Source organism: Zootermopsis nevadensis, unplaced genomic scaffold (assembly GCF_977971745.1).
Source record: "Zootermopsis nevadensis isolate Lab colony 2312 unplaced genomic scaffold, Znev_1.0 Znev_ptg000020l, whole genome shotgun sequence".
NCBI lineage: Eukaryota > Metazoa > Arthropoda > Insecta > Blattodea > Termopsidae > Zootermopsis > Zootermopsis nevadensis.
Window position 1 is genome coordinate 9,140,186 of NW_028259152.1, and position 64,410 is coordinate 9,204,595.

At 37.4% G+C, this 64,410-nt stretch overlaps 1 protein-coding gene across 1 annotated transcript; it reads right to left on the reverse strand.

Annotated features, from left to right (window-relative positions):
* Positions 1-3,872: 3,872 nt before the first annotated feature.
* LOC110827548 (solute carrier organic anion transporter family member 74D) lies at positions 3,873-32,576 on the reverse strand. Its single transcript, XM_087351680.1, has 15 exons — positions 32,532-32,576; positions 27,110-27,298; positions 25,852-26,107; positions 23,852-24,089; positions 22,217-22,456; positions 20,483-20,680; positions 19,358-19,498; positions 18,922-19,068; positions 17,813-17,977; positions 16,422-16,617; positions 14,183-14,330; positions 11,754-11,920; positions 10,177-10,280; positions 7,208-7,309; positions 3,873-4,497 (listed from the first exon to the last, which is right to left on the reverse strand). Exons 3-15 carry the CDS (start codon positions 26,098-26,100, stop codon positions 4,316-4,318), a joined length of 2,277 nt encoding a protein of 758 aa, XP_087207806.1. The 5' UTR covers positions 26,101-26,107; positions 27,110-27,298; positions 32,532-32,576; the 3' UTR covers positions 3,873-4,315.
* Between the last annotated feature and the right edge of the window lie 31,834 nt (positions 32,577-64,410).

The window sequence follows — 64,410 nt, forward strand, 5'->3', positions numbered from 1 at the left end:
GGTTAAAGGGGAGAGGGACGTGTTGTCGTCCCGCAGACCTCCCCCCGCTCACCCCGCCGCGCTGAAGCCGCCGAGTGGGACAGTCAAGCCCTCAGCCAAGGGACCCGGCTCCCAGCCGGGACCCGCTTCCTCGGCAGAGGAGGTACTTAGGCGCAGGTCTCCCCGGGCTTCCGGTGACCTGTCCGGGCCTCTGACTGACATGTCGTCGGACGCCGCTTCTAATACCCAAGTGGTGAAACCGGCTCCTGGGGAGCGCCGGAACAAAACCCCGGTGTACGTCTCTGGGGTGAAAAACATTCACGGCTTCCTACAGAGGATTCGCGCGGATTCGGCCTGCGGGATCGTGGCCCAGATGAAGGGTGATCTCCTGACTCTGGTGCCCGATACAGCCGACGGATTCCGGGCCACCGTCAGGGTCCTGCGATCCCTCGATGAGGACGAAGGTGTGAGTTTTCACACATTCTCCCTCCCCGAGGATCGGTTCGTGCGCCTGGTGATTAAAAACTTGGGCGTGCCCATGCCCGAGATCCGTGAGGAGCTGACCGCCATGCACATTGACGTTCAGGGGGTCATGCAACTCCGATCGAGGCGCCGGGTCATGGACCAGGGCGGTGACCGCCCCCTCATGCCGCACTTTAGTGTCGGTAGCACGGGGCCCCGACGTGGCGAAGGTGCGTGCTCTAACCGAGATCTGCGTGTTAAGGTGGAAACGTACGTCGAACCGAAGGGGCCCATGCAGTGCAAGCGGTGCCAACGCTTCGGACAAACGCAGCGAAACTGTGGTTATGCACCCAGGTGCGTGGCCTGCGGGGACGCCCACCCATCCGGGTCGTGTGTCACCTCCAAACTGCAGCTTAAGTGATTCAGCTGCGGGGGCAACCACACTACCAACTACAGAGGTTGCAGTAAGTGGAAGGAAGCCAAGGCGGCCGCTGCAAAGCGTGCGAGAGGGGAACGCGGCCGAAAGGACGGCGTCTCCACGCGCCTGCCAGTGCCCAAATCGGCGCCAGCTAAGCCTTCTCCGGAACAGGAGAACATGGGCCCTGGCTGGAACCACGTGGTCCGTGGTGGCCGCGTCGTCAAGGCTGAGGCTGCGAAGTACCCCGCCTCAACGCCGTCCGGCGCTATTGCACGGACTGAGCGGCAGGCTGTCCCTAAGGACGGCAGTACCAAGCCCGCTCGTCCTGTGGTGCCGGTGGCAAATCCCACTGCACCGGCTCCCAAGAGGACCGCACCCACTCCCAAGAAGATCGCACCTGCTCCCAAGAAGACTGGCCCCACCCCACCCTAGGGTCAGTCCCCGCTCCAGGGCATCTCAGATCTCCTGGAGATCCTCCCTACACAAGCCTGCGTCGAGCTGACACGCCGTCTCCTCGCCGCGGCTCCCATCCGGAGGGGCTCGTCCGCGAGCCGTCCTCAAAACCGTTATCCTCTTCGTAGCCGAGTATGACTGCATTGCCTAGAGGACACGGAGGTAAGGCCTTGCGGCTGGCTTATTGGAACGCCGACGGTGTTCGCGGCAAGAAGCTGGAGCTGGAACAGTTCCTCGGTGACTACGGAGTCGATGTTTGCCTCCTGAACGAGACACACCTCACGTCGGGTCGGGCCTGGAGGTTCGCGAACTATGTTTGCCACCGTATGGACCGCCCGACGCAGGGGGGAGGCACGGAGATCCTTGTCAGCAGGGGCATTGATCATTACCCTGTGCCGGTCTCGGGTCTGCAGCAACTGGAAGCAACCGCCAATCACCTGGTGCTGGCAACCAGGAAAGTCAAGCTCGTGGCGGCATACCTCTCGCCCACCCGGCCTTGGATTGAGTCGGACCTGACCAAGTGCTTGAGCGGGGGTGTCCTGGTCCTATTGGCTGGTGACCTCAACGCGAAGCACACGGACTGGAATTCTAGGCTCTCTGCGAGGGGCTCGCTCCTGCGTGATTACGCCAACAGAAATTCCTGCTTGATGTACGGACCGGACTCCCCAACCATGGCTCCCTACACACACAACGGAACCCCCGATGTCCTTGACATTGTCATCATCAAGAACTTCGTCCTACCGGTGCATCTGACTGTCTGCCCCGCACTCAGCTCAGATCACCTGCCCGTCCTCATCGACACCACGTGCCGATCACCCATTCAAAACCTACCTGACCGCCCGGACTTCGCGAGAATGGACTGGGGTGCATTCCAGGCTTGCCTCGAAAGCAGACTCCCGGGGAATCCCGTGGTAAACGACGAGGAGGCAATCGAAAAGTACGTCGAGGAGCTGACCAGTGCCAACCTGGAAGCCACAGCGGCGTCCGCTCCCAAGCTTCGACCCCGCGTTGACAGACGACCGCTTCTGCCCACTAGTATTCGGGATGAAATACGCCTGAAGAACCGGCTGAGAAGGCGGTGGCAGGTCACGAGGGACCCCGCTCTTAAGACCCAGGTCAACCGACTCCAGAGGTCGATGACCTATCGGCTCAATGAGTGGAGGAACGAACAGTGGAGCGAAGAAGGTAGCGTGGGGTCCTTCCCCGGTTTCAGTATGGACACCACGCGAGCGTGTTTCCATGCCGAGGGGAAGTGCTGCCTGCGCAGGACCGCTTTGAAAACTTTCGTGAGAAAGGCTATCGAGCGCCGTGGAAGATGTCTCAGGACCCTGTTCGGTATACCGTTGGGGCCCGGAGCCTTGTCAACCTTGAGTCCCTTGATGGCCTGAAGGACCTCCGAGGGACTGGTTAATTTCGGTTCACTTGCGGGGGCATACTCGCATCGCCTCGTTAACCATGTCAATAACAGCCGGGTCCGACGGGTCGTCCACCGGCTGAAACTGGACCTCAAGTTTGTCGGTCAGGGCTTCCGCCTTCTCGGAGTCCGAGAGAGACAGTCCTCCTGGCACTAGCAAGGGGGCGACGGAGTGGGGACTCGCATTACCCGGTTAGTCATCTTCCAAAGCGTGGTCCTCGCAGTTCAAGGATTCCAGCGTGTCGCTCCACTCGTTGAGCCGATAGATCGCCGACCTCTGGAGGCGGTTGACCTGAGCTTTGAGAGCGGGGTCCGTCGTGACCTGCCACCGCCTCCTCAGCCGGTTCTTCAGGCGTATTTCATCCTTTAATACTAGTGGGCAGGGGTGGTTGCCTGTCCACGCGGGGTCGAAGCTTGGGAGCGGACGCTGTTGTGGCCTCGAGGATGGCACTGGTCAGCTCCTCGTCGTTTACCACGGGATTCCCCGGGAGTCTGCTTTCGAGGCAAGTATGGAATGCACTCAAAAATATGAGCTATTAAGGATGGTATTGTTCTCGCAATAGTACAGCACAATATATGCAGGCCACAGTAGAGCCCAGGTGCATGTTGCTGGAAACTATATAACCCAGTATATATGCCATTAAGATATTTAATGTACACAGGATACAGAAAATGCGGTAAAATGAGTATTCAATATTGTTACCGCCCAATCCAACTTTGACTCCCACATGAGTTTCCATGATGTGAAAGATAAACTGGAATAAAATTTGATTGACATAGAAAGGAGGGTGGGTGTATTTAGGACCCTTAATTAAACTATATCTTGTCTTGGTGGTGGGGCCTGAGTACCTCAGTGATCCCAAGGGCTATGCTGGCGGCAGCATAGCTACTGGTAGGGACTCCCTAGCCAGATTGGTCGAGGGGGAGAGATCAGACTAAGACAGGTATCCTGGTCCTCCAGGTTGGGGGTTGGTCGCACGGCTAACAACCTTGCACCGTAAAAAGGAAGATGTTTCGAAACCTCAACCAAAGCCTCGGACAGATGGACCTAACAGAGGACCGAATGGAAGAGGAGAATTGAGGAGGCCTTGGACCGAATACGGACCGGAGAGCCATAGAAAAAGAAGAAGAATTAAACTATATCCCTTCATTTGATTAATTGTTTATTTTGACTGAGATTTAATACTGTTGATTGATTTGGTTAAACTTATTTTTGGTAACAAGATGTTGAGACTTAGACAGTATAGCCTGAGAATAGGTCAACATTTTCACAAATGACCAACAGAATTCAAACTGACCCTAGAAAACCGAAATAAAACTGGGACCTGCCAGAGTGCCTGATTGGAATTCAAGAGGTAAGGCCAGTATCAAGCACCACTTTATGGTACTGATGTTTGGTTTCTAATTTTTTATATCACAATTTGGCACTTTAGGAATAAAGAAGATGGCCTATTCTGGCAAACCTTAAATCATTTACAGAATTTCTTAATGGCAAAATCAAATGTGTGAAACATTAACCCAATCATGACAATGCTACGCAACATATAAAAGAGTCTACAATGAGATAATTTTACAGTATTCTACATATGTTATAGCAGAGGGAATTCACAGGGCTCATTCAATTGATCTATCCTCTCCTGTTCTTCTCTTGTATTCTTCTTAGTCTTTTTCTTTTTCATGTTGCCTGTCTCAACTTCTTTGTCATATATCTGAAGATCTTTTACATTGTACCACACTCCTATGTCTAGCAGTGTGCCACCCAGAAGGAAACCTGAAAGAGATCGCATGTTCCCAACAGCTTAGGTTCATAAACGACGTGGTTCTGCTTCAGAGTATATTTTGCGATAAGCCAAGACTTCGCATAAACCTCATTACAGATAGAAATGTACTGTTCCAAAGTGTTCATTAAAATGCATCCTCGGCCAACTGAAACCAGTCTATGCCCCGAATTACACGAATGCTTTTACCTAAAGTTTAACGGTATCTTTCCATTTATGCCTGGGTTTCCCGAGCGATAATTTCTCGTCTTGTTTTTGGAATAAAATTTTAGTACATGTCCTGAAGTCTTATACTTGATTTGATTACGTGAATTTTATTTGTGATAAATACGCACCGTCAGGCTAATAAAATTTTAGTCCACCCTCGAAACATGTTTTCTTTATTCTTATTTATTGTCCTTATATAATGAAAAAAGTGAATTTAAATATATTTTAACTAGTTTTTGGCTTTGGTAGCTTATTTTGTTCATTGTGTAATGTTTCAGTGAACATTACAGTAGGATTTGAGGTTTTCACAGCAGTGAGTATGAAGATTTCTGTCTTCTGGGTTGTTGCGCTGTGTAGTCTGGTCGATGCTTACCAACGTTTCATCGCCCTGATGACGGAGGCAGTATGACCTCTGAAACGTCGGTAAACATCGACCAGAGTACACGGTGCAACAACCCAGAAGACAGAAATCTTAGCCCTGATGACGGAGGCAGTATGACCTCTGAAACGTTGGTTAACATCGACCAGACTACACAGCGCAACAACCCAGAAGACAGAAATCTTCGCCCTGATGACGGAAGCAGTGTGACCTCTGAAACGTTGGTTAACATTGACCAGACTACACAGCGCAACAACCCAGAAGACAGAAATCTTCATACTCACCGCTGTAAAAACCTAAAATCCTACATGTTGAAAAACTACTCTAGCAATGCAGTAACAAGAATATCTTACTCAATAATTTTCCTTTCCCAATTGATTTTGAGAAAGGAAAATTACAGAGTAATACGTGAGCCTGTTCATTACAGTAATTTACTAGCATTTTTAAAATACTGCCATGAAGCTCCTCTAAACTGTCCTCATGTTTAATCAATCGTGTGACCCTCAACAAGCAAGGATGAATATGGTCGTAGGTTTGGAAAAGATTGAGAACTCCTGATCTAGACCAAGGATTGTCAACACACGGCCTGTGGCCTGATGATATTGTTTTGTGTGACCAAAATACGATTTTTATAAAACTGTATCATTCTGTGTGATGAACAATAGTTACCTTATAACATAAAACACAATCTGTCAAAGACAATACTTCAGGAGATACATGCCAATCACGACAACAGATATTAAACCCGATACTGAAGTTGTCCCTGAGCTTAATTAAGCAACACATATAAATAAATTTGGGGGAGTTGAGGTATAGCTCCACATATTCTTAACTTTGACATCATATAGAATATAAGTAAGTAATTTCACTTATTCAGTATAATTTATTTAGTGGAAGTCAGAAGACAGCCGTCTTCTGGGTTGTTGTGCCATGTAGCCTGAATAATTGTTATTTATTCATTGCCCTGATGATGGAGGCAGCATGGACCTCTGAAACGTCGGTAAACTTCTACCAGACTACACGGTGCAACAACCGAGAAGACGGCCATCTTCAAACTCACTGCCGTGAAAACCACTGGTAACTGACCCTCGATTATCCGACTCCCGCATTAACCGACCGAACTTCGAACAGATCGGTTATGAGAAAATTGCTGAGAATGTTTCTGCTACTGAAGCTGATGATGTAGGAGAAAAGCAAAGCCTCAGCTGAGGGAATATGTTGATGGTATCATACAGTCCATTGATCTAACCTCGGACCCAGGTTTTGCTGATCATTATGAACACACTTTTCTTGTATCCAGTACACACCATTCAGCATGGTGTGCATTGGGTGTTAGCAGGATTCACGACTCATCAGTACATGGGTTCGATCGGGACCGCGACATTTAACGCTCGTGCTGTGACCCCCTTTTTGCGAAATGATGATGAAAGTGGAGTAATTGTTGGGATGCCACGGAGAAACCCCGGAGGAAAACTCCGTGATGCCTGGACCATGGCCTTGCCCAATACAAGTTGTAAATCTGAGCACCGCCGGGAATCAAACCCAGGACCCCAGTATTACAATCCCAGCATTCTAACCGCTAGACCACTATGGTGTCTGGACATTTAGAGAACTCGTTATTCACAGGCAAAGACAAAAAACAACCCAGCTGAAAATAAACCTCCTGGTTCCCGTAGAAACTGAACCCCTACTCCTTGTTCAGGATAACACAGCAAGCAAACCAACTGACATCAGCAGAAGCACACCAGAACCTCCACTTCATGCGAAGGACAGTGACTCAGAATGACTGATAAATTCACTGTTTTAATACGGGGACTTCCTCGAACAGCGCTCACGATCGACTCTTTTGCCACCGGCTTGTGCATGCGAAAAGCTCGCATTATCTGCTGAGGAAAATCTGTATTGAATTTCTGTATATTTCAGTATTTATAACAATTATGTACATGTTTTTGTTTCAACTTTGCTAATTATATCTTTGTCTTCTACTTATTTTTTCATATTCATAACCACATTCCCCTTCTCCTCGCTGATCCGACTTATCGGCTTATTCGACCCGTGGTCCCCCCCATGTAGGTCTGTTAAAAGAGGTTCCTCTGTGTTTCATATCAGTGACTTACCTGATGCAGTGAAATTGAGAAGGAACCCTAGCCTCTGTCCATCATAGAGCCAGCAGTTGCCCGTTTCTCCACACGTCTGTCCCCAGACTATGCACGCTGAATCTGAAATGATGTCCTATATCTTAAACCCTTATCTCATTATGTGAGACCATAATCTGACGAATGGATATAGAACCCCTGAAAATGTATTCTGAGTGGAGGTTTAGTCTTTTGATGACCACCACTTTGGAAATATATCGGCTACACAAGACCAATAATTACTGTAACTTGACAAGTGCAATTTGATTGTTGACAACTTAAACAGATTCCTACTACAGATGGATCAAACAAGATGGTAAGCTAGTGTTAGTATGACTTGCAAAGAAGATGAATGTCAGTATAGTGACTAGCTACGGGCTGGACGACCGGGGTTCGATCCCCGACGGGGGCAGAGGATTTTTCCTCTAGCCTCTGGGTCCAGACCGGCTCTGGGGCCCACCCAGCCTCCTCTACAATGGGTACCGGGGTCCTTTCCCGGGGGTAAAGCCGGCCGGGGCGTGATGCTGACCACTCACCCCCATCTAGTGCCGAGGTCAAGGAAGGGAGGAGCTATACCTCCTCTCCCCCCAAACGCCTACATGGCGTATAGTGGGACAAACTTTACTTTTTTTTACTTCTATTTGCATATTGTTGCTAAGGATACTGTCATACTGAATGACTAATCCTCCTTCATGTTTAGGAGGTGTCAAGTTAAAATATCAACCTGCAAACCAGATAGCCTGACTGAAGTTTCTTGTGGTTTGCTCAGTCATCCTAAGAAAATGCCAGAACAATACCTTAAATCATGTCATGACTACTTCTTTCCATATATTTTCACATTCATTATTTGTTAATCCACATGAGAAATGAGGACATTATGACAGAACTTCAGACGGAACCTGTAATGAACTACATTTGGCAATATCAACAAAACTGGACAAATCATGTGGATAGAATGACCGACAGTAGATTCCCAAAGGTAATTTTGAAATACCGCCCTGCTGGGAAAAGATCTCTCGGCCGACCTCAGAAGAGATGGACAGAAAACACAAGACCATAATAGGCCTCGTGGCCTAATATGGGAAAGGATGATGATTTGTTAATCATCCTATTATTTAGTGCTACATATTCTGAGCTGCTGACAGCATCATTAAATAAACCATAAACAAATAAATATCATGCAGCCTACTATACCATTTTATGAATCTGTCACTTTTTATCTAATTATATATTATTACTGTATATTCTTCACTGCTGTAAGTAAAATATCACATGATTCAAAGCTGTGATTTGGCTGGTAACGTAATGCACTTAAGAGAAAAAAGTATCTCGTACAGATCAGACAGCAAAACCAATGACGATGATTAGATCACTACGTGATGGCTTGTCTTCAGTAAAAATCTGTAAAAGTGGTAATACAGGGCAAGTCCCGATTTGAAAGACATGTCACTCACGTTTAATGGAATTCAGATGCACAAAATTGATACCGATGGAAAGAGAAACTCTCCAAGTTTTGTTTCAGTACATCACAGGTGTTCAATGTGAACCCCCTTTATAACTCGGCACACATCCAGCCTGTAGTCGAGTTCCTCCCAGACACGTTACAGCATATCATGATCGATTGCTGCAATGGCTGCTGTGATACTCGCTCGCAGATCAAGCAAGGTCTGTGGTAAGGGTGGCATGAATACTCTAACTTTGACGAACCCCCACAGAAAATAATCACAGGGCTTCAGGTCCGGTGAACATGGAAATTCAGGACACGAAAGGATCCCTGTCTCCGATGGCAGCCATTTTCTCTCATATCGCCCCTGGCGGTGAACAGTGTTACTACGCGGCCGCGAAGTATACCAACATAAACTTGGAAAGTTTCTTTCCATTGGTACCAATTTTGTGCATCTGAATTTCATTAAACGTGAGTAACGTGTTTCAAATCGGGAACATCATTTAGACTTGCCCTGTACTTACGGTGATGAATAGACACATTACAAATAGTTTACTACTCATATACAATGAGTGATTTTAAAATCCACATTGATGCCCCAAAATTTCATTTTTACATTCTTCTCATGTCATTATTCAGAAACATTCGAACATAGAACACTTGTCCCAACCTACTCACAGATCCGAGGTCAGTGATAATGAAAGAGGGTCACCCCAGTAGTCCAGTGCACGGTTAAAGGCCCACAAAACCTATAAAAATTACTACCATCCTTTTTCAAAAGTTTAGTCACTCAGCTGGTGAAGAAATTACTGTGAATGACAGAATTCAAAGATTAACAAGAGCCCACCAGTTTAATTTAATTCACATTCTCACACTTTATTTCTTTAATTTTTTCCTTCCTTGCATCATGACTTATGTATGCACCATCCACGTTTAAAAGTCTGGCTGGAAGATCCATAACATGAGGGTTTAAATCACCTTTTGCTGTGCGACAAAGGTTAAGATCCATTTTAATATTATTCCTCACCTATGTCTAGGTCTCTCAAGTGGTCTCCTCCCTTCAGCTTTTATGATTAATATATTATAAGTATTGCAGTTTTTTCTTCTTCTCATTCCCCTTCTCTAAGTTCAAATATTCTCCTGAGCAACTCGTCGTTGAACACTCTCAGTTTACATTTATCCCTTACAAACCGAGTTTCACGCCTTTATCAAACGACGGTAAAATTACAGTTTTGTATATTTTAATGTTTAGATTAGATTTTGTGCTGGCTGGTAGGGCACATTCCCTCACTTTGCCATAAATTTAACTTTGATTTATTACTTTAGTTCCTGAATATTTTAATTTTGCCACATTTTACGAGGCTTCCTTATTTAGGCAGTCCTTTATTCTAGCAACAAGACATTTATATGTTTTGGATTCAGATCTGTGCATGTGTATACATACTATTTAAAATAAAATTAAAATTAAGGATATAAGTATAATGAACTATTTCGTAAGAAGTATTACCTAGTAACACGCCGTAAACAATAGGACCTGGAATGAAGGCAAGAGCACAAAGCAGGGCCTCTGTAAAGCCAATAGACATGGATTTGTCATCTTGATCAACACATCTGGAAGAGAATAATTCTATTTTTATTGTTGGAGATGGCCATCCTCAGAAGAAAATGTTAATGTATTCAACAGTCAAAAATATTCCCCATCAACACAGAAAGTAAAATATTTATATGTAACACATACATGAAAGTGTAAAGCTGTACTCATTTGTATGTACTCCATTGAATTCACTTACTTTAAAAATGTATTCTTTACCATTTTTGCTTTGCTTCAAGTCAACAGTTCTTCTTCTTTATTACGCCATCTCCTTTACAGGAGATTGGCGACATATTATGAACAGGATCCTTCCATCCTTTTCTTGGACTGGGACCTGTTCATATATGTTTTTTAGACAGGTGATACAGAAGTGTGTATAGAGTAACTGTTGGAATGCCACGGAGAAACTGGGGAAGCCCCGGAGGAAAACTCCGTGATGCCTGGACCACGGCCTTGCACAACACAAGTTATAAATTCGGGCACTGCTGGGAATCGAACCCGGGACCCCAGGATTACAAGCGTTCTAACTGCTAAACCAATACAAATATATTTTTTTCAGTGTCAATTACTTGACACATACAAAATTGCTTGGAGTCCAAAATTACTTTTCCTTGCATTTGGTTAGATATTTACCACACGGAAACTCTGATTGCATAAAAGCTGTTAAGTATAATGAGATGTTTATTTTATATTGTGTAATCATTGTCGAGGGGGAGAGGCCAAACTAAGACAGGTACCCTGGTCCTCTAGGTTGGGGGTTGGTCGCAAGGCTAACAACCTTGCACCGTAAAAATGAAAATGTTTCCAAACCTTGATCAAAGCCTCGGACAGACGGACCTAACAGAGGACCGAATGGAAGAGGAGAATTGAGGAGGCCTTGGACCGAATACGGACTGGAGAGACATAGAAGAAGATCCTACATCTAAAGGTCCTATTGCTTGCATGAACAGCACTTACAAAACTTCTATGACTAGAAGAAGTCAAGAATTGAACTGAGATTTTACCACCAACATAGAACACATAAATTCTTACAAAAATTCATTTGAACCTTTCAGTTTCATAGATATCCTTTTATTATCTGACCATAGTAACCCTTTCGCTCCATCTCTGTTCTATTTCGTAGGAGAGTGTAATAGATTTTATAATCAAAAAGTGAAAGCAACCTTCTCACTGCTGTTTTGATGCCGGACTACTGTTTAATTCAAAAACTGATCATTATGCAGGACAGGAAGTAAATGACAGAAAATTTATCGACAAGAATATATATTACCTCCATACAATTTGGTAATAAATAATCAATTTCATGATTTCAGTACAATTTAATTTAAGAACAACTTGGGCAAAGAAAGGGTACTTTTACGGCAAACTTATAAATCCAGTCTTGAAATAGTTCAAACTATCAAGAGATGTCATGACAGGCCTTTAATGATGATGTCACATACTTACGATATATCTCGTAGCATTGAAGGTAGGACACAATGACTTAAGTGTACCTGAACTGTATGATTGTGTTGCCTGCCCTGCCTGATGCTGAGAGGAATTGCATAATGCACAGAGTTACCAGGAATATGGTAAAGTTGGTAGAGCAGTCTACTTGACACGCACCATCCACTGCCCACCCCATTCCTTCTGAACCTATACAACTGCAGTTCCCATACATCTGCAACACGAGAAACAGTTCATTACGGTAATGCTGCCAACTGCTGGAAGGGTATAAGTTTTTTTAACTGCAAGTGAGTGAAACTTACTTTTGAAGCCTTTCTTTCACACAGTTCAGTGCAAAACAGAGTGGAAAGGTGGACTGCAATTTTGAGAATGTATGTACGTTTCACAAACGCCTTCTTTCAGATTTCATAATTTTTATTTCTTTCTGATACAATTCTTGTAGTGGAACAATTAAAATCCATTTATTCTTTATATCATTAAATGTGTATTATTACTAATTTAAATATCTTATATAAAGGCTATCCCTCTCAAATACATTCAATTTCTTTACTTGAACTGTATTCTTTACAGACAACTTTCGTTTCTATATCATACGTAAACTGTTATAATGTAGGGAAAGTGGGTGACTTGTATCACCTTTGGTGATGTTACCACCTGTCTTTTGTGTCAAATAATTTGAACTGGACACACTCTATTCATATTGACACCTTGGCTGATTGACGGTACACAAGCATTCCAGACCTGTTCTCAGGTTTTTATGTACTTATGGTGAAGAAAACTCTCATTGTAAACACTTACATTCTAAAATATCAAGACTGCATGGTAGACCAGTGGTCCCCAACAATTTTGTGCCTATGGGCACATTTGAGAGTTTATTTGATCGTGGCGGGCACCAACCAATTAACAAAGCCAAATTTTCTTTTCTCTGGACAAATAAGATAATGGACACCAAATAATATACAAAACAACACAACGTTTAATGATACAAGAAACCATGCAATCAAAAATACGTACTTTTATAAGTACAATTATTATTACTCAAGTGGGAAGTTAGTGTGATGTTTGGCACTGCATTTCATCGGCCAGTTTTTCAAATTTGGTAGTGTAGGACGATGTTGCTGCTCGCAAACAATCGTCAAGATGGGCATTAGTAAGTAGAGATCTGTGCTTTGATTTTATAATGTTCGTGGTTGAACGGCCTTCATTATTCAGTATAACCTCTTTCTGTAACAATGCGGGCACCCAAAAAAAATCCTTGGCAGACGCCATGGTGCCCGCGAGCACCGCATTGGGGACCACTGTGGTAAACTAAGCATTCTTCTTCAAAATAGGTAAGATTTTAAAGTACAAATATTTATGCACTTTTCTGGATCTGTAGTTTTGCAATGTTTTGGGACTTGGTGGAAATAAATGATGTGTTACAGTATGTCAAGAGTTAGACGTTTGAATTCATTTGTTTTTGTCAGTGAGATACGTGATCTCGTAAGCACTTTCAGTACAGATTTGTACCTACCACCTGGATAACATGACAGAGTTTCCATAGTGATACGCTATGTCCTATTTTTTTCATGTACATACTATATTAACTAAATGGAAGATCTACTGTAAAATATTAAACATACAAGTTAATAATAAACATAGTTGTTGCCTCTATTGGCATGGATAGGGTGGTATTATCCCAGTCACATGACAGAATTACCCCATATTTGGGTAATACTGCCACACACGCTTTTGCATATTTTTGTCGATGATTCATATGTGGAGCAAACATTAATTTAAAATGTTCTGTCTGCCATGAGGTGGTGTAATTCCCTCCATTTTACCTAATATTTAAATCTTTATTAAACATTACATATATTTTATAACAACATTAACTTCCATTACCTTATTATAAAATTTATTTGTCAGTGTAAATTATTATCTATTGTATTCCAGTAAATTATTTATGAAATCTGTATAATCTTGCTTTCATATTGCAACTTATTTCATCACCAACAACAAAATACGCAAATGAATGCCAGTAGCCTGTTCTCGTGATGTTGAAAACACAAATATTTAGTATGATGATATTCATATTGCATATAGTTGAAAATTCCTCCAAATGAAAGTTAATTTATGTTTCATCTAAATGCTAATGTGGCTTAGATTTCTGGTTAAGGATGCTGTGCCGATGAAGGCCCTGATACTGTTGAAATTTCCATCTTCCATTCTATCTTCAAGGCAAAGTGACTACTCAGTGTCAAAACAAATACTTCATATGAAAAGTCTCTTATAAGAAAATCTATCAATTCCAATTTCAGCTTCATGTAAAATACGGGAGTTATTATTTGACATAAAGAAATTAAATTTTCGCAACACCTTACAGTGTACACCCCAAAACCAAATAATCTAAACACATTCAACAGCTTCATATTGTGATATGCTGTTGTACCAGAACCACCGGCCTGGATCATTCTAAAGGGATAATTTTACTGACCTTGGTACCATTTACTATCTCCAAAGTCGTGCATCCAGCATGGCAGGCAGAGTAGAAGGTATTACTACCATCTATTGCACAAACTGGAGAATACTTAAGGGTGGGCCCACAGTCACAGTCGGTATTGCAGTCTGCTATTAGATCCCAGCTAGAACAGATACCATCATAATGTGTCTCATATCATGAATACAAGCCATAGAAGTTATACCTTACAACACCGAGTTTAATTTATAAAACACATTCCTCTAACAGTCTGTACATTCTGATACTAGTTTCCAATTTATATTGATGAAAAGTGCAAAAATAACTTCAGCTGATATAAACATTTGTTTATAGAACACAATTAGCTGCAGTGTATAGAAGATGAATTTTCATAATACTGAAATAGTTTCATGTAACAGTTTATAAAAATTTTCTAAATTTGAGTTCAGAAATAAAATTTTGTCCACAAAATATACAATAAAATTTAGAAAAATTCAATTTGCGAAGATGTGAGGTGCTTCAAAATAGTTGCTACCTTCTGTAGCCAAAGTGTTGAACCTTCTGGTTAAATAACATCAAAGAATTTCTTGGGAAGTTAATTTCCTATCCAATGATGACCCCTGCCACATGCATCTTTGATAGATCATAATATGAAATGAGATATTCCAGAATTACCGCTCAGTAAAGTAACTATATTTGAGCTGGATGAAAGGAGTTCAATTTCAGTCACGTTCAAAAAGTTTTCTCTTCACCATCATGCTCGAAGTGGCTCTGGGGCTTACCTAGCTTGGTTGAAAAAACTGGACTTCTTTTAATTTTTCAAATCATAAACAGGGTTCTATCTCTGGAAATAATATAGCCTGAGCATGAGCTATATTTCCACATCTACAAAGGTCAACAAATGTTTGCTCAATTTCCCAATCAGACACAGATTCTACAAGCCAGACATTTCTTCCACTGTAATTACTTCATACAGGTCTATTGTATATATTTACTTATGTTTAATATGCTGTAAGGAGCTCAGACCACATAGCACGATATGAATTGGAAAGAAAATGGAAGGAAGCAGTTATGGTACAGTTGAAGGTACTATCCAACACTTCGCAGACAGGATTGATGGACAACAGCTGGTCTTTTTGGCTAAGGAATGATAAGCGTTTGACTGCTACATTTAGTATCGCATAATATACAAGAAACAGAAAATACAATAAGTCATAACAGGTAACTGTTTACAACTGAACTGCACAATGGAGAGGTGAGCCACTAGTATTGGTAGCTCTTAGCCTCTTATACATATTGAAAAAATAAAACAAAAAACAGATAATTCACACAGTGATAAATAAATAAAAATAATATAAAATAAGCAAACAGACAACTATTAACACTATAAAAAAGACACTATTGCCATACACGTTTCAACCTCAAGATGTCATCATCAGAGGCATCAGGGAAATTAATTAATTTAATCAAATGGTTTAAACTGAATTTAGAAAATAAATAATGAATAGGGTATTTAACAAAAGTATTTCAAGCGATACTGCACTAGATGTCACATTAACATAGATCTCATACCCGTGTTAGTTACAAATTAACTCTTTGACATCAGTGGAGAAATAAAAATGGAGAGGGGAAGAGAAAATTAATGAAAACAAAAGATTTTTTCACTTGTCAGTCTTCAGGTTTTACTTTGTTATGGGTCTGAAGAGGAGGTTTGTTTAACAACGCACATCCATTTAATGCTAAGATAAGAACATGTGACAATCTAGATCTATGAATCTTAAGTACCTCCACGACATGGAGGGGAGAGTGTGCCTAAATACAGGAGAAACTTTATGATCCCTAAAGTACAGCAGCAGCTGATTTTATATCTTGAATTTTATGTAACTTTTCTGGTACTTTCAGATGATAAAATATGTTGAATCTTAGACCTAGTATTTCTCATAGGCATTTGGGGGGGTGGGGGGGGGGGGGGGGAATGCAAGACTGCAATGTCAATTTTCTGTACATCTGCAAAGCATTACAATTAAACACAAATACATAAATTATAGATGCAAACTGAGATGTTTGAAAGTAGTAACATTTGACAAACACTTTAAAATTTAAACTGTAATCAAAACTGTTTCACTTTACGGCTGTAATCGTATCCCCAATACATGCCGCATGAATGACATTAAATTTGTGAATCCGCCTGCCAGTTATACCAAATGTGTGCAGACACCACAGGCATCCTGAAAAGATTACTATTAATATAACTAACCTATGGTCAGGCTTCATATCCCCATGAAGATCATCGACAGTACAGCTTAAGAAACTGTAAGAGAAGTGGCCAATCACATCCATTGCTTCAACTATCACATTCCAACCTGCCAAATAATGAGGCCTGGGTTTGAACTTTGATATCACAGCACCTGACGCCATGATACCCAGTGCTGAGCAGATTAGACCCACTGTACCTAAAACAATATACATTACACTTAGCATGCAGGTGTCCCACAATTGCGTGAAATTGTGGTGTTACTTTATTTTGAAAACTGAACAGGAAAGCTATAATGCAGAACGGCCTAAAGCAATTAGTTACCAAAATAGTAGACATTTCATCCTAAAAACTAATTAGACCACTGTGAATGGTGTCAGAGTTGTTTAATGACCTCTGCGTGGGCAGGGCGTGTATAACTTTCTGGCTAGGTGACAACATCATTAAGGAGAACTCCCACACGTAATTGCATCGCTAGTTGTGAATTCCATGTGAAACAATGGTAACTACAATAAACAAGGTAATTATAGTGACCAAAATAGTAATGACAACCAAGATAGCCTGGAAATTTCCACACTGACATTCATGCATGCAGAAATTCATGTATTGTCCAGAGACCAGGAGAAAAGCCCTGCGGGTGAAGTCATTTCTGGGGTGGTGCAGGGGGGATGTTTACTATCAAGTGGACTAGAGGGCTGCTATTGGTGGGAAGTGTGATACATCAGAGTTTTACACTACTACACTCAGACTGAAAACATCAAGCAGTTGAGATTAGCGTGTATTGAGTGCGCCTGTACTGTGTTCTGTGGGTGTTGTGATAATATTCTAGATTAAATCACTGTGTCACTGTAAGGTAATCTTAAAGCTGTACCCATTAGAACACACGAAAGCCTGTTGTCTGTTGCTCGTTCAGTGGTTGTGGAACGAATGCTTTTAGGATGAGTTGTCACTCGCAGCGAAATCTTGCGCGTGCGCGTATATCGAATTCCTAGCAGGGCTTTTCTCCTGGTCTGTGGACTGTAGATCTTCATGTAATGTATTTATTATTGTTAAATCTTAACCAAAATTTGAATGTGTTAGCAGTAAAACTCCCCAAATCAAATTTAATGAAAATTAGTTCAGCTCTTTGTGAGTCATTACATGTGTATAGAGACACATGGCAAAGCTAATATTACAATTTTTGTAACTTATAGTTGCTAACATGTCCAAAGCACCATAGTCAAAATGTATCCAGAAAATGTCAAAAGATGGCCAAGTTTCATATTCTAATTTACATAAGAAAAATATGTGGGATCCTTTTAAATCTTGACCAGAAAACAGTTACCTCATTCCTCTCTGAGCTACATTAGATTAATGCGGACAGCATATATTTGTGTTTGGATCTGAAGCTGTACCTGTTAATAGACTGGATCTGGAAGCAGACTGCCTGAACTGTGTCTCCATGTATTTGGGCATGAACGTCCAGTAGCCAGTTAATCCAAACATGTAGAAAACTGAGCTAAAGGAATTGAAGAGCAGAACCTTGTTCTTTGTCAGACGACGAAGCACCATCTTGAAGTCTATAACAGAATTACACAAATGGCTGGGCAATGTAGAACAGGGACTTGGGGTTTAGAGAACTGTCTTCTGGGTTGTTCCACCATGCAGAAAATTCTTTGATTGCATACTCTTATTTATTTATGGTTTATTTAATGTAACTGTCAACAGCTCAGAATATATACTGTGTCAAATAAAAGATGATGAATATATAGTGAATTTGAAGGATATGAAAGGAAGTGGTTACAACCTAATTTAATACATTATATCAGAATTTTCCTGGAGGGACTGAGGAATCCACAAAAACTTCAATCAGGATGGCTGGTACCCAGGCCGAGACTTGAATATGGGACATCCCAGATACACAGCAGGATTACTAATTACTTGACCACAATGCACAAGTCTGAGCTAACATTAGGAAAATCTAAAATTCTACTGAGACTGAGGGTGTTTGAGAACAGCGTACTAACGATAAAGTTGGTATTGCAGGGGACAGATGTGGACTAAAATTAAATTTGTTTGTTTACTTTTAATAAATAAACTAAGTACCAAATTTCATAGCAATATGTCTTGTATCTTCAACCTCTTAGATTCAAGCCCTGTAAATAAATATAAAAAACAAACAAAACACAACCAAAACAAATCCTATATTGTGTATGTATGTGTAGCACTGGCATAAGATGGAGGATTGTCAATTATGTTTGGAGAAATTTCTACTGCATACATCTTTCTCAGATAAAACATACCCATTCCCCTCCAGTCTGCGTATGGTACAGTACCCTGACAAAATATATTTAGTGATGTAAAAAGAAAGAATTCTACATGTTCAGCTGCAGAAAGGGCCCAAATCCAACCATTGACAGGAGACAATGTTGTTTGGGAGTGCAGACAGGACAACTACAAACATCTGGGCTGGTGAAGCTGGAAATACGTGGATCACTACAATGAACAAAGACTTGCTATTTACCAAAGAATGATATTCCAGTGGTCCTGTTTGTGAGTTTCCCTTCTGCGACTTCCGCCATTGTCCTCTGGGCTGCCCGGGGCAATTTCTTTGGGAACAGCGCAAACATCAGGGCCAGTATGAGGCACATCACACCAAATGGGCCCCATGCTAAACAAATGATTATAAGATCTATTCCATTCTTACAACTATTCCAACTACTGGTGGCATATGTGTGGAGCAACCTTACTTCTGCACATAATCTGCAATCTTGGACACAGATTATGACTATCTTTGTTCCTGTACTTTATTAATCAAACTTGTATTTATACTAAATTATTCATATGTACAGGGTTTCTAATTTGCTTTGTGGACAGTTTATCACTTAAAACAGAAGTATGAGAAAGACTAATATTATATCAGTTGTTCTAAGACATGTTTTAACAAAAGTCAGTTTTACCATGCCACCAGGCTCCTATCCATCGTGGATCATCAATTGTTATTGTTGGGTGAACAGACACAGCCACATACTTTTGAAGAGCGTATGACCCATATAGGTACCCTATGGTAGGCCCCAACATCCGTATACACTGCCATATAGCTGCGAAGGAAAACAATTAAGTACTATTGCACATTTAAAGATATCTGTTTACCAGTGTTCTACCAGACTACGCATTGCAACAACCCTGAAGACAGTCATCTTAATACTCGCCACAGTGATAACCACAAATCTCACTACTGCACATTCTTAATAAATAGTGAGTGATAATGCATCACTCTTGGTGGACTTATTTCTGATTGGATATGGGATAAGAGCTTTAGTTGCTTGCAAATGTTTTGTCATTCATACAAAAGATGAGATTTTCACATTTGACAAAATGTGGAATGTGGAGTTTTTGATTGTAAAGCTGCATAGTCTTGTAGATGTGTATAATCTTAATCTTAAGGGTAAAAATGAGATAGGGTGGGAATGTGGGTTGCTTATATGGCGGGTGACAAATAGAAATGGGTAAAAAGGAAGAAAGGCCACCCTAGTCTTTAGGTAAAATTACAGTTCTCTCTAATTTTTGACAGAGTATGAGAAGACACAGATTAATAAAGATTTCTGTCTTCTGGATTGGTGCACTGATGACGGAGGCAGTATGACCTCTGAAACGTTGGTAAACATCGACCAGACTACACAGCACAACAACCCAGAAGACAGAAATCTTCATACTCACCGCTGTGAAAACCTCAAATCTTACACAGATTATTAAATTAACACTAGCAAGTATTTCCTAAATTTAATTTATTCTGATTGGATTATAAACATAATTTTGATTTGTTCCATGCATTTAAGCTTTGACATATTTTCAAAGCACATTTATATATTTTATGGTTTTGTCACGTAATCTGTTGTTGAAATATTAACATGCACTAAGTTTACATTGTGTTTATTTCTGTGATATCTTTCGCAGTACATTTTAGTATAATTTCTGTATGAAATAGGAAACAAGAAAATATAAGATTGTGAGTTGAACAGCTGTTAGCATTTCTCAACTTTCATCCTGCACACAATCAAACAGTGTCATACTGTGTACATTACCCAGCAGGATTGGCGTCTTGTTCTTGCGGATGTTGTCATCAAGGTAAGACATACCCAGGTTGTAGTACGCGCAGGTTCCTATCCCATGTATTAAGAATGAGACAAAGAAGATTATAGATGGGATGGAGGATAAGCTGTCCACGGAGCAATCTTCCTCATCCTCATACTCACTCCTGCACACGAAGGCTTGGGAGTCTTCTGTACAACAATGCAAGTAATACATTATATGTCACAAATATGCCTAATAACATCTAGACATGCTGCCTGATTTTAATACAAATGTAGATACAACCACACATATCCTCATTATAATTGCGATGACATGTGAATTTGGTGAGTGGTGGTTGGTGACTGTGGTAAATTTCACAGACGCAGTAGTGTTGGATCGGGTAGAAGATGATGATGTTGAAGTGGTTGATTTGGTGGATGATGTAGTGTTCAAAATCTAAAGCTTTCACAGTGATTAAGTATAATAAATTCTACTTGGGCTAACAGCTGTGTTTTTCTTTAGCATTTGTCCCACTTTGGCAGGGTCTGCTTTTTTTTCCCCTCTCTTTGGCAGTTTGCTTGATCTGTTAGACATTTCGTAGGACTCCTTGGTCGAGTGATCAGCTTGTCGCAAGGCCTCAACCTGTACACAGGACAACACAACACAGAAAAACGCGGACAATCATCCATGCCTTGAGTGGGATTCCAAACCACGGTCCCAGTGTCTGAGCGGCACAAGGCCCACGCCTCAGACCGCGCGGCCACTGTGACAGCTGGCTGCCAGCCACGTAAGGTGGCTTAATGAAGAAAACATTCTTCATTAAGCTACCTTACATGGCTGGTAGCCCGAGAAGAATCTATTATAGATGTAGTGTTCAATTTTTGGAGCTTTTAGTAGTAGTGGTCACTTTACTGGAGATATGGCGGTGGAATTTGTAGAGATAGTGATGTATTTGAATGCCCATGGTTTTTCAATTGCAGTTTTACTAACAGGTCTGATGGGATTCATTGAAAATTCATTGATGTGTCTGTTTCAGTTTATGGCGTTCATGTAAAAGGAGGTAATTAAATTGGTTAAGACTGCAGTGGTGCATTTGCTGGATCTGGTAGTGGAAACTGTGGAACTGATAAGAGTTCATGCAGATTGATTATATATGGGTATGTATGAATTTGGCTGATGTTAAGAGTGGTACAGATTATGGTGAAGGATTTGGTAGAGGTAATAGTGTTGGACTTGGTGAAGCACATTGCGCTTCTGTTTTTTATAATAATGAATTTTGATAGGTCTTTCTAGTGAACCCAAGTAGATACTCCTCACCTTATCACATAAGGATGGAAACAGGCCCCGTTTCTGAAACACATTCTTTTCAGAATACTAAACAATGACCAAGTCCAGGAATCATTAATACTATGATCAGAAACCGTTAGATTGAATAACTCATGGTTATGTCCTCCAGAATCTGTTTAATTGCAATGTAGCTAATGGTTATTATGTTGATAATTGCTATTGTGGAGATGAAAATGTTATGATTTTGAGGTCATCTTGGTAATGATGGAGAAAGAATGGGAAGATGAGATTGGAGATGGGTGTTGTGGTAGAGGATGTGGTGATCGATGTCATTTCTGATCGATGGATGACAAGAACCGTGCACTGACCTGTGTTGTCAACATGCAACACCTGTCATAAAGAACCTAATAGGTTATGGATATAAGTTCCTACAAAATAAACTTTCATGCAGGACTTACCATTGATACTACTAAAATTTCCAACGGCTGTGTGGTGAGAGGTGCCATATTCTTCAGTCAGCTCGAGAGCGTCTTGCCCGGGGCCGAATATGAGATGGGGAACTAGCCGCATAAAGCAGGACAAACCAACCAGAAGTGTCCCGCTGGCGACCCACCGAGTCTTGTGACCTCTGTTTCCCAAATACGATATCAGGAAGGACGAAAACAGACCCGCGATATCCACTGCTGATGTTATGAGGCCTGGAGACAAATACATGCAATCTATCATGTTTAAACATTGTCATTGTTAGTGTGAAGAACTTCCCGCTTAATGTACCCTCTCTACCCCAACAGTCCATTAAATATATATTTTGCAATAGCGTATATTCTGGAGGTGACTAGTGATGGGCACAATAGAATGATGGTTTGTACTATCGACTTATTCGATTTTTATTCGAATAGCGGCAATCGAATGAAAGCATTCGAATAACAATCGAATGGAAATATTCGACTACACGCTATCTACGTAATTCAAACCTGTCAACTAATGAGATAATTTCTCAGAAACCATCTCATTTTTTGCACATTTCGTAATTATTCTTTCTTTCTATAGTCGTATTTAAATTATAATGCTTGGTGTTTGCTTTTGCAATTTATTCCGTCTCTATTAGGCGTACACTGTGTTCACATGTTAGGTGTAATATAAAAATAAAATAAATAAATATGTCCACCCCCCCAATTGTAATGAAACAGACGTCCGGACAATAATAGAAGGATCCCACGTGTTCTTTGACTGTCTTCCGAATTAATAAGTTAATAAAATTATTTGCTGCCCGACTAAAATGATTCGATTGTTTTATAAATATTCGAATCATTCAATAGTTCCTAACAACGGAATTATTTAATAGTTTTTATTTGATTGTGTCCACCGCTAAAGTTTATTTGATGGGGATCGGTATGTGTGTTGTCCTGCAACAATTTGGGGAACTCGACACTAGATGAAAGTGATGAACAGGTGACATACGTTATCAGGGTACTTTGGAAACTTTGCTGGTGTTAATTCACACAACATTTATGCAATGGCGTTTATTTCGAGTCACCAGACCAGTGGTTCCCAAAGTGTGGGGCGCGCCCTCTTGGGGAGGGGGGAGTGGTGTTTGTATGAAAAACTTTTTTTAACGAAATATGGAGAAACATGTTTAACATCCTTTGCTTGGTTGAGGCAGTTTAGTTGTCTTACAGTGCTGTATACTCATAGCTAAATTTTATGTTAAATCTGTTTGCTTGCACTTGTTCTGGAAGGGGGGGCGTGAAATTTATGAAATGTTTTAAGGGGGGCGCAAGGTATAAAAGTTTGGGAACCTCTACACTAGACATAAATGCATAATGGCTTCTACTACCCAACAAAACAGTAGTGATTTTATTGTTGAAAAGCACTGTTCAGACTCCTGTCTCTGGTAAGTTCGAATCCTTTGGAGAATGACAGAAGTCTGCCCATGCAATGTGCTTGCTTCTGCTTATATCATAACGACCACTCTGCACAATGAAGATGTAGGTGTTAACGACGATTAAGACGCCTGGCAGTTATTAGGATATGTGATGTTAGAAATTTAAAAAAATGATGACAAAGATAATGAACATGCAGTGAATCATTACCAGAGGTCCTGCTTGGTATTTTGAACCTTTTCTCTATTGTGCTGATGGTGGCCACAAAGTAAGAGCCAATGATTAAGTGGAACATCCCAATGAGACCGTACATAAGAACATAGCTCTTCTTGCTTGCTAATTTCTGGAGCCACTGTGGCTCGTACCCTCCTATACCACACTTCGTGTCGTGCTCGAACTCCTCCCAGCCGTCCGGTCTTTTCAGTGGCTGGTCTGGATTTTGATCCTGCTAAGTAAGAACACATGTTTTGTCGTAAAACTTACGCGCTATTTTAATGTTGACCAAAGACATGTTACAGATATTCGTGGTTACAGAAAAGAAAAATTCACTCATTTATTACATAATAAATTCTAAAAATAAACGCATAATAGGTGATAATGTCTCTTTTGTCTTTGAACCATTTAGTCAGTTTTAATTCAATTTTTGTTTTCTGGGACTAAATCTAAATGTTGTCTATTCCTTACTTTATATGAAGCACAATTAGATTATTAATAATTTTCTTGCGACTCATCATACAGAAAAGTAGTACATGTCAAAACACGGAGTTTTACTTTAATTTAAAACAATTTTTGGTATTGTATACATTTGACGGAAATAAATAAAAGTAATTGAATGTTTCAGGTATCTTGTAGATCACAAATGAACGAAAAGTACTGGTATTTTAACTAAAAAGCAAAAATTGTAGAGAAATGAAAAATTACTAAATAAGAAATTGTTGCTCGACTAAAAGTAAGTACTGGTCTCTTAAACAACATCATTGTACACAGCACTTACTTCCAAAATTGATACAGTAATAATTTTTAAATTGTACTCAAAATTAAGAAGTCCAATTATACGTATCATGATTAGCTGAAAGAAGAAATATGTAACTGCAATAAATGAACATCGATGCCAGTGTAACATTGAAGAACGCATCCATAAAGCATATAAAATAAACACTTAATGAAGTTGTTGTTACACCATCTGTTTGTCCGGGTATTTCATATTCGAATCTACTCCACGGGTCTCCTTTAAATTAGTTACTGGGGTCCATACTAAGAGTTAATTGGCAAATGTGAGATTCATATGGGTCCATTAATAAGCGTACTTCACATGTAGCCAAAGTTGAAATTGATTTGTTTCTAAAAAACAGTTAACCATATAAAAATCAGTACGTGGCATAAAAGACAGGCCTCATTAATATACCGTGTTTCGAAGTTAATAAGACGACACTGAAATTTTATTTAAAATGTTTACAAATTTGATTAATATCACAGGCAGTGTAACAGAGGTATTTTTTGGACTCTCTACTATTTGATAAATGGAGTATCCTTCATCTTTCCGGCCTTGGACTTTATTTTACGTTTGATAAATTGCATTTGGGAATCAAAGTCCATGTAGCATATCAGTTAATATATTAATACAAGACACCTAGCTTTTATTTAGTTCCGAAATAGGCCTATACCTAAAGACAAATAGCTGATATCTACGTTGTCTTGAAGGTTAAACGCACGTAGGATGTTACGAATTGAGAATTTAACACATTTCTGCGAAACGAAAGAATTGCAATATATTAATCCATTTCTTAAATGTAAGATTCAGTGAATACTCTCTTGCCTGAAATATAGACTTCCTTACCTTCAAATAACACCGGAAAATGATAGCACATTACTTTCATTAACGTCCAATTCTGTTCGTTTCTTATAAATATTTGAGACAATAATCCCATGTGCAATACCGGAAGTGTTTATACTTAAAATATTTCTATTTTCATATGTTAAAATCCCTAATGGAGATAAATGTACGAAGTGAATATTTATATAAAACAGAAAATAATTTGTGCGTAACAAATCTACTTACAAAAGTAATGCTACACCGAACCAAAGCATTCATATTCATTAGGCATATAGAAGCATAGATAGCATATTTAACTTGTTCGCGTCGAACGTTTCGGGAGATTATATATGGAAGCAATAGGTGTTGGTATTAGGGCATGTACGGAAAATAGCACCTGCTCTGTCTCCACTTCAAGGGGCTGAAACTCTTCCTGAACTCCACTAGGCCCCATTTGCTTCGTATTGTTACTGTCCACCTCACTCACTTTGACCAGGTTCGGACAAGCACTGGACACATGGTTTTTGCTGACTGGAAATTGGTGACTCTTGCAATTCACTTCAGAACTGGATCCGTTTTGCATTGTGCTTTTTGGCAAAACTGTCCTTGTTTCTTGCTGAAGGTAGATTGCTGGCTGACTGTCCATCTTGTAGCTATCCTAAGTGAACAATGTTCCTTCCGTCATAATAATTTCGCAAACCTAAATTCTGTGTTTTAAAAAAGAGACCCTTCTTTAGTTCACTTACAGAAACCAATATTTATTGTCATCTCTAATTTGATTTTCAGCCTAATATAATTACCGTGTTAATACCGAGAAATATTGGATAGTCGGGACTTGTAACACGTAAGGGGAGATAAGAAATGCATACAAAATTGTTTTACTCACAACATATGTATTGTCCCTGTTAGATTTGAACAGATGTAACTAATATCGATAAAATAAGAGACCTATTAAATATTCTATATTGAATAACAATGCTATGTAAGTAATATCTATATTATGCTATAATAGAGCGTTGAACATATAAACTCAGAAGACTCATTTTATGTGTAAAAGGAATGCATCCTTTCTTATACAATCTTAGTTATTATGAAGCATGAATATTACTACATCATATAGACATGTTTAATATGTCATGTGCACGAAATTATTCTCATGGCATGAGGACGTAACATTATTGTGCATTACTGTGATTTAAATTAATAAATAATGTAATAAGGTCGTGTCCCTCCATCCGTAGGCATGTTGGTCTGTACATCTAGATTCACTGAATGGATTGGAATGCATTCTTGAATAGGGATCTCTTCTAAAAGTTGCAATATTTTAATTCTGCTTTACATTAATTTAACAGAGCTTCTGTTTCACATAAAGCTGAAATTTAACGCAACTGTTTTTCTAAAAGTTGTCTCACACAGAGAATTTAAGCAGAACATAAAATGTATTTTATAAATGTTTAAAACTTTCAATTACAGTATGATTCGACACAATGAATATTTAACAAAATACAAGAAACGATAATTTCGGGCCACTTCAGTATATCTACAGAGTACTAAATATTTTACTATAGATTTTTACCTGAAATAAACACAAAGATCAATCAGGTAGCCTACAAAAATCCAAAAGAAAGCGTTTAGAAAACTTTTTTTAAACTTACCAAGTTTTGTATCTCGTCTCCTGATATTTTACTCCATTAGAAAAGCAATATAATATTAATGTATTTAAATACTTCACTACTTTTCTTGAGATCACTTCACAGAACAAAAATATTAAATAGTCTCGAAGGTCTGCAAATACTCTCGGCTTCAGGGCACAGAGTGAAGCTGATCTGGCAAACTGGTGCAGACTGTGCGAAGAAATAAAGAAGTTTAAATAAGTAAGTGGGCACATGATGATAAGGGGGTATTCTCATTGTGTGTGTGTACACGGACTACAGTAGTGAGTGGAATTTAAAGCTGGGTTGACGCGTCAGAACCTATGTCTCTAACACGTTCTCTCCTCAACCCTCACCTCCCGCCACCAACGCCACCATACAAACACGACAGTCGCCAGTTCGAAATTCGATATTCATTTGTTTGAGAAATCGCTGAAATCTTTTAATGCAAACAAAAACAATGTGATAGTTTTCCAGGACTAAACATTTGTTTAGTGCGGCAGTAAAGCTACAGAATTTTATTCAGTGTGAATATCGGCTGTGATGCTGGTTACCCCTATCTTAGGTTTCCTTCCCTCCAGCCGTACGGCAGCATAATACCTTAGGAAGACCATGGCTCCATCCTTCCAAATCCACACCTACTCATCATTAATTTTTTAAACTAGTAATATCTGTACTTTAAACAGCGTTGTTAAAAATTCCAAAGCATAGCTCCACACGTTTTAAAATGTGTACTCAAAACGTAATATGGAATTAAACCGAGAAGGTTAAGATTGGCGTGGCATGCAGCATGTATGAGGAAAATAAGAAATGTAAACATAATTTTGCCCTGGAAATGCCGTAGGAAGAAATGATTATGGAGACCTTTGAATGGATAATAAGTCCTTATCCAAAAACAGCTTAACCCAGTCCAAACTCAAATTTATTTAAGATAAATTTTAATATTATCTTCCATCCCCCTACGTCTCAGACTCCTGATTAGTCTTTCCATTTCAAGTTTATCGACTAAAATTTTGTACGAATTTTTCGTCTCCTCTTTGCCTGCTATTGATGAGACATGGCACCGTAAATGCCTTTAGTTTAGTGCAAAGAAGTCTTTATAAATAATTCGTCCGAGACGGTATCAGTGGACCGCCAATGTACTTAGCTTAATTGCAAGTTACTACACAACACCACGGCGCTTGTTGTTAGTACCAGTGTGTGTTCTTGACTGCCAATTAATTTTGCTTGGAGAGTAGCAAGTGAACAAACGAACAAGAATTACTGCCCGACGTGACACAAGGACGCTTGGTGTTTGACGAAACCAAGGAACGAGCTACCAGATAGCTCTGGCAGTCCCCTTCGCCACTTCATCCTCACAGCGAGTTTTATAAACAACACGTGTGTACGAAGTATTATGCCACTTTGGTTAGTCTTCAGGTAAACAAGGGAAGAGGACAGAAACCCTATCAGGTGATACGCGTTTACAGATTGTAACGCAACATTGTCAGAAACCTTCAGACTTGCTTTGTTCTTAGTTTATAACTTCGTCTCAACTGCATGGGACGCACGGAAGGGATTTGCAAAAAGGCGGTCGTGACCTGTTTGAAGGTATTGTCATTTTCTTGTACAGACTGAATGAAACCACGGAAACTTCAGCTATGATAGTATTTTAGCTTGAGGGACTTGGGTAGGGAGGTAAGAATATTCTATCTTGTCAAAAACCAGTTTTGTGGCGATGAGTCCGCAAGACTACATGGTGTTACAATACGGATCATTCGCATTTTCACCGCCCTGAGAGTCTCAAATCACATCTTATCATCTGCATGGTTATGTTGGTTACAAGGACACTAAAACTCCGATCAAGTATGTAGCTGTTTGATCGACAGGGATTTCAAGACCTCTGAGCCTGTATAATATTGACATATCAGTACCTAGAAGCCCCACTAGATGACACGGGAGTTTCAGATGCCTTGATTTCCCTTGGAATTTCGTTATACCTGCTCAAGAATAACTAAGGTGGGACTATTAGAGTAGTGACAACCTGTGGCCCGCAGATCGTTCCTAAGGCACGGCAAATCGGGGGAAACACTACAGACCCCACAATTTATTATCACGGAATTTGTTTAATATTGTGGTTTCAATTAGTTTGATTTTGTTTATTAGTGAGTTCACTATTTGGTAGAAATGTGGTGTCAACAATAGTCACTATAAACAGATGGCTGAGATAGCGGAAAGTTACGTCAAAGGACTGATCGAAACACTCGACAAATAATATTAAATATTCTATATGTGCTACGCAGGTTAGGGAGGAGATCTTCGTGTACTAATTCTCTAACAAGCTTGCAGTACTTAGTGTTGGCAATGATCTTAAAAGTTTGTGCCAGAACGCGTGCGAACTGAGCATTGCTTCGAAACTTGAGTTGTATTTATCAAATATCGGCCAGCTCTCGTGAACGAGATGTGTGTGTCATGTCTGTTACAGGACGGAGTGGATGACTGTGGAAAATTTTCATGCAGACTGTAGTAGGTGTTAAGGTTTTACTAATGTGTTTTGTTGACACTACTGAATTTACGTTTGTTTGCTTTTGTATAAAATGCGACAGTTACATGTCTGACATAAATACCGTTATTTAGGAAGTTTGTACGAAATCTGATCTTTGGCGTGTTCTAAGTGTAAGTATTGAGCAGGTTTTTCTAGTATTAGTTACTTTGGGTTATCTACAATGAAGAAAGCTGGGATAAATAAAAAAAAATAGTACAAAAACACCTTGCATATTATCTTTATTTAAAAAGAGTAAAGTTGGTTCTGAATATAGAATTTTTAAAGAAAAGTGGACAGTATTTGGTAGCACATATACATGTAAACAAACCTTTTCCCGTATAAAATAAATCGAAGTACCATTCAAGAATACCAATGTGTACTTACACGATGCGATGTGAATTGGTATAAATTTGGCATTGAAAAACGGAACCAAAGTTAATTTTATTACGGACCAAACACAGTCCAAAATTTAACATAAATAAGGTAAGGTGTGGCTGTTATTATTGTAATGCTCAGTTCTGTGTTAATTACGACAGATATTTGAATGATCCAGTCCTCGTAGCACATTGTATCCTTCAAAGTGGCCCACCTGCCTAAAAGGTTGATTGCCCTTGAAATATAAATTTTCTTTCAGTTCTGTTATGATGCGAGTTGCTACCCTCTGTATTAATAATAATGTATTAATTATCAAATAGTTTTAATGATAATTTAATAAGTTAACTGTACACATTCTAGATAAAATGATGGTCACAAGAAAATTTTTTTGGTGGTGTTAACTGGCTATTCTACAAGAAACAAGACTGCAAAGGAGAACTGCATTCCTGTTCCAAATTTTTGCCAAATTATTTCCATGTTGTTTTATGATTAAATTCATTTGTACAAGACTGAGACAGGAATCATACTTATCACATTTATCAACATCATTTAGTTAAATATTACTAATATCGAAAATGTAGATTTTTTATCAGATATATTAAATTTTTATCATTATTTTAGGATACGTAAAATTCAGTTTGATATTTGTCTAGAACCAGGGGCTGTATTAGACCGAAACACATCACAACAATGAAGTTACACATTAAAATCCGGCGGCAAAAGCCTAATGAACAGATGGTTTTATGCTGACGCCAACATCCCCTCGATATAACAATTTCGAATATCAATTTTTTTAAATATGGCGATTGAGAAGTTTACTATCATAATGATGTCAGAATTAAATTAATGTTTGTTCGCTTAGTTCTGACAGTACGGGAGATTTATGACAATATATTTCGTTTGTTCTTGTGTTTAAATTAAGATGAAGAATTACATTGCCAAATTAAGATGATAAAATCAAGGAAGATTATATGGAAGTGCCTGTAGCTCGCATATAGAAATGAGAAATACCTTCAAAATTTTAATATGAAATTCTGCCTGGACATTTAAGCCCAGATGGGAGAATAATTTAAGAAGGTTCTTAAGAAAGAAGGAAGCGATTTTATGGATTTTGTTTGTGTAGCTGAGGATGGAATTCAGTGAAAGGCTTTTGTGATGCTGTTAAGAGGCTGGGAATTCCGTTTTTAAATCAGTGGATGGAGTGAGATGCTAAATTTTACAGTAGTAGCTAATTAAGACGGATTAAAGCCAGTTATTGTATGTTTTTTATTTGAAGGAAAAGAAGTGAACAGATACAGAGGAAGCAATATTAATCTTTTTCTGAGCATGTTTCAATACCGAGAATACTTCGAGATTTAATTTAAATATTATGTCGGGGAGATCTACTCTGATCATTACCTAGCGAGTTTAATTTTGATTCCTTACCTGTTCAATATGAAACCCAACTTGAAATTGTGTAATAAATTTTATAAAAGACAAATTATTGTCACAAAAACTTTGCATGTATCAAATTATAGCCCACTTATTTAGATTGTATACTAAACAAATAATTTTATTATGGCAAATATTTCACGAACAACAAAGAAAATAATTTCTGACTCTGTAATGCCATACCTATAACACGGTTAGCTTTAGTACAAGAATTTCATATGTGAAATAAATGAACAGCAGGACCTCTAAAGTATGCAACATTTAAATTAGGGCCCACACATTTACATACAAAAGTAAAAAACTTTAATATGTTCGTGCACTTAATTAAGCACCGCGTCATGAATGTGTATAGAGGAATGGAAGTATAAATTCACTCGTTCTTAATCTTGACACTAGATGGAGCTGAGTGGTCACCTTCACGCCTCGGCCGCGTTACTCCCAGGGAAATTGGCTCCAGAACCGACTTAATAAAAGACTGGACCTGAACGCATTGGTAAAGAGAAATAAACCCGATTATCCAGCCATATAAACTCTCTCAGATACACGGCTACTCAACTATAAGGTGACCTAGCAATTATTCTGAAATACAGTAAATGTACTTACGAAACTTCAAAAAGACAAATATAGTGGTTCTTTGTATTCCTACTTCAATGTTCTGCTATCCGCGTGCTAGAATATAAGGACTTTAGAACCTCTCCGCAGTATTTCACTTACCTGATGGAATTGAAACACTTCTGGTCTATCGTATTGAAAGAAGTTCTTAATAGGATTACGTTCTTCTAAAATTGTTGGTCATCCATTAGTTTGATGGCTGTAGATAGAGTAAGTCTCTAATTTACTTGTCGCCCACATTAATTCGAAGTGCATAAACCTGCTTATCGAGAACCACAAGAGACGAGGACATGTTTCAGCCTGGGTCAAATTCTCAGAACGGCTAATATGATTGGGGTTGTTACCGAATATAAACAGGTTGTCTGTGGCTACTTAATTTTCTATAAAATATCTGATGCTTTGATCTGCTGAGCTGCTATAAGTCTGATTACGGCATAAGATTTTGAAACAGTAAGTTTACATAGGCTTATTCTACCTACGTACCTAAAGAATAAGCGACGCTGGTTGGTAACCTTTCCTGTTGTTAAGGGCTTTTGGGCCTTATGTGATAATATTTATGAACGTGTGTGTTGTTATTACCGTTGCCATGGTAAGATGCTCATTTGCTGATAAGATTTTTTGGGCTTTATGGGATAGTATTATAGCCGTTGTCATAGTAACGTCAATAAGAGAATCTTGTTATACGAATATTGTACAACGTAGCGCAATTAAGATTGCAGTAAATGAAATCGTATTTTAGCCTAATTTTTAATTACGCAAATATAAATAATGATATACATTTTTTTGATGTACACCATTCCTTAATTTTAATTTGTATATGCTACTTTGTTACGCTTTTAAATAAAATGTGTTTTCCCATCACAGTAAATTAAATCACTAATGTACAGCTGGCAATGTAAAACACACAAGCGTATCTCTTCAAAATAAGATTTTATTGACTCTTACCTAGCTGTCTTATGTTTATACATACACATTTCATCGAAATTCATGAACATCTGTTTGAATTATTCTTTTATTTTTTTCTCTACTGGTCCACGTGTTATTAGGAGATTGAGTATTGACAGAATAGCATAGATTCAGAGAGTTTTGAATGTATTAGAAACTGATCAATGAATACAATGTGTAGCATACGGATATATGCTAAAATATATGTTGGTTGGTGATCGTATTTTTAATCACTATTTATGGTTGTTGTAGACACAACCTAAACTATGTCTGTTGAAGAATTTGATGCAACATAATTATGCTACAACATAAACTCTTCAGTACTTGTTATTTTAATGTCATTCACGACGAGTACGTTTCTAATTTTCTGTATGAGGAAATATTATTCTAAAGAAAATTGATTACAAATTTTATTGTGAATGAAAGAATGTGAAATTCATAAAATTGTCCTTTTTAAACTATGACGAAGAAGTGGCACAGAAGGGAGAAGGAAGGGATATGAAAGCAGAATTTCGTGACGAAGGGGAATATGGAAGAGAAAGAAATGTGTAATCGAATCCCATGAACGAGAAAAAGAGAAACGAAAGGAAATTGTATGAATTTTAAGACGGACACGGAAGAGAAGTAAAACAAAAATTCCTAGAAAGAAGTCAAGTAGAATAAGAGGATAATAAACCAGAATCAAATAAAAAGAAGAGAAAGAAAAATCATAAAACTGAAACTTCATAAATAAGAAGATATTTGAAGCCAAATTTAAGAAGGAGAAAAAGAAGAATGAAAATACATGAAGGCGGAGATAAAGGAGAAAGAGGAGCAGATGGATGAGGAGAAAGGGACAGAGATAAATGAAGAGATGTGAAGGCGAAGTATTATGAAAGAAAAATGGTTGTTTTATCGCTTAAGCTACTGTACATTTTATGGTTTGTAGAGCTTCTATTGCTAAATAGTATTCCTGTATTATCAGTAGTGTGTTAAAATAAGGCCTTACATCGATATTGCATTTTACTCTCCGATTCTCAATTTACAAAGTATGAATTCCATTATCGTCTTCATACACTAACTTATAAGACAGTTAAGAGAGTGGACTGGCCTGCAGCTTTCTGCTCATGTTCTTCGTTTTAAGAGCCCCTTCCACGGCTGTCTGTTACCTCTTCATTTCGCATACTAGCGTCATCAAAGGTTCGGAAAATCATGCCTCCCCTTCGAAGCCAATTTAGCAAGTAGGGTACTTGTTGTGTCCAAATGTTGATCTTGATACATGTGTGTCGGCTCGCTAATGAGCAATCAAACAGCTCCTTAGACCCCGATGCAATAACGAGCCAACTCACCTCTTGCTGTGAGGTTTTTTGTACACCTCAATGATCCTTAATATAAAGTACTTTGTATTAGACTTTTAATAAGACCTTGAGCAATAGTTGATGCGATTCGCATTATTATTTTTATTTGTGCTTTACGTGTTTATCCTTAGAGTTTATTTGTCATAACCCCAGTAAGGGGTTGCGTTTGTCTGTACAAACAATAATTTACTTACGGACATCACATTTAGTAGCCGCACAATCTACACATTGGATGTTTGGTAACAAAACGAAATCGGATTTTGCTAACTACTGAGAAGTGTTTAACATAAATACTGATAGGATGAAGATTTTAGAAAATGTATGAGTTGGTATGTGAATCTATACTAATATATGAGTGGGAGATGCGGAGGTTAGAGGGAGTGGGAGTGGAAAGGGACTAATGTACTTCAGGGGAGATTTTCTAAAAAAGTGTTAAGGGTACTAACATTTGCAACGAATGTGGTTGTCGGGTGGAAATTGTAAGAGGTGGTAGGAGGAGCATGGCTTCGTACTTCGTTGTAAAATAATAGTTAAGAATTCTGCAGATGAACAAGAAAGAACTTGTAAGAGGGGAGGATACGCAATTTAAAATTTGGAACACGAGAGATAAAACTAAGACAAAATTAGACATAATAGGTTTCTGATGTATTTGGAAAAACCGAGAGAAGAATTGTGCGAAAGGGACATGCAAAAGAAAAGAAAAGAAAAGAAAGATAGAATTTGTTTTAAAATATAAGAGAAAATAAATCCTTAATATTTTTTTGTGAAATTGTAGTTGGCTGGGTAAGAGTGTATAATAAGCTGTACAAGAAATGGAGAACTGGATTAGCGTGGTTTACGATTGGTATTTTGAAACTGAGAGGGATGAGGAGAGGATTTAGATGATTTCTATGTAGCAAGGAAGTAGATAGTCTACATATTCTATTAAAATATTCCGAAACAATAAAATGGAGGAAAACATTTTTAACATAAAATGTATTTTTATTAATAAAGAGGTAGCTTGTAAGAGAATAATAAATTGTACTAGTGTTGTAGAATTAAGGAATGTTGAGAAATACACATAAATGGGAGAATAAATTTAATAATATTAATATATAATTGTAAATGGGAAGGGGGAGTAGAATTCCAATTGCAAGATTAGATATTTTGTAGAAAGATGGCAATATTGTTAAAGTTAGTCATATTAGAGCTGCGGACCGCAAATACTGATTCTAGGCTGACAGTCCTTCGTACTGAGAACCAAGTCTAATAAACATTAAATATCAAAACACAATACGTAATAGTTACGTACGCCGATATGGTAGAGTGCTCCACTTCAGCGTGACACAGAATTAGCGTAGCACACACGCGTCCAAACACCCCAAGAGAGATGATGATGGCGTTTCACTCGGAGTTGATCGCTTGTTGCAGTGAGGAGGATAATTCTGGCGAAGAACGATGAGACATATCAAAAGACCACCACCTGACAGAGACGGTGGACTTCAGCTCCTTACCACTTCAAGGGACGGACTTAACTAATAGGCAGGCTACTAGTTTCAGACTTTGGACCGCTATGTTGGTATACAGCTATCAAAGAGAAAGCATAAGGGCAATTTGAACGCATCAGAGTTGAGAGTGACTTTGCGTAATTGAATCATCACTCTGGTTTGTATGCACAGAATTACAAGTCCCCTCTACCACCCCAACGCTTATTTAGGAAGTGTTTAACTTCCTATAAACTTAAACTAAAGTTTATTTGAAATTCTGAACATGAAACTGGCAAAGGGATAAAATATTGATATTCAAATTGTTTTGCATTATAAAAGATTTGTAATAATATTTAAACATTTATAGTTGTTAAAAATCACTGCTTTGTTATATTAATCAAAGAGATTTATAATTTGTTTAATGGTGTTATGTCGATTGTTGAGGTTATATGGCGAAAAGTTAAATAAGACTAAACGTATAGGCAATAATTTAATGTAATTTTAATTCTGTAGTTTAGTGTGTTGCGTCAACAGCCAAACAGTCAATTACAGATACGCCAAAAGGCAAGTAAGAAGAAAATAATAAATTATGCAATAATACTAATAATAAATTTATGGAGCAAAGCCCTTCTTCAGAAGCTAATAAATAGTATGCTTATATATTTAAGAAATTTCCCGGTTTTTATGTAACACGAAAGCTTATTACCATATTTTCTACAGCCCGCCACGTTTCCTATCCTGAGTGAGATGAAGTCGATTCATTTCCTCCAATCATACATACCTAAGAACCCATTTAATATTATACTCCCATCTGCACATTGTTCTTCTAAGTAGTCTCTTACCTCCAGGTTTTCCAACAAGAGCCTTAAATGCATTTTTCATTTAGTGATGCGAGCTACATGCCCAGCTAATCCCATCCCTTGTAATCCTAATAATGTTTGGAGGAAAGCACAAATTATGAAGCCCCTCAGGGTGCAATTTCCTCTAAACTTCTGTTTCTTCATCTCTCACATTGCCAAATATTTTCCTAAGAAACTTGTTTCAAATCGCACTCAATTTGTCATCTTGCCTTGATATGAGATACCAAGTGTCATATCCATACAAAGCAACAATTAAACAATAAAAACAACAGTGCATCATGTAGCAACACAACATTATATTCACTTTTGGTTTTACAAACGACATATTAGAAAAGTTCTAAATAAAATATTTTTTTTTAAACATGTAAATCAATTAATTTGGTTATAGAATGTAATACAGAGTGTTAGACAAACATTACAATAATACTGCAGATGGTAAATCAGTTAGTTTATTGAAGTGCTGGAAATTAGAAAACAACGAAGAAAATACGCTAATAATAAGTGGTAAATACATTAGGCTCTACAAATAACACGACAATAATGTCCATAAGTCAAAAATAATACCGTAAGAGTGTGGACAAAATAAAATTTTATAAAATAAATAGTTACTTAGTTTACATATTCTTTTGTTCTATAGAGCCTTATATTTTATTTCTGTTTTTACAAAATGTAGTAACAAAATTTATCCTCTTACAATTAAATCTAGTCTTACACCTATGTTTATAAGATTGATTTTTGTATTATTCTCCAAAATTATATTTTAACTTCAGAATTTCTCCTAATATATACTTTGTAATAACTTTTACATCACATTTCTAACTCGTATACTAACCGTCTCACCAATTACATATCTTATTTAATCATATTAAAATATCGAATACAAATTAAGAAGATAGTCGTTATGTATTTTTCTCCATTTCATCTGTTCAAGACACAAATATTCTCTTCAGCAGTTTAAAGTTATACCTGGTCCGCTTTGTTGGTAAGATGTACCACTGTCCTTTTTACCCACTCAAAACTCTGATAAGCTTAGTTCTGCTGAGTTCGATAGCAATCCCATGGTTGCTTGCATATAGAGAAGCTTAGCAACCTCTTGACCGGTCTCTTGCTTCAAATCTACTTTGGGATCATGTCCGTGCTGACAGCCCATAGACTGGAAATTGTTGAGACCTTCTCTTAAGAGGACACAATCCCAGGGTGAACTTCTCCGAATGTTTTAAAAAATGTAATGCTACTTGTAAATATAATGTGCTCTGAAATTTCAGATCCTTAGAATCATACAATTTCTTCATCTCAACTAAAGAAACTAATTTCATGGAACACAATCCTTGAAAAACTGATAGTCGTTCAGAATGTCTAGAAATTTCCCACCTTTAACAGAGCCTGAAAATTCGAAGATTTATTACAGTACTCATGAATGTCTGCCATCGGACCTTTTCTTAAGCCAGGCTAGTCCATTCAACCCACTCCATTTACTTAATATCTATTTTAATATTATATTCCTGTCTACGCTCAGAACTTCCTACAAAGTTTCTCAATCAAAATTTGGTTTTAATTTTTCGTTTACACCATGCATGCTACTTGCTAGGCCAATATATTCCAAACAATGGAGAAATGAATAAAATATGGAGTTCATTGTGTAATTTTCTCGAACTTCCTACTACATCACCCTCTTGAGTTATTTTTCTTAACACTAACATTAATACTAAATGTCTCTGCACTTCGTAATGAATCACATATTATTCTGATGTAAAAGCACCTGTTGTGTTGTCTTCTTACACCCTGCGAAGAAAAATCTCGTCGTAATAACATTAAAGCATTCAGTCCTTACGTCAAATAAAACACAACCCATAACCATCACAAAGATCAAGTGGTTAATGTTGTTTAAAGAAATAATCGTTGTTTAAATTGAGAATCAAATGAAACTGATGAATATATTTTGTTGGCAAAACACAGAATTACTGATTGTTAAAGCGGGTGATATGCCACTGTGCTTTAATGGCTTGCTAATTATTATAATTAAAAAAATTCTGATATTTTTGGTTTTGCTTTCGTACGCTGATATTCCGACCGGACCCTACATCAGCCTTTCTATATAAATAAAATAATAAAATATATCTAGCCGCCCATTTTCCTGTTATTTTGCAAACTCTGAACTTTTCAACCTCTTGGAGTATAATTCTTAAGCTTAAGTCTTTTTATACTTTTGACTTTATATCGATAGAACGGAAACAGCAGTTCTACTTAGGAGGCTTATCAATGGACAGTGTGGACTTTACAGGGGACCTAGCCACACTGTGAACCATAGACCAGGTACAGTCACCATGCCTTTTTACGATCTTACAACACGACGGTAACGAAAGTTATGATTACGACAATGTGAGATATAAAGCAAAGAATGTACGTATTTTGTCATTTCCACCCCTCATTGTCCTAATGCTCATTTGTTGAAGGCACAAATTAATGATTTACACTGACTGAAAGCAGTAAAGTCTGTTGTTGAAAAACGTAGCCAAGAGTGGAAATGTATTTTATGTAGACATAAAGTACTTAATAAATTAATTATCCTTTTACTCATGAAATTCACAATGAATTAATTAGGCAGCTTTAGATAACGGACCAAACTCGGAAATTCAAAAGTTTTACAGGTCACCTAATTTGATAAAATTCTAGTTGAGCTTCGTATAAAGTAAACATTATACAGAATTTTTAAATGCCACTGTGAATTCATTCCATCCAAGATAGTTATACCACTTTTATTCGAAATCTTTTAAATGATTTGGTGAATCGAAAATTAAGATGGATGCACTGTTGTCTTTCCAATAAGCCTTCATTTTATATAAAGGCATCATATATTACGTCGTAAAGTTATTTTTGCGTTATTGTTGACTGTGAATGCACTGTACGATTTAAATCTTCTACAGAAAGCACTGAGACCCTAAGGGGTCCGTCAGTCGTATTATCTTCTACTACTCTCAGGGGAATATCGACCCTTCGCTAAGCACAATAAAAACTCGACCCGTTACTTCGATAAATCGATTTTCATCCGTTTTGTTTCGAAGGTAGATCTCTATTTGCAACAAGAAGATTGTGATATAACAAAGGTCATCGTAATAGCCAACAGCGTGCTCTTGTGTTAATGCTTTTCTTGTTTTCTTCGTCTGATAAACAACAACAACAACAACCATACGTAATGTAGGGTACCAAATTTTGTGTGATAACTGCGTCTTCGATTAACATACAATTTATAATAAGATTTTTTCCTCTTTGTAGATTGTAGAAAAATATAGCCTACAGTGCTATCAATTTTAAGACAAGAGTTGTCGAACAAGTTGCAACTAGGAGTATGAAATTTGGAATCGACACAGACCATACAAATTTTAAGAATAATTATTTGTTTAATTAGGAATATGACGACTGCGTGAATCTTTGAGGTTATGTTTGGTAACTTTGAGGTACGTTAATGACAAACCTTATCCAAGAAATTTGAAGCTATTTACGGAATATTTATTAGTTCTTCCTACACCTCCTGTTAAACCCTAGGTATACTAATTGGTTTTGTTAACTCGAAGGAATTATATAAATTGATTACAAATTTAAAAATATATGTTACAAACATTTTTCTGAATATATATCTATGGTATATCTATTTTGCCCATACTACGACTTAAATTTCATGTATCTGCAAGGCCATAATCATAACCAACGTCATCCGAACTTCATTACGCCACGCAACCATCACGTTATGAGCGTGAGCTAAGATACATTTTCGGCATTTACCTATAGAGAAATCTCAGTTGGGGCAGATGGTTTTATCTGAAATTCAAATTGGTCCCTTTCCTAATTGGGATCAAAACCGTTACCACTATGCTAATCTGATCTGTTCTATTCAGGCTTATACCTTCTCCTCCTCTTGATATTTTAAAAAATAAGTAAGGTTAGCACCTAAGAAACGCATTTTTCGACAATGGCAGAGATTTCTTTCTTAACCATTATGTCCACAAAGTTCCTAGCGCCAAACCTTCTTTACATGTTTTCTGTTCCTAGTGTAACACTGTCTGAAAGTGAATGTCAATTCTCACTTCTATTTAGTGCCAAGGTTAAGCTCTGATTTCACGTCTCCTACGCGTTTTGGTACCGTACATTGCACGTTTATTCTCTTACCACGTGACTGAGAACACAGTTCTAAAATTGTCTACGTTACAAAATATGCAAGGTAATTAAGACAGACAAATCTACCTCCAATAAATCATATAGTAGGCTTAAGGAAATGGAACAATTTGTCTTAAAATGTAAAATAAATTAATAATAGATCCATAATTTAGTTGTAAACTAAGAGACCCAGTTCCTCGTTTGGGGAAATTGATATTCCAATCTTCAGACATTTAAATTCTAGTAGAACAGTGGAAGCAGGTAGAAATATTCGTACGCGTAAGATAGACTACTTGAAGTAATGCCATGACTTATTTGTACATGACTTAGCTATAAAGCATTGAAGGGGATCAAAATTTCTAAACCTAACCTATAAATTTACCATGTGTTGTAATACTTCTTTCCTTCTCACTATTATTTGCGCCAGATAATGTTTCACTGTGTTCCTTATATTGTTTGCTGTTTCTTGGTAACAGGGCTAGTATTTTCCAACGTACAAACGAATCTCTTGATTTATTTCTCTATAAACATTCTCTCCTTTCCCCCCTGAAAGTGATTCTATAGTTGCTTGGTGGGGGGTCAGTTAGGGGTGAGAAAGCATTCATGTTTGCGTTGATTTTAACCTATAGTTTACGTGTTGCGGCAAGAACAAATAAAGTGACATGTCTGAGGAAAGACTTATTTTCCTTATGATTACAAGACAGACCTACTTGTGCTGTAACCTTTGTCTGTATTTGTTGTCTTGGTAACCTTGTCTTCTTCCTTAGTTATATAAAGCAATACAGGTGTATTATGTCATCATGCATGTGGCCTCTAATAACTTTTGAACCAGGATACGAATTTTCATTAAATTTTATATTAACATTATGCAACAATACATCACTCTATTCCTATAAACTATTAGTCTATTTAACTTCTTACCATCAGATATGTTAACATAATATTTATTTAGCGTCCAGTTTAATGTGAATAACTACTGATTTATTTGGTTTAAACACGTGTTATTTAATATCGTGATATCATAAATACACGAAAACATTTTATATTATCTGTCCTTTATATGTTAAGAATTACAAACATGACAACGATGCAAATGAGGTTACATCGTGCCAAAATTGTAATAAGAAACTAAATTAATGGAAATTATACGCACAAATGGGCTAAGCACGTACTACAGAGTAAGGCATTCGAATAAACTGAGGCACTATGCGTTCTTTCCAGAACTTTTGTGTCTTTTTATGGTTATAAGACGCTTGTAGTTCAATATTTGCATTTTTATAGGTAGCTTTTTAAATACTGTAATAAGTTCTAAAAAGCTGGCGAAGGTTCTGGATACAGAAAGTTTAATCTTACGTCAGCTATTTATTTATAAATTTACTGTAGTATGTAATTGTGCTATCGAGTGGTTCTGACTCCTGGTTTGCATTTTGGAAGCCAGTTTTCGAATCCCGTCCCTGAGACCTGACGGAGTTTCTTATGAAAATGGCTGCCTCCTGGGTTGTTGCGTCGTGCAGTCTGGTATAATTTTACTGACGTTTCAGAGGTGCTTGTTGCGACTCCCAGATGATAAAGGCAGCAAACGTCGGTAAACTTATACCAGACTACACGACGCAACAACCCAGGAGGCAGCCATCATCGTATTTGCCGCCGTGAGAACCTCAAATGTCACTACACAATAATTTCGCTCTCACAGTAATTTTGCCTTGGGGAAATAATACTTTGTAAAATGTATGTAGTTGATAAGGGTGATATTCATTGAACTGAAACAGAGATATTCCATAAAGGAGTGAAATGCAGTAGTATTGAGAGAAAACTAAAAAGTGTATTGTTACCCCATCCTTTAAAGTTTTCTGTTAGAAATTTAGATATCCTACTACAACTTACAGCGCTATAATCTCACTGTGTGTGTGGGGGGGAGGGGGGAGGCGTGGTTATTTGAAATTGCAATCTGTGGGACTCGGGGTGTACACGAAATGAAAAGAATACAAGTCATAGTGGATAAATTATCGATCAGACGAAAACCGAAAGCACAAAAATTTGTGGACTAAAACAAATAGTATCTAAAACAAACTGGATGCATATCTGATTGGACAAAATAAATAGGCTTCGTGGGCATGTCCTTGGACGCAACATTTTGGAACACATGAGAAATGCATACACAATTTATGTCGGAACAAGACCAGTTCGGGTACATGGGCATAGAAGAGATGATGATATTAAAGTGGATCTTTAAGAACTTGGAATTATTTATGGCCCTGAGAATATAAAATCTCAGTTGGATTAAAGCAGACCAGGAAAAGATCCAGTGCAATAAACCTTCTGGTTTTAACAAAGTTTGGAAATTTAACCAGTCGAGTGACTATCCGTTTATTCAGATGGACTCTGATCAATAAAATTAGTTAAATATATGTTTTTAACTGAACTAATTCGGTATTACTACTTCTTTACCACACTGAATTCTTTCCACCTTGTTAAAAGGATGTCACTTCCTGGGGATTTTTTTTTATTTTTTAGCAGAGTGCTTCATATTAACTCTGAAACTAGCATTACGAAGCAGTGAGCTTTCCTTTGACGAAAAATACGACTGCTTTAAAAAACACCCCTGTTGTGCGTGAGTTAAGTTACTGCTGTCTGTTGTTAAGGCAGTGTAAGGGTAATAAAAGCCATCTCGGGGGTGAGTTTGAGATGAGCTGGGCAGATTCACTCTCCTCCCTCACCTAAACCGAAATCTGCTACCTGTTGCGTTGCGGGTTGCGGGAGTGCGGGGTGAGAGGGCGTGACGTATTAGCAGTTGGTTAGTTGAAGCCATCCGGTTGCCGAAACAAGGGGAAGCAAAGCGTTGGGGTTTAATAAGGCTACTTTAATACTTACTCACTTCGCGGAGTTTCAGACACGGATAAAGTCTGCTGGCTCCGACCAAGTCTGAGAAGAAAAACGAATCGATTTCTTTCTGCTCTACATTCGTTGTTTATTTTCTACGTTTTAGGTACGTTCAGAATCCTGAGGAGCTTCTAATTGAAACCTATCTGTCGGTCCTGCAGTAAGTATGTAAAAACTCCAGAGCAGCTGAAAGGATTTCTGTGAATTTTAATACTGAATTTAATATATGTTAACATATTTTTGTCTTGGTTGAAAGCGGGCAATAACGAGCAATTTTCATGAAGACTTTCGGCCTTTTTGCTCGAGTAAATGGTTGGTTGGGTAATCTTTACTTGAGGAATACTGAGACGCAGAATTTCGCGCGGGGAATCCCCGGCCAACCGCGCAACCTCAAATTAGAGTCCTCCATGATTACATCACCCGGTTGGACACGCGCCACACGCACAGGCCACGCAAAGTTTAACGTGCGTTATATGGTCCCATACATTGCTTAATAATGATCAAAAATTAGATATTAAGCTGTAATCCACATATTTAACCGATATCTCTCACAAGATATCGTACTCAAAGCACTGCAAAATTATGCTTATATTTATTTTATGTTGAAAAATATAAAGAATAATTATATCCCACCGTCTTTGTACAGTTGCAGCCCTTTGTGGGTTTTCAACGTTGTAAATTTAAACTTACATTTAAACATAATAAGAGGGGATTTTTTTATTTTTAAAATACAAGCAACTCGGTAATGAAATTTCTGCCTTGGCTGTTCCCGGTGAGAGGTTTTATGTACGCACAATCTTAGACTGAAAATTGAGTGTTGTAATGATTAAGAAACAGTTTTTCTGAGAGTTCATGACTATGTTCCTACTCCTTTCTTCGTCCTCGCCCAAATTTGGGATTTAAATTATGGTTTACTATCAAGAGCATTCAGTGTTCATGGCTTTAAGTGGTTTCCCAAAATGAAGGAACCCCAAGAAATCCACAAGAAAGTAACTAAAGAAAATGTGTTGCATTATGTTTACCGGCATCGTTTGTTGACGTTTATTTTTGGTTTGACAGGGTATTTTCTTATCAATGAATGTTTATTTCGTGATTAAGTATTTCCATTTTGGTGATTCGGCTTACAATGTTTATCGCCTGCCAATAAACATGATCATGAGCCATCTTAATCTTACATCTACACAAACCATTTTCCACCATGATGTTACCCTTTCACATCCAAATATCAATTTCCAGACAGTTGTAATTTATATAATGTCGAAATTGGAAAATGGTCGCAAATAATAAATATTCATGGAGGCAGAACATTGAGGAGGCCAAGGCCCGATATGGGCTGTAGAGCCATTGGATGGATGGATACTTCCCTCAAAATAAGAATCCGTGTTTTACACCCATACAAGACGAGTGATAAAATTACAAAAAAATACAAAAATGAATGTCTTCTGAGTTGCTGCACCGTGTACTTTTACAGAAATTGACCAACGTCGCCCTGACGATGGAGGCACTGAGCATCTCTGAAACGTCAGTTAAGATTACAAACTAAACGATAGGCTAATTAATGCTCGCCGCCATGAGAACATGAAATGTCAGTTGATAAAAAGGTTATTTGTAGGTATTCTAATGTTAAACTTAAAGTAGTTTAATTGTATTGGTTATTTCCTTTCTTCTTGCAGTGTTCGTCGAAGGTTCCCCCCCCCCCCCCCCCGTGCGGTGTTGCCGGTCCCGTGTTAAGTCCAAAACGCTGTGTATTGGTCGTGTTGATCACCTCTCGTGGCCGTAACTCAAGCTTTGTGGCTCCTGGAAGCTGCGAGCATGCAACCCGCAACACGTGTAGCCGCCAGATAAAGAGAGGTTCAGTAATCTGCTGCCGCAACATGACGATACTTCAAAACCGATTTATCATACGTTTCGCTGTGAGATTCTGAGAAATAATTATATTTTGTATCCTGTGAGAAAAACCACGTAAATTATAGTAAATTATAAGAACAAAGTAACTTACATAATCATTCTGTTGCTTTCGGTAGAACACAATGGCAGTTGTGTTTATTCAGTACTTGTGCTAATATCGGTATATAAGTACTTAAGTTATTTATTTTATATAAATAATTATGGGAACACCCTCCCCGAGATAATACAGGCAGGCCTACGTTAAATAAAGGCTATCTAAAATCATTTATAAATATCTTTTTAAATATCTCTTCAGTTATTCACACTATACTTTTACTGAGAACTTTATGTATATAATAATTTCTGTTACTGAGACTTCAGGTGCTCACGGTGGAGAATATGACGATGTCGTCTTGTGAATTGCTGCGTTGTGTAATCTCGTAGAAATTTACCGACGTTTCCGATGTACTTGTTGCTTGCAGGCTCCAATATCAGAGTTTTAATAGCCCTGATGATGGAGGCAGCAAGCACTTTTAAAATGTCGGTGAATTCTACTAGACTACACTGCGCGACATCTCGAAAGACAGACATATTCAACTGTTTTGTCGACCAGCGATGCCAAAATTAATAACAAAAATTAATTCATATCGCAGACAAAATAGTTTACTCCTTCAATTTTGTGTAAGGTAAATATAAATGTGAACAGTCTGGGTCAGCTTCTTTCACGAAATATATTTCTACGTGAAATATATTTCCTGCTTCCCTCTGTAAGCTTTGAAAGATTGAGCGACCGTATCAGACCAACACCGTTCCATCGTACAACAGCAAGCAAAGTGAAGACCCTAGTAACCATTTCCAAATCCACTTTTGAATATTGTTGGGGAACAGAAAATCTGTTCCCAGTTGAGGATCATCCTTTTATGCGTCACATACTGGGCGCAAGTGAATCAGACGACGGTAGGATAACCACTCCGTTCTTTCTAGCATCGCAGACGTCAAATTCACTTCAGAGCTCGGACTGAAGCGGCAAGTAAATTTGACAGAAAGGTGTATTCTTGTGTTGCTTCTGGATTTGAAATAAGTCTGTTATAGAAAGGAAACTGCAGGTGAAATTCTAATATCACTTTATACTGAAGTAAATTTACGATTACTTTGGTAGGACAGGCAAAGTCGCGGTCCTTACAGATACTGAATCGTCGTGAGTTATGATATTTCTCGTCGTATTACACATTCGAGTTTGAATCATGTATTGTACGAACATGTAAGTTTGTGTACTCATTGAAGATTTTTGTACTGATTTCCTCCTCAAGAACGCGCCCTAATCTGCAAAGCTAAGAGGAAAAATTAATTTATTTTTATGTATGTGGTCATCAGCAAACAGCTGTTATCTAAATATTTTCTGTGCTAATATCAGAGAACTGGTAGCCCACAATGACTGCAATGAGTGCTATAACTCAGCACTTCTATGTTAGTAACTAACCAAACAATTTCTTAACTTTGTTGGATTCAGATGAGAATTTTACTTTCCGTTACTCTTGATATATTTGTCCTGTAATCTACTTTGTTTCTTAGAATGTCAGTTTTCTAAATATAATAAATTTATAGTAAAGTACTTTGTCTTAAAGGTATTACAAAATACAAGAGAATAACAATTAGTTCCCGATTTAAATAAATTTTAGCTCTGAAATAAACAAAACTGCGTATATGTTACGAAGCACATTATGTTGGAGGAAATCTCAAGTTTGTTTTACAAATTGTATTTTATGAGTGCTTAATATGGCTGATGCTTCTTCATTATAGAATTTTAATTTTGTCTACATCGAGACCAAAATTTAACTCAACCTGTGTAATGCTAAAGTTATACAATCCAAGTTACCAGTTGAATTTTGTAAGTTGGTCGACTTATATGTATGGATTTATTTAGCACTGAAATAAGTGTTATTGAAAGATACATTGACAATAGAGATAGCAAGATTATTATGTACAAGTCTTTTCGTCTCCAATATGAATTTACAAGAATTAAAATATTAATGTTGAAACTGTTCTTATAATGTTACTCAAGCTGCGGCAAAGTCTAAGGGATATTTCTTAGATATTAGATACTGATCCAAAATAGTTTCTTCAGAGTTCTGTAATATAGCTGTACGTTTAATGACCAATGACCTCGTCTTATAAAATAAGACTTATAGAGATACAGGTTCCAGAATTACGTGTAACATAGACCTCTATAAAAACGCGTCATATGAAGAATATATGATACTGGCCACTTAAGTTTGCTTGACGCGTGTTTTTGGCCAAGCTCTTCACGACTTGTTTTATTCAACGGCACAGCAATGAATGTTTACAAAGACGAAACACGTTTTGAGCGGTGGTGTTCGCTCCATTGTTCACACTGCTCATACGATTTGTAGAAATAAAAATGTAAAGTTATTTTGAAAAGCAATACTTAGCAGAGCATGCGCAGACCCTGTCATACCAACCTCTTCCCCCCTACTGTAGGAAATCAAGGTATATGACGCGGAAAATAAACATGTTACTTATTCAACTGCTTCGATTTTTATACGCTACAGTGTCGAAAATAAGGACGAATGTGATTTGATAAATTGGAAAGAACTTGTAAGAGACAAGGACTTTCTTTACAGTACCGTCGCAGAATTTTCGTGGTAAGGCCAAAAAGGATCACTGAACACTGACATTATAGGGAGTCTTAACTCCTAGACATTCTAAGTACAAATCTGGCTTGTTAACCACTCAATCACAACTTTCGATGTATCAAAACAAAAGAGGAATATTTCGGTACAGATTGTAAAATGTTAAAACAGTTGAATCGAAACTTTGTAAGGTGTAATAAGGTTAGTAGGGCTAGAGAATCAGAGTTGCTTGAATGTGTGTGGGACATTCAATATTGTCAGAAAATATCACAACAGATACACAAGGTTTATAAACCTGTATTATGTTTGTACGGAGACTTAATGTTAAGGAGTGTTTTTCACTGAGACTAAGCCAGCATGAAGTCTTCCTTATTTTTAAGGACAGATTTTACCCTCAGCAATCCTTCGTTCTTTCATATAGCATTTCTCGCAGTTAATATTTGGTCGGTATTGAAATTATTCAGGGAAAATAAAGTAGGTATCAGACTGAATAAGGTTCAGTGAACAAGAAGCGTGTAAATGGATTAGATCCTACACAGGACCTAAGTGTAAAGGAAAACAGGGTACCCAACATTTGATTAAACACTTGGATTACAAGCACGTTTATATCTACAGAAACCAAAACAGAAGGTTAGCAAAGAGAGATGTTACACACAATGAATCGCAAATACTTCTCAAATGAGCTTTTTGCGATGTAATATACCCTACTGACATTTATGTTTGTTTATTTCAGATGCAAATCACGACGACCGAAGTCACACCTATTTGAGTTACATTTTATGATTACTTTGTTAAATAAACACCACATCAAAATTGTTTAAATTTAGCTGTTTAGAGCCTATTCTATATCAAGCGCAAATTGTTAGAAGAATGAAACATTTTGAAGAAGAACCATAAAGTTTACTTTGAACTTTAGATAAAATAGGGTTATTTTTAATCGATGTAAAAAGTAATTAAATTTACCAGGAGACATTTTCACTAGATCCACAATACAAAATCTGTACATTAATTTTGGAGCTGAAACGTAAGACCAAACAGGTCTGTCAGTAACGTGCTCATTTTGCAAATGACAATAATTTCGTAAGACCAATACAGTCTTGCAAAAGAATCGAAATTAAAACTAATTCAACATTGATCATTTAAACACTAACAATTCATTAATCACTTGAATCTGATATCCAAGTTTAACCAAACTAAATAACATCTAATAGCAAGTGACTAATAAACCCTTGGATCACATCTTCATACAGATTATGAAATTAAAAATTGAAAAAAATATTGAAACACCGTAAAATAAAAAGACCCGATTGAGATCACTCAATGAAGTATCTGAAAACACGCTCGGTACAGAGTTTCGATTCTCGGTAGAGACAAAAATTTCCTTTTCGCCACTGTATCATGGGATCAACCTGCATAATCTCCTATCCAGTACTTACAGGGGGCGCTTTCCGTGAACTGAAATGACAGACACGTGAAGCTAATAAATTACCTTCACATAACACCAAAGCTTGGAATGAGTAGACTACCTAGACTTCTAGCTACTCGCTTCTTTACGTCTCCATGGCACGGTGCTTAGACACAGGGGCATTTTAAAACTGTAACGTTAAATAAGTGAGTTTTTAGGGTATAAACTGGTTTTAATTGGATTGAGATATGTTACAGAACAAAAGAAATTTATAATAATTGTATTAAATTCTGAAAGAAGACTCCGTAGAATTCAAATGTCTACGGTTCATATTTCTGAACACTGTGTAAGCATTGTCTTAAGATGAATTACTTCGTACCAGCCGCATGACACCCATCTCATCAGAACTTTCTTTGCCAGTAACCACAACCTTTGGTTGTCCCTTTTTCTTCTTTTTATTATTTAGCTTTGAAGAATACTCAGGAAATTAAGTTTCAAAAATAGAGACTGACGTGGGGGGAGAAGAAATTGATAAGCTCTCAAACGGCATCAGTGAGCGTCTGTTACCGCATTAAAACACAGTGTTTTGCTCGCAAGTATATATCCAACTCTACGCACTCTCAAGAGTGTAGTTCTCTGGTTCTCAGGATGGATCGTACTCAGTCCATTCCACGCAAATTTATTTTTACATCTAACAAAACAGATGTCACAAGATGTATGACTACTGATTCCATGGAGCAGTATTCGTCCTGAGAAGCTGATAGTAGCTTAGAGGTAAAAGATCATCACTTTATGTTATTAAAAATTCATTACCATGTTCACCACTGAACCATATCCTGAGTTAACATGAATATAACTAAAATTAACACAGTATTTTTCGAAAACCTATTTTAATATTATCCTCAGAAGTGAGTCATAGTGAGCTAGGTCTTTCAAGAGGCCATATATAAATTTTATTTACGATGATAACTTTTCTAGTTATTTGATAAAATTCAATTTGATCTTTAGTTATTTTAACTTTATAAACAGTAATAATTAGTAGAATCAAACTCTGTTGTCTTACAGAATGACGGATATGGAATTCACAACCGGCGTTCACTTTGTGAACTTGACGGAAGGAACGAATAAAAGGAACTACAGCCCTCATATTCAGGGAAGCGAGAATCCAAATGACGCAGGGAGCGTTTTCGTGGTTCAAATGACAGGCTGTTTTCCATTGTCAAAGAGCTGCTCAAGAAATAGTGAGACACATCACGGAAATGCGCCTTATCTTTCTGGTCTCTCTGTAAGACGTCAATCAAGAAACCAGGAGCTGCCTGTTATCACAGCTCCACCGCCCTCTCTCCTTTTGAAAAACAATAACGAACAAGCGAAGACCCAAACCGTAGTAAAACCGTTATCTTAAATTTTAAGAAAGACATGCGAAGTCATGAGGAGGAAATTAAAAACTTCGGGAGTGTTGGGCAAGCAATTTAAATTGGCAGTTACAGAAAAAGCTACCCTTTCACATCGAAACATGCCTGAATATCTCCTGTTACCCGCTTTCTTACAACCGCGTTGCTTTCTGGTAAGATACTGATGTGCTGTTGGCCTGTTTCATTGCATCACTTCTTATTTTCAGTGTTATTTATGATTTATTTTCTCTCATTTAATTAAATGTTACAATAAACCAGGAATGTGAACACGATAACGAATTTCAGAACTATACTGCATTGCTGTTATAGAACCAAGAACAAACGTTTGTGTAATGTGATTGCCAGTCAGGAGAAACGAGAATTTCGATTTGAAGATATCCAATTAAACTTTGATAAGCAAATGTTTGTAAATTATCTTAATTTTGTTTATTTGCAATGAACCTATTCTTTAATACGTTGGCCTAATATACTGTTTCGCATTTTTGCACAAGATTAACTAACTACTTCTAAAAGAAATATTTTGAATTTTTTAACTTTCTTTCGCTGAAACGTGGGTAAACATAAGATATGATTGACTGTCACAGCATTTACTGTTACATAAAATCTAACAGAAAATTATTTTCATTAATTTTTTGGAGCTCAATAATTTTTACTCAGAATTCCAAATGGAGAGTTTACTTAAAAAAAAAATGTTTAAACAATTTTTTATGGTACGGTAACACAATTTGTTTTTTTGAACAAGTTTCCAAAGTTTATTAAGAGTCCAGATTATTCGTTACTAAATAATACAGTGATATCAGAACACAAAATTTCAACACTGCTAATGCCAAAGATAGTAACAGGAGAAGACCCTGAGCCATCCTCCATTCATTTTCCTGTGACCCTGTGACTACTCTTCCGTCTTTATCTCGAGATTTATAGTGGTTTCCCCATAAAAACTTTGCATGCATTCATTTCCTACTGAATCCTATCTAAACGATTGTGAAGTTTCTGGCCAAATAGTATATCAAATTTTACACTTCTTTCTGACTTAATCTTAATTTATCGATACTTTTAAGCCCTCTCACTGGAAAGTTTAAACTTTTACGAAGTTTGATTCCATACGAATCTCAGAAAAGTTATTTGTTAGATTTACAACGAACGTAATATTCATATTCAACCATTTCTGGCTACTTGATTTAATTAGACAAATTATAATTGTTGTTATTTTTCAAGAACCTTTTGTAACCAGCAACGAAGATAATTTCATTCTTTTCCATTTGACCATGAAATGCTATATTACGCCACTGAATATAATAGCAAAAAGGGTGAATGAGATGGAGGGACACAAAGACATATTTCTTCTTCTATCTCTCGCCGTGTTATCTTCTGGTTCTCCCGTTCTGCTTTACCCCATAACCAAGGATTGTGTCTGGAGATGCTAATAAAACATGATACAGTACACGAAGATGTGCCACCAACATTACACTTCGGACCAAGAACGAGCGGGAAAGGTTCTCATAGATTACCATAATAAAGTCTCTCTCTCTCCCACTTACACATAAGAGTACTGCAAACATTTACCGGCTTCTCTCTCTGTCTTATTACGAAGAAGTTGCTGTGAAAATGATGATGAGTCTTCTAAATAGGAATATTATTGATTATGAAAGATGCGACTTAATCGTAAGCATTGCAGTTTCTGTACACAGGGTGATTCAAAATTCAAGCAAAGACCGAGCATCTAGTCATGAACAAATAAATGGCTCGTGGTGACTCATAGGGTAGTCTTGACAGTATTTTATAACACAGGCCTATTAATTTCAGAAACCCAAATCAATTTAGTGTGGAAATTATTGAATACATTTAAATTAAATCATTTTACATAATTATTTGAATTATTATATCAATTACGTATTCTTATCTGGCAATTGAGAAGTTAACGTTTTTCTTGATTACGAACAGAAAGTGAATATGTGCGAGATTTCAGGTTCTTAGGGCACCAAGTATTTAATGATTTGTCTACTGGGATGTTGTGCCGTGCAGTCTGATAAAAAATTATCGACGTTTCAGAAGGGCATACTGCCTCCACAATCATTGAGAATTATCAGTGTCCAAGCGAATGAAAATAATTGCTAAAATATATTTTGGTGAACAATGTTATACCTATGGCCTGAAAGACACGGGTTTGATTCCGGCCAGGAGAATTAGAATATTTCAGCCACCGTATCCAGACATATATTCTAGCGAATATTGGGAACTTTTTGGCCGATGGTACAGATAAAAGCGCGTGGAGCTGACCGCTGTGTACTGCGTAACGGAGAGGTCACTATTTCACAGTTATTTACCTCTGACCATAATAAACGCATTCTTAAAAAGGGGTGACTTTTTTGTTTGTTTTGCTTTTTAAACTGTAATCAGCTGGAAGAATATTATACACAACGGACCCAATTACTTGTAACTTTATAGGACATGCAAAACACAAGTTACGATTGCAAAACAATTATGAGGTGTTAACCCGAATATCTTTGGCCTTTGCAAATGGAGCCAATAAAGCCAGATCTGTCTGAGAGGCCAAGGATTCTCCAAACAAAGAAGATAATCATAATATGTCTTGTAACTTGTAAAATTTAATATAGTACATACCAACTATTACGAAATATTTAAACAGATAGTAATAACCTTCTTTTGTAGTAAACTCAAGATTTTAGCAACAACTGAACTTTGTTAATACGTTAAGTAACATGTCATTGTTGTGTTTATTCCTTTTTTAAACTTTATAACTTTTACAAGAACATTTATAAATTTATTTTTAATCTTCGTTTGAAACAGATAAAATTCGGTTAACCTGCAAACCGGAGTATCTGCTCCTAGATAATCGGGAGTCTAATGTATTTGATTCTCGAACACCTACACAAAACACGGTTTTTCTCAGGAGTTCTCTCCGCTCCACTCTTACCCCCTCCTGTAGGTTCTAACTTATACTGGCCATACGTTCACATGAGATACAGAGTAATTATAATGGGGACAAGGTGTCTTGGAAATCCCAGTACATAAGTTTAAGTGGAGAGTATCAAGGGCTTTAGGTACATTTGATAATATTTATGTGTTATTGGAGATTATCTTTGTTTCAAAACATAATGATACATACTACGCATTGGGACGGTACTTACGAACTTGCAAGCAGGTGAAGTACCTTCTTGGAGCCCTCGCCACCCTCACTTCTAATTCACCCCTCCTTCGCCTGCACTTGAATATTTCATCGTAACACTACCTTAGACGTCTTTAAAGAAACTATTACACTAAATTTTCGACAAAAGTAAACTTTGAAGTCGACCACTATCCCGTGTACAGTTTACAGTGAATGTTTTGCAACATAGATGTATACCAATAGTTGCATTAAATGTAAAATATTTAATGATATTGTGTAGGTACTGGTAACTCAATACGTATCGGTTTTCTTCAGAACTTCAAGACCAATGTCTGGAAAAATTTGTGTAGATTTCAATTTCACCGTAGAAATATCGGCCTTAGAACTGTCTTATTCTAAGCTAATAGAGGTCTGGACTTTTGCAGTGGTAGGAGCGTGCCAATCGATAGGTAGATAAAAAAATTAAAAAGTAAAGAAATAAGCTTAAAATACTAATAGATAGACACATGAATAAACAAGCTTTTCCAATGGTATATAATTATATTATTTATAATGTGTACGCATGTATTCTTGAATGTATGTGTGTAAGTAATGCATGCATGCATATCTGGCTTCGTTATGATCAAGGCATATCAAAAGGCTCTGACTGCATGAACGATAATAATAATAATAACAACAAATTCCTACAAAAGAAACAACAGAAATGTGGCACCAGAAACAAGTGTACGTGGTACAGCAATTGTATTTTATACTTGAATTTTTCCAACCGTTCTACATAGCAGAATCTAGAGCTACCGAAGGACATGCATCTACATTCAGCTTTAAGAAAACAGCCAGAAGACACATTCTGATAGTCCGTAAATATTAAAATGACAGTGTCACATTACAATGGAATTAATTCAACACATAACATTCACAATTACTTTACATACTGGTGTGTAACAATATATTTTAAGGTATTTGCTACATCGCGAACTCGTCAGTCAACTGAAATGTAATGGAGAATTAATAATTCAATTCAATTCTTTATTATTAGTATGCTGTATCAATAACCAGAAGCCCAATTACAGAAACAGCACAAGAAACAAAATAATAAATATAGGAAGTAATAACAAACAAAATATAAAAATAAATTAGTACGGAGGGCGCTAATACAAAAATAAAATTGCTACTAAATACATTAGTATATTTGTAATAATAATTTAAATAAATGAAGGAAATTAGACTATTATAGAATGTGATAAAGTGTAACCATTTTCGTCTCGAATATATCCAAGTCCCTGCAGATAATAATAATAACAGTTAAATTAATAGTTAACAATGGCTACATCACTACAAATAAACAAATAAATCTATACAACGGTAAAATGTTATTTGCAGTATAAAACAGTTGACTTGTTCATGACAGGACCCTTCTCAGAGAAAAATAAGATATGAATGCATTTAAATCATTCCTATCAGCGCCGTATGTTAAACATCCATATTCTCTGTGTGCATCCGTCTGCATATAGGATCTGCATTTGTGACAACATTCGCTACTCGCGATTACATCTCGCTGCGTCTCCTTCTGCAGCCAGCTCCCTCGCTCTGCCTTCACACACACAGCTCCATAGTAGGTGAGGTTCATTGGTGATATATAGTAGAGGATTATATATACTTCTTTCTCATAACTTTATATTCCACCCACCCCCTCGTCTTGGTTTTCCCACTACCCCCTCCGACCCCCCCATTCTACCCGTCTCTGCTGCTGGTAAGGTTCTGGATATCTTAATAAGATTCATGAAAGGACGCTATATTTTATCCGCCAAGCCTCGTTTACCAGGGGAGGTGGTTCTTGGTAAACCGCACATACACACATTTCCAAAGATAAACCTCGTTCCTGCCTTCTTAGAGGCTGGTTCACAACGCAGACTGTTAACAAAAGTAGCAAAATTGTAGCACGATGGACGAAAGGAGCTTATACCTACTATTATTAAGGCAGAGGATCGCGTACCCTTGATGGTACGAGGAACATAAGAATATTACGAATGTATTGATTCTGTCCATAAATACCAATATATTTAAATAATAATTCAATTCAATTGAATTCTAATAAAATATGTATCTGAAACTGGAACGTTGGCACGATCATATCAGACACATGTAATGGCGTCACTGTCAAACATTAGAGAGTGTTTCTACGAAACAAAGCCATTCCTTGAACAGAACACGTCTTAAGGAAGAGGCATTCATTTTGCTAAGGGTGAAGTTGACAACGCGATTAAGAACCACGCCATCAAGGCTTTGGAAGTTGGACGTAAACTCCAAGTATTCTTAACATCGTCATAAGAGTGAGTGGTCAGTTTCACGCTGCGACTGCCTTGTTCCAAGGGAAATAACCTCCGGATACTCATTGAATAGAGGGTTGCAGAATTAGTTTCGATGCAGTGGCACAAACAGGAATCAAACCTAGGTCTTCTATCCCGAAATTAATTACTTTAAACTTCTACTAGAATACACTGAGCTACAATCCAGAAGACAGTCATCTGAATTCATTTGGTTCAGGTTGGGGGTCAGTGGAGGGTTATTGTGAAAAAAAGCAATGAAGTTTTACGTTCCATAATGGAAGAAAATTTATTGTGTAAAATTTTTCTTTTGGGCGTTATCCAAAGTCTAGGTATTTAAAAAAAACATAACTTTTCGGAAGTTATGCATTAGAGCAATAAAATTATAAATTCGCATAACAGTAATTTATATTGATTATCATAAATATTTTGGAAAATCTTTACCAACATTTGTTATTTGACCCTGATATAAGAATTATTAGAAATAAAACACTTTTCAAATTATCCCTCTCAACAAGTAAAATAAATAAATTTTAATTGACGTGGTGAACATAAGTTAAAATATTTCAGCATTATTAATAAATTGAATTATCTTGAAATATAATTAAATGAATAAATATTTGCAGGTTATATGTCTGTTCAGTCATAAATACTTGTTGTGTACAGAAACTAAACCGAAAATATCTGCTAAAGCGAGTGAAGTGTACAGTCGTGGCAGGAAGTACAGTCTTCAACTTACGCCTGGGATGTCAAGCATATGCATTGCATCTAACATCATGGCAAACCATCCTTGTACTACATTGCCAATGTATGAGGAAAGAGATCAAGGCGCTTCGAGGTGCCAGGACTGAAGCAGCAAGCGAGGGTGAAGCGGTGTTTTAGTTGTGTATGGCGGGTAGTGGGGGTACTTGGCTGCTGGGTAGCGATTCCGTCTAGATATATCATAATAATTTTCCCTTAACCGCAAAGTAGCACAGCGTAGCTGTTACTGTGGATACGCAAGGCAGGCACAGCGAAGGCGAAAGGCAACAATATAATTCCAAGACGGCAGTAAATCTTAACTTTTAGGAGGGTCGGAGAGGATTAAAGATCAGTAATCTTATAGGATAGATGAATTATAGCGGCATTTCCACAAGCAAGCAAGGAGGAAGGCTAGGTTGAGAAGACGGCAAGAGTTTGCTGTGTTAAAGGTGTCTGATGCATCAGAGTCTGGCTCCTTTTTGCCAGTTCATATTTGGTAGTAGAAGAAGGGATATTTTTTTCATGTTGAACCCTTCACTGAGAAAAATGATTTCAGGGTGTTTAGCTCAATATATTGACAAGGAATAATCACTGTGTTCTCAGTAGTACGAATAAGATGTTCCAAGAATGCTGACATCGTTTTACGAATGTCTGAAATATATTAGAGTTCTCGAAGGAAATGTAAACTAAAATATTCCACCAAAAAGCTTTCGTTTATATATCCTTTCCGGCTGAATGACACTTTTCTTATATAGTTATTATTTTCTAAATCAACTAAGTTTACACTACTTGTTCATTACCAACAACCCTACTAGAAAAATAGTATCTTTCCAGAAATACACTTTATATCAGCGAAGTGTCAATTATTGGCTCGATATATTATAGACGAAAACTGTGTTATAAAATAAATTAAGCAGATGTAGCATTTTAAATATCACAGTTACATCATGCATTTTAAAATTTATGATATATTATTAGACAAATTACTGTTGTACAAGTATGAACATGGATTTTTTTGCTTCAATGTCGCGCGTATAATGAAGTCTTCGAATGTAGTAAATAATACATATTAAAAAAAATATTATGGAAAAAAATAATATTATAAATGAAGTCTGAATTTTAATCAATGGTATAAAATTAATTTTAGGCCCTACTTATTTTCCACCTACTCAAATTTTAAAAAAACGTAATCTTATGGAAGATTTAGAAACTGTTTACGGAACCATTGACGGAATAAGATGTAGCCTATACACATAAAACACTGTCAATAAATATTAATCTATATTGAGGTTCTCACGGCGGTGAAATTGTCGATTTTGGTCTTCTGGGTTGTAGGTAAATATTGATATGTCGCACCTAGAATAATAGACTTAAAAATTGCAGTTATACAGGAGATTAATCCTAAGTTTTGTAATATCTAGGCTTCTTAAAAAACTAGAATCTTAGAAAAATGTAAGTGACATCTAGAGGAAATTAGAGAGACTATAGATGTGCAGTTACTCTATGAAGGCGATATAATTTGACACCTGGACGAATTGGAGTGTAATTGTCAGTACAAGTTTTTTGCAGAAATGGAAAATAAAAGGACACTGTTTAACACTTTCCATGCTACGACCCCGATATATCGTTTTTAAATTTTTTGTTCTTCCCTCATATCTTTAGCACGTGGCATTATTAATGATAAAAAATGTGTTGCTATGTCATAAAATTCGGGGAAAACTTGCTACCATTTAGTTTAAAACACCTCGTCATTCTGTCTGTTATATTTAAATGTAAACATTACCAAAATTACTACTACTACCATCATCTGCCAGTTTGTTGTATTAATATGAATTTATATTTCCTGTTATAAGAAAGTAGAACAGTTAAAGTTTACGTAAAATTATTCTTTGGACTTTGTTCATCGTAAAAATTATAAAATTTAAAAAAACTAAAGTTTCGGAAGCTGGATTTATCCTCCATCTTCGTGTCCAAAAGGGGGTGAGACAGAAAGCCTATTTGTTGAACCCTCCTCAGACCTGAGGCTAGCTCAATCCGCGGTCCCAACAGATAGGCTTTCTGTTCTCCCCACCCCTTTGGACACGAAGACGGAGGATGAATCCAGCTTCCGAATAATTGTAGTTTTATAATGGACAAAGCCCGAAATACAAGTTTTACATATTATAAACCTTTAAATCGACAGATTGAGTGTGTTTGGAAAAATTTGCGAAAAAAACCCATTAAGACATGAGGGAGGAATTAAGGGATGCTTGGAAAATGTTACATGAGGGGCTTCATAATTTGTACTTATCGTCAAATACTATTAAGGTAAACAAGAAAGGATTTTGCCTGTTATCACGCATGACAGAGAAAATAAATAAATAAATTTTAGTTGGGGAAAAATACAATGAAAGAGACCGTTTTGGAGACATAGGCACCAAATAGAGGATAACATTAACCCTTTAAAGCAGAAGCGTGCCTTAGTAATATAATGATTCAATACGTACCGTAAAGAAAACACCGCACTTCACCATTAGAGCGCTCTATAGGCTTTAAAGGTTAAAACGTATAAGTCTACTAATGACACGGTGAGGCAGTCTGGGCTGGATTAATTTGACTCGGGTTAAAGTCTATTGGCGGTCTATTGTGAACACGGTAATATATCTTCTAAATGCATAAAAGACGAATAATTCTTTTGACCAGGCAAGAGACTGCCAGCTTTTCTAGAGAGACTGTTGCTGTGTGAATTTAGTTACGTGTCTGGCTGTCTTTTAACTAAAGATAACCATTCACATAATCTCGGATATTATATAAGTTAACGCGAAATACAAAACAGAAGAATGAATTTTTTGCTAAAGATTTATCATAAAAGGTACGTTAACTCAGTATCACAATTTGATTATTAAACTTACAATTCACGTATTTTCACATATTCAATCGATGATGTCGATCATAGATACGATTTTTTCTGTCAGGCTAATTCAGTTACGTGGACTGGATCCACTTGATGTGGCGCGCCATGCGAAACTGCCGTTGCTCTGTATTCTCGCGCCCAGAGATAACGAATAATGGCCGACATTCGGTGGTGTGCTAAATTATATATAAAACCATTATATACGTTCTCTACATACATACAAACATATAATAACCGACTACAGTCGAAATGGGAACAGAGATTTCTTCTTCTTCTCCTTCCCCCCTCTTCTTATTCTGCTTCTTTCTTGGTCTTATGGTCGACAAACCAAGATTCGGAAATGTATACGAGGAAAAATTGCATTTAGTCTCATCAGTCTACGTTTCCTCTTATTGAGCCGTGTCTCCATACTTGTTAAATGACGACAGTTTGTTTAACGTCGCACTGAGAAATGCTCAGCCAATCTTGCTGTGACTTCAGAACTATTACACCTATGAAGCAGTTCTTAACTGAAGTATATATAGTACTTGTCATCAAATTGCATGCTTCAAGGTCACGGATGGACTGCACCCCTCCTTACCGCGCGGCTCTACATCAATAGTGCTGAGGTGCCAGCGTGTTACGCTGCGAGGTCTGAGCTGTCCTTATTAGCCAGGGCTTATCCGTTCGTTTTGCAAGTGTGTGCGATTTTCTATGACCTTGAAGCATGCAATTTGACGACGGATACTATAGGAAAAATAATCAAGTTTTTAAAATATGATCATTGTGAATCTTCATACCTTATTAATTATGAAAAAGAACATAGAATAAGTTAGGAAATGTAAGCGTTGCGTAAGAATTATGGCACGATCTCCAGAGTTTGAACTGAAAACTTTGTGAAGTTTTCTGGGGACAACGGCCTGAACGGAGACAACATATCTGGTGCCTGTCTAGCAGATTATGTCGTCATCACTAAGTATTTCTACACGTGGTTGCGCAAATGACTGGGAATCTCCACGCGGGTATTTCACATCTGCGGATTCCCCACGATGGAACTTACAGATGGAGATTTCCCCACAAAAATATTTTCACGCGGTGAAACGCGCGTAGATTTACTTGTAAAATGTTTATGACTGATTTTAATCGAAATTTAAACGTGCGGACAAATTTATGTAACACTCCTCACTATTGCATTTAATAAAAATCCGTTGAAGATTCCAGACAGGCCCACGTCGAGCATATCTGCAGCTCCTACATATAAGTAATGAATTTTTTGAAAATCCAGAAGTTTGCGACTACCTTCTCCAACTTAAATTTGTTACTAAATATTACTGATAATTAATTAAAAATATTCCGTATTCTGACATTGTAAATCGTCATTATGAGTTAATTGTTCACATATCTTTTACAAAGCATCCTTGTCATTGTAATTTGCAGAACTTTAATATGATATATATTATCTAATTTTTCATAACTTAAGGTAAATATTTCTACTAAGAATCATGTTACGTAATTAATAATAATGAATGGCGTATCCGCCTGTCCTTCTGTATGTGTGTAACAGAAAATGAATTGATTTCAGTTTTTAACGCCCCTTCGACCATGGTTCCCTTGCTACCCTCTGGCGCCTCCCCTGACTTTTGGCACTCCAATACAATGCTTCAAAATAAGTGATTTTTTTAAACTTCCGGTCTCGAAAAAGCCTAAAATGTTTCAAATATAAGGAGATGAAATTAATTATACCCATATCCTATGTCTTGCACGCTTTGATTATGATAAATCTTTTGTGAAATTTGATATAAATTCGATTAGAGTTTTACATAAGTGTGGGATGAAACTGGATTAATATGGGCCGAAATTAAATTATCTAGACAAACTTAATAAAGAAATTTGTTTGGCAATTTCGGAGATGAATATATGGACGGACAGGCAGACAACCTATGCTGGTTTCATTATGCACTTGTACGTACAAATTATGCATGAGACTTAGTGAACTTCAGAGACAGTTGGGCGCGGCGAAGAACATAAATATTCCTGCCTCGACCATGAATCGAACCTCGAACTTTTAACCCGTTTAGAGCAATGTAGATGCAGGAAAAGTTCGGGAACTGTATTACATTCGGTTGTGCTTGTGACATCGTTCTAATTTAAACCGTCAGGAGGCAGCACTATAGCAGCAAGTGTTTTAAAAACAAGAAGTCACGTAGATTTTTCCTTATCTGAAGCGTAGTAAATATCTGCACAAGCTAGCCGTGGCTTTATTTGCAGTAATGTAAACTATTTGTCATTTCTACCCAGATATTCCAAAAGAGCAAATCCCATAGCGGCCAAAAGAAAACTCACAGATCCTCAAGAATCAGTCCTTGTCTCTCCTTGCAAATCTCACCCTAAGACTTCATTTCGTTTTCTTTGAAGAAGAAGAAAAAGAATAAAAACTTCTAATGGATAATTCTTCTTCCTCTGCTAAGATTTCTGTCTAACTCGTACAAAACCATATAATTTAATTTCTCATTCTTCCTATTTCTCTTTGAATCCATTATTTTATCTGCATCGTAATCCATACATTACTTCGTCATCTTTCTAAGATTTAACGAGTAAGTTCAGAGTGCCCTGTATAGTGGGAGCAGTCGTATGATATTGTTTTCGGCAAAATCCTCCCTCACGTTATAATTCCATAGACCAGTTCTATGGCTAGCTCAGCTAGAGAGCGCGACAGGTGAGCATTCTGTCCTCTACTCTCCTTTTCACATGAAGAAGGAAGCAGAATCCAGCTTTCGAAGAGTTGTAATTTTAGAATTTTATTATTTAGACAATTATTTAGACGTACTATCAAACAGTTTACTCCACGTAACACCAATTTTTAGCCTCTTCTGTTTATTTTGTATGATAACATAATCTTCATTCATGCATTAGTCTCTTCTTAATATACTTTTATCGAACATAAATAAATAAATTGATTAATAATAAAAATGAAGTGAATATTACAGGCATAAAAAAGATGTACAAAATAAATAAAACATAATAAATCAATTAAAGAAATAAAAATTAAAAAAGTTCATAAATATATAAAGAAAGGAAATAAAGGAAGAAAGGAAGATTGACTTTGGAAATTTTTTGAACTTGATGGAGAAGAAACAATTTTATATCACTGCCTAGAATTAAAACCCAGACCATATAGCAGCAAATAAATAATTTCGCTAATTGCCATATCGTCAGTAAAAAATATATATAAAAAAGCAGCAACTTAAAGTTATAATAACAAAATCTAGGGTACTATATTCCGAAAAAATATTAAGCGAATTAACTGTTCTGAAAATTAGCTTGTTAACTAGAACACCAGGTCGGTCCAAAGTTGAGGGTAGAAACAACTGATCAGGCAAAACCCCCTAGCTATTGCTTCTCTAATCCTGGATTAGCTGTCACGGTAACGAAGTTTTACAGCCGCAGGGGGCATGACCCAGCCAGCGATCGTCTTGCCTTGTAAGGTTAAGACACAAATTTCCTTTTTCTGAAGTGAAGCTACAAGAACCCAACAGAAGACCTCTCCAATGTCCTTGCCTTCTCAACACACGGTGGACAGAAGCGATTAAGAATATTTAATTACCATATGCATAATGATAAGAAGCAAATAAATTTTTCTCATTTTACATTTTCTAAAATCGGAATGCGTCTTACATTTGATTGAGTCTAAAATTCTATATAGCGTATTTATTTCTGAAAATGCTATTACTAAACCAAGGATGTGTCTTAAAATCGAGGAAGTAAGTTAATTACAACCATAATGTAACAAACTTCCTGTATGAAACAGGGGCTTTTTTGTTGCCAGCAATTTAGCTAATCAAGATATTTCGTTATTTCATGAAATCCTGTGGTTGGCAAACATAATTGTATTCTGTTTTAATGAGCCAGTTCAATCCAGACCGTAACACCACACATTAATTACATTAAGATATGTTTTAATATTATTTGTTCATATATGCCATGGTTTCTCAGTGGCTTCTTTCCTTCACCCATTCAAACCACAAATTTTACGTGCATTTTTCAGTTTTTAAAAGCTCGTTACATGTCTTGTTTATTTATTTTCCTTTGTTGCATGGCCTAAACATATTAGGCAGGGAGTAAACATTTTTATGATAATCTTCATGTACTTTTCTACAACAGTACTCATATGCTACTACATCCGTCGTGGGTTCAGATATATTCCTCAGCACTGTACTATATTCTTTTTGTTTTAAATCTTTATAAAACAACAAATTAAATAAACAAAGATGTTGAGGTCTGTAGTATCATAATACTGATA

Bases quoted from the DNA above. Each gene is read 5' to 3' on its own strand.
- LOC110827548 (XM_087351680.1), bottom strand. From the start codon at position 26,100: ATGGACAGTCAGCCAGCAATCTACCTTCAGCAAGAAACAAGGACAGTT. The intron at 19,069-19,357 runs GTAAAACTGACT...TCATTTGTTTAG, and splicing joins GATAGGAGCCTGGTGGCATG to CATGGGGCCCATTTGGTGTG. The intron at 14,331-16,421 runs GTTAGTTATATT...TATCTGTTCTAG, and splicing joins GATATGAAGCCTGACCATAG to CTGGGATCTAATAGCAGACT.